The following is a 72,089-nucleotide window of genomic DNA, read 5'->3' on the forward strand; positions in this document are numbered from 1 at the left end:
CAAAACACTGTTAGCAAGTTATATCTGATGTGACAGAATTGGGAGCCATTACAAGTCTGATTTAAAGAGAATAAACTGGCCCAATGATGCCCAGGCAGGAGGACTGCTGCTGCTGTGGTCCCTTAGCTGGAGAAGAGGATGGGTAAGAGCAAGAGTTGATTGCACCTGGCATTTTCCCTGCTACCTCGAGTGGCACTGTCTAGCGCAGTGACACCTCAAAAGGCAGGTAGCATCAAAGAGATGGTCAGACTCGAGACTGACCCCAAATAAAGGAGAGTTTACAACATATTAAAAGGTACAACTTTAGTTCATTAAAAAATTTGACTATAAAGCTCTTCATACCTGATTTTCTTAATGGAGAAATAAGAATTTGAATCTTTTTCAAGTCCATCTGCTTTTTTTTTTTTTGCTCTTTTCATCAAAACTAATTTCTAAAGTAACAAACGATATTAGCAAAGTGCAAATATTTCCAGGAGAAGAGCAGCAGGAGCCATTAGATTTGTATAAAGAAATACAGCTCCCTCTCCATAGACTAATATTTTGGACAGCTACTCAATCAGGGAAGAACTGTCTTGATAGTGTGTTCAGTTTTCTGAGGGGCCTCAGCAGGTTATAAGTTTAGGTCTGCCATGGGCAAACCACTTGGTCCCAACATGAAATATGACAATAAATTGGGCATAAAAGAGGCACATGGAAACATCCAGGAGACTAAGAAATAACTATCAGTGATGGCACTATGAATATGAAAGTCTCATTACACAAACAGGAAGAATCACTAGTATTTTTAGAGGGCATTGGTGAGCAGTCAAAAAGCTTGGCGAATTACCTAGAAGTTTTTAAAGTTTTAAGTGATCAAATATTTGCATCAAATATAATTCCACCTGATAAGGATCTTTTGTTTTTAAACGTTTTTACTAAAAGCACAAAGTGAGCACTGGCTCTCCTGTAGGTACGGCACTTCTTCCCTACAGAAGCAGCAGGAGCCTACCTTATACATGTGCACATACAAACACACATCCACAAACGAGGTAAAAAACGAGTGCTAAGAATCTAAAAGTACTCCAGGCGATCACACTGTCAGAACGTTATTTTTTTCTTCTAACTGGGGTAGGAAATGTGGTTCTGTTTTACTTTTCAATCGCAGGGGAGGGGGAGCAGGAGGCAGGACTACAGGAGGAAGCGGATGAGTGGTTATCATGCAACAGAGACACAACAGGAGGAGCACCCCCCTCGAGGGCTGGCCCACGGCCTGATGGAGACACACAGAAGGTTGCCATGCAGGAGACTCATAGTTCAGATTTCAGTCTTGCTTTTGTCATGCCTCCAATCAGAAAATAAGTGAAGAAACACCGTAGAGTTTTGCCTTCAAACCAGAGGAAGGGAATACATATGTTACAACCATAGCTATTTTTGCCGAAAAGTGTGAACACAGTGCTCTGAAAACAAGTCTGGCTCCTTTCTGCAACTGATGCTACTGCGTCACTGGACTGCGTTCAGAAAAGGTGCTACATCGTGTCCAGCAGAAGCGAGTAACAGGAGGGCAAGGAAGGGTCCCAAGGGTTGTGTGAATTAAAGAAAAACACATCCGTCAATAAAAGCAACCCACATCTGGGAAGTATCTGTCACACTGTAGGCTGAAGGGACACTGTGTGAATGGCAACCCCCAAGAATGAAGACCCCTATATCCAGTGACGTCATAGCACAGGTAAGTGGCATACAAGACGTTCCCAACCAAATTCCTGTCTCTACTTAATAAGTCACTATTCCTGACCCAGAAATGGCAGACACCTTATTCAGCTAACAGCCTAACTGCCATGGATGCTGGGAACCTGAGTTTACTAAGCTTGGATGGAAGCTACTGATTTTCACAGATGTTTCTGGGTGACCATCAGGTTAGTGTTAGGTCATTCTCACCCTGAACCAATTTAAACCCAGAGTCGAGAGGCCTGAGGATATGGAAAGTATCATCCTTGGAAGTTGCTCCCTCTACTTTTGTCCCCAATTAAATAGAAATAACAGAAAATTGGATCTCAACCGGGCACATGACACAGATCATAATTCTTTTATTAACTAAATTACAGTTGTTTTGAATAAAAACTGTGATAATCATTTACGGGTCAATGACTTATTTTCTCTTACAGACGAGTACCAGTTACTTTTCTTTTTTTTTTTTTTTTTCCTTCTTCCCAAGAGTGAATCATCAAGGCCGGGGTCTTTAAATACAAGTGTACTCCTTCAGGTTCCGTGACTCTCCAAACCAGAGTCCTTCACTTCACTTCAGTTACTCTGGAAAATTGAAACACGAACATATCGTCACTGCTCATGTCTATTTCCTGTGCATTAAGAAGTTGATGCATTTTTAAAATTTGGAACTGTCTTAGATACACATTATCTTCAAAATAAAGAAAATATGTCCACAAAGGCCTTAGACAGAAGCCAGGCAAATCACTGACCTTTTCAGTTTTGGTAAGTAAAATGCAGGCAATGCCAAATGAAAATAAAAATCAATAGTCTGATAATCTCCGTTTGTTGGTTGAGTAAAAGAAGCCAAAATATTGATATTTCAAAGAAAAGAATACTAATCCTAGAATAATATTCCATTACATTCACTTTAAATCTACACAATTTGTCTAATGTAAGTGATATAAACATGATAGGTGTAGGTAGGAGGAACACCCTAGGCAGGGACGGGGACCTCTTGCCTGAAGGGTAGATATGCTAGGAGCATCAATCAGGCGGGTGTCAGCAGACAGAACCTGCCAGACAGACATCCAGAAAACAAACCCTGACCAGCTAATATTAACAAAATTAAGCGCATTTCAAAGGCCATCGTAGATTTCATCTGCTATGAACAAACAAAAATTCAAGGCAAAAGTTATATCTTAAGGGAAAGTTCACAAAGAAAGATGCCACTCAAGGATCTTATACTGGTTTTCTGAAAATGAGAAAAGTTTAGTTTCTTCCTACAGAATGACACCACAGTAGGAGAGAACAAAGGAGCTGAGACGCCAGAATTTAAGCGTGAATAAAGATGCCATAATTCCAGATACGGATCTTTTCAAATGTCTTTTAATTTCTTCCTACTAACTATAATTGTTTTAGGAGCTAGGGACTTGCATAACAAAACCTGATTTAAAGGCTGTGGCACAAACCTACAGAAATGGGATCATTCAGTGGCTCCTGGGTGAACAGAAGCCTAAACATTGTTTTAAATTTGGTTCAACAATAACTGGAGTGTTTGAATCTTATGTAAAAGTTTATTGTAACCAGGGGAACAAACCCTCCTGTGTTAAATGCTGTGCTGTTTAGAGGTGAGCAGGCAGGTCATAGGCTTTTGAAACTGTAAAGCAAATCACTGACATAATCAGGGAATGATTGCAAATATCAAAGATGTGAAGACATTTTTGAAAATAAGGAAAAAATATAAACACAGTTACTAAATGCCAGTGAACCCGAAGATTGCAGCATATGCAGGAAAAACCAAAATGAACGCTAGAAGCACTTGATGTTTCAGATTTGGTTATCTTTAAAATTTAACAAATCCAGGTCTTTTAAGTATTCCATGAAGATTAAAGGTTATTAGTCTAGAGTTCCAAAAATAGAAGTGAAAGTGGGAGTGACTAAACATTGTTCTTTGCCTTTCTCTGTAACCCTCTACCAAAAGGTCAGAACCAGCTCCTGCTTGGAAAAATAGAGATATTAAGACCCCATGGTTGAGATGCCACAAAATCACCAACATAAGCATAAAAGAGACTCTGTCAAAAATGATAAAGATTTGTGCCAGATTATGTCTGTGCCTTATAAAAAGCATTTTTAAAGTTAGATACCAGGTGCTGAATCTGAAACATGTCCTACAAAAAGGGGCGATTTCACTTTGCTCTGAGCCATGTGACTGTGGACTCTGATTCTTGAGGCCCTACAACTCTTATGTTTAAGTTTTTTAGTAAAACAGATTTAAGTTTTATCCATCAAGAAAGGTGGACTTTTATGATTTGACAGTGTCCCTTTTATTTAATAAAGCCATATTTTCTTTTTTTTAATTTATTTTTTAATATTTATTTTTTATTTTTTTATTGATTGTTCAAAACATTACAGAGCTCATGATATATCATCTTTCATACATTAGACTCAATTGGGTTTTGAACTCCCATTTTTACCCCAAATACAGATTGCAGAATCACAACTGTTACATACTCACATTATTACATAATGGCATATTAGTGACTGTTGTATTCTGCTACCTTTCCTATCCCCTACTATCCCCCCTCCCCTCCCCTCCCCTCCCCTCCCATCTTCCCTCTCTACCTCCTCTGCTGTTGTTCAATTCTCTCCCCCTTTTCCCCCCTCCCCCTTGCCCCTCACAGCCTCTTATAATTTTGTGTATCATTGAAGGTCTCCTACCATTTCCATATGCTTTCCCTTCTCTCTCCCTTTCTCTCCCCCCATTCGTCTTTATTTACTATTAGTCTTTTCCTCATGTTCTTCCTTCCTGTTCTGTTCTTAGTTGCTCTCTTTATATCAAAGAAGACATTTGGCATTTGTTTTTTAGGGCTTGGCTAGCTTCACTTAGCATAATCTGCTCTAATGCCATCCATTTCCCTGAAAATTCTATGATTTTGTCATTTCTTAGTGCTGCATAATACTCCATTGTGTATAGATGCCACATTTTTTTTATCCATTCATCTATTGAAGGGCATCTAGGTTGGTTCCACAGTCTAGCTATTGTGAATTGTGCTGCTATAATCATTGATGTGGCCGTATCCCTATAGTGCGTTCTTTTAAGGTCCTCAGGGAATAGTCCGAGAAGGGCGATAGCTGGGTCGAATGGTGGATCCATTCCCAGCTTTCCCAGGAATCTCCATACTGCTTTCCAAATTGGCCTCACCATTTTGCAGTCCCACCAGCAGTGTACAAGTGTACCCTTTTCCCCACATCCCCGCCAACACTTATTGTTGTTTGACTTCATAATGGCTGCCAATCTTACTGGAGTGAGATGGTATCTTAGGGTGGTTTTGATTTGCATTTCTCTGATTGCTAGAGATGGTGAGCATTTTTTCATGTACTTGTTGATTGATTGTATGTCCTCCTCTGAGAAGTGTCTGTTCAGGTCCTTGGCCCATTTGTTGATTGGGTTGTTTGTTATCTTATTGTTTAATTTTTTGAGTTCTTTGTACATTCTGGATATTAGGGCTCTATCTGAGGTGTGAGGGGTAAAAATTTGTTCCCATGATGTAGGCTCTCTATTTACCTCTTTTATTGTTTCTCTTGCTGAGAAAAAACTTTTTAGTTTAAGTAAGTCCCATTTGTTTCTTCTTGTTATTAACTCTTGGGCTATGGGCGTCCTATTAAGGAATTTGGAGCCTGACCCCACAATATGTAGATCGTAGCCAACTTTTTCTTCTATCAGACGCAGTGTCTCTGATTTGATATCTAGCTCCCTGATCCATTTGGAGTTAACTTTTGTGGATGGCGAGAGAAAGGGATTCAATTTCATTTTGTTGCATATGGATTTCCAATTTTACCAGCACCATTTGTTGATGAATGAGGGAAAGACAAAAGACCCAGAATAGCAAAAGCAATTCTAAGCAGGAAGAGTGAATCTGGAGGTATAGGGATACCAGAGTTCAAACTGTACTACAAAGCAATAGTAGCAAAAACAGCATGGTACTGGTACCAAAACAGGCAGGTGGACCAATGGTACAGAATAGAGGACACAGAGACTAATCCACAAAGTTACAACTATCTTATATTTGATAAAGGGGCTAAAAACATGACTTTTCAATATCCACATTTCAATCAATCTATAATTACAGGAATACTTTATACTTACCATCATTCATCATTCCTTTTGATTCTTTAAATGCTAAGGGTTAGTAATAAGCCAAAGAGGCAGTTAGTAAGGATCCACAATTAGAAATCATTTCAAAACAAACATGCAGCAACAGCATGCCAGCTATTCTACAATTACACAGCCAAATGAACTTTAAGACTATAATTTTTATTGCAAAGCATTTCTGTGGTTCACACCTAGAGTATCCACTAGGGAAACAGATTCAGTTGGGAATACAGTTTCAGATATACATAGACAGCAAAATGTTCTGGTCTGGTCTCACTACATAGTGATGACCTGCATTTTTCTGAAGTTTACAAATTAGAAATTGGGAATAAGATTCTCCTCTAAGGGGGTGCCATGGCACTTTTCATTTTGGCCCCACATAAAAGGGCAATGGTGCTCTTGCCCAAATACCGCTTGTCTAAGGTAAACCAACTCCCTGGGGGACAAAGCATGATTCTTTTTTTCCCAGAGGTGAGAATATTACAAAAGCAATACTCCTGATTCTTAATGAATAAGCAAAGAAAAAGAGGTCAATGCAAGGGAAAAACCAAACCAAACCAAACCCTAGACCCTTCTCAAGAAATAGATGGGCATTCTAACTTTTTTGAGGGCCATTTCAAATTATGATCTGATAATAGATCAAGAATATACAAGTTTTTAATAACTACATACCATTAAGTGGTTCCTCTACAGCTTTCTGGAAAATATTTAAAATATATTTACATAAAAATATAATTTGTTTCATGTCCTTATATACTAAAACTTATATATTTTAACATTAAACTATACATTAAACAGTGAATCCTTTCATCTAAAACCAAAATAAGGCAGTAAGGGCTGAAGCAAAGCTTGCCAAGTTGAGCTGGTAGTTTGGTAATAATTGTATTATTCTCTTAATATGCTTTTCCTATGCAGAATTTCCTACCACACCCACCTTACTCAGTTCGGAAAATACTAACTTCTCACAAAAATATTGAAGTGCAAGTATGTACACAGCAATAGCAGAACAAATAATACAGTTAAGCAAGAGAAGGGAGCAAATCAGAATCATTTTCAAGTTGGACAAAATGAACTCAGCAATGGGAGAAAGAAAACTGTTAGGATTTAAAGGTACAGCGGTTGGGTTTTTTATTAAGAGGCACTTTAGAAACCGCTGGCTGCTTGTGACTGGGTAGCTATGGCAGTGATCTTTTTAGAATAAATAGCTGAGGTGAAACAAACACACCCTGAGCCAGCCTGCCCCTTTGGCATGCCTGCGGAGGCTCCTCAGACTCAGGAGCACTTCCTGCCACAGACAGGAGACTCTCTCTGGGATTCCAAGTAGATCCATCATCAGTCTTTATAGGAAGCTGAGTATAATATAGTCCTCTCTAGATCTTATTTCCATAAAAGAGCTCTTGGGTCTGTCATTGTGATGAGTCTATATTTATCAAGATAGTTTTCTCCTCATTCATCCCCTCCTGAATTTGTTCCTTTTTTTTTTTTGAATTTTCTCAGAGAGCTTATTAAAATATGCAAAGTACGGTAAAACCTGCAGTACAGTTTTCAGGAAGAAAAATGTTTATAAAATGGTGTGGGGTAGATAGTAACTCAGATTTTTCAGCAATATTTACATTCATTTTATAAATTATGATTTTAATGATGTCAATTTAATATAAATTTCTCTTCCTCATTAAGCCTGAAACTATCGTTTTGTGTATTTACATCAAATGGATCCAATAGGTGAGGTAATATATTGGAATCAGCTTCCTTCTGATGGAAGAGATAATAACCATTATTCCTACTCATAAACTTTCCAATTCTGGATATGAGAAGTCAGTACAATTTTATGAAATAATTTATTCCACCCCATTAATACTTAAATGAGCAAACATAAGTTTTAAAATAGAATTGGACCCATTCACACAAAGGTCATGAAGCGACTTCAACATTTTCTTAATTTGATGTTAGGTGAAACAGAGAGCAAAACAGTTCAATATTCCAATTATCCCTCCTCAGTCTAACCCATCAAGAGATCATTCCCAATTCATTTAATAAACTTTAACTTACCCTAGGAGCTTGTATAGTCCTCTGATTAGAAGCTGATATAAATAAAAAATAAAAATATTAATTTAATCAATGAAACAAATTAAGGCAATGCAATGTTTATTTTTTTAAGATAAAATGTTCAGGGCTAAAACTAGAAGGTGCCAGAGACTCCAATGAAGGAGTTCCAGCTTTGATAGTCTATTAAAAAATACAGAATATTCTTGATTATATGCATTGAGAGAAGAAAATGAAGCGCTGACCCACCTATATCGGATAATAGACACACATGGTTTCTCATTTGTGCACGCCATCTCGCCCCCCAGATCAGCCACTTGCTACATTTTTTGGTGGAAAAATGCTGTCATCCATCATCCCTACCATGGGCTCACCATCTCTTCCTATTCCACCCAGCCAGGACATGTCAGAGTGAGGCAATGACTGGTGTCCCCTCTACTCCACGTTCCTTGGCTCCTTGCTCTCATTCCCCGTAGCCCAATCTTCCCACCTCCTTCAAAACCTTGTCAGCTTTCAAAGCTTCAAATGGCTAATAAAATAAACATTCAGACCCCTCTATGCTTAAAAATTTATGCTAGGCAGCTAGATGCAGCCACACTCAAGCCCTCCCCTATATAACTATATAGCTTTTGAGTTGCCCTTTTCACAGTTTCCTACTGGAGAATTAATAAAGATGAAGGAATACAAGGCAGGAAGAAAAGGACAAAAGGGAAAGGAGGTACTCTAGTTGGATAGGGGAGAGAGAGGACTGCCTTTAAAAACCAAAGAGGATGACCAAGAGCAGCTAAGTCCTTCATACCAAGCACGGTCCCACAGTTTCAAAATGTCAGCCAGCAACATGGCCGGGTCATCCAGGAGAAGTGTTATCCTATTGTATTATATATTCTCTTGCTGTTCTTTCTTTCTTTCTTAATAGAATTTCTCATTTCTCTCTCAGTTTAAGAAATTCTGATTTCTCACAAAAAAATATTAAACATAGAAGTAGCAACAGAATGAATCATACCATTAAACAAGAGATGGGAGCAAAACAGAATCATTTTCAAGCCAGGTGAACTCAACTCAGTAATGGAGAGAAAATGTGTGGGGACTGACAGGACTCCACTGTGACCTGGACTGGCTGACGGCACTGGACTTGCTCATCAGCAGACAGGCAGCCCCAGGACAGCTTTCCTGCTCCATGCTATTTATCTCCTACCACCCCTCAGCCCAAACCTATCAAGCTTCTACAGCTGATGGGAAATGGGGTGGGTTCTGACCCCAGGTCAGCCAATCTGGAGGCTAGCTGACAAGGCTCACTCAAATAGGAAAATGGTACCTGACTGGCCAGGTAAGATTCTCACTCCCCCTGGAATCCAAAGGGAAAAGAGAAGAAAAGACTAGAAAGCTGGTGATGGGAAGGGAAAATGGAAAAGAAACAAAGTAAATGAGAACTCAAAGCTTAGAGTGATAGGTAAGAAAAGCTATCACTGGGAAGACGTGATTAGGATAAAAAAATGGGGACACAATGGAGAGGCTGAGCTACCTGGCTAACAGGTGAAGAGCCAAAGGCAGAGGAACTCAGGAACCATAACTGACAGAAAAGACACCGACTAACTCTTGTTGCTAATGGGGGAGTGATGAACCAGTAAGAGGAAAGGTGCTGGAGCTGTCCAGCTGCCGAACTGCACACTCCCCCACCCTGTGAGGCCTATTATCTGTCTGCACTCTGGACCTCCTCTGCTAGTGCGACATGTGGGTCGACACTGCCCTCCCTCACTGTGGCAACACTTGAGGAGTGCTTTGTTCCTTGTGTCGAATGAAATGGTTTTGATACATTCCATTTAGCAGCTTCCCAAATAAATAAGCAGAATTTCACAATTTTGTTGGGGATATCAGGAGAGTGACATGACTTCAACTAAACCATGCCTTATTTCTAAGGTTTTTGTTTGTTTGTTTGTTTGTTTCTGGTGCTGGGGATTGAATCCAGGGTTTTTTCCCACTGAGACACATCCCCAGTCCTTTTTTTTTTTTTTAAATATATGAAGACAGGGTCTTACTAAGTTGCATAGAGCCTTGCTAAGTTGATGAGGCTGGCCTCAAACTTGCAATCCTCCTGCCTCAGCTTCCTGAGCTGCTGGGATTACAGGCATATACCAATATACCCAGCTTACATCTAAGTTTTATAAAGGACAATAGAACTGAACAGCTATCTAAATTTTTGGTAACAAACACGAGGGGGTGGTCAGAGACAATATTTTAGAGTTCTATTTTTGAGCTCATTAGAATTAGTATTAAGAATAGCTAAGTACTCCTCCCACCATTACATTTAAAGAATAGTCTAAAATTCTAATTCCCATGAGCAAGAAATGTCACATTTGTCTAGACCATTCTGAAAATAAAAATCTATGAATAACAGTGATTCAAAAGGACAGCAATCAGTTGTGATACCTCTAAGAGTATAAAACTAAACAATGCAGGTCTTAACTTCACCTGAGTTAATACTGTCCAATGGGACTACAACACATGAGCCAAGAGAATGACCATGACTAATCTGCATGAGCCCAGGCCAATTTTTTTTTTTTTTAATTAAAAGCCTTAAACATTCTATCTGGGCTGACTTGATTAATTCTTCTGCATTAATTGTTATCTAAAACACCTGATCACTTGACATAAACATACTTCCATGTTTCGAATTTTTCAGAAACACTTTTTATAGTGATACCATAAACAGTTCTCCTCAACAATGGCAAGAAAATACATCTGAATATATAAACAAACACAAATATCTATTGACTGACAGATATTTTGCTTCTGTATCATTCTAAAATATCTGAGATGTGTGGTAAATATGTTTCTGACTTTAATGAGGCTAATTGTTCAAACATATTAAACTAAGTGGCAATGGCTTTAAAAACAAACAAGTGCTTTTACCTTTACACATAATAGACATAAGCATCCATTACACTAACAAGGTCAACTTTAGTGAGTTTAGCTGGTTCCTTTTAATCTTTTCATATTATTGTTCACAGTGTCTTATCTCACTTTATAAAACTAAAATGCCTTCAATAATAAGAAAAAAATGCAATAAAAAAGGACTTAGTGAAAGTCAAAATCCTATTCTTCAAAATAACAAGGCTATAAAATTTACATTTGTGAATAATGAAAAATAAAAAAATTAAAATTCTCACTTTTAACTCACTCTTAGAGAGCTTGTTTTTTTTTTTTTTTAATGATCTGGGGCTTTTATTACATTTAAATCAAGATGCATTCATTTCTAAAACAGTGCATCTGCAATGAGTAAAAATTATTTTTTAAATATTTACAATTTTTACTTCCTGATACCAATTTGCAACATTAATGTTATATATATTCAGATTTAAACAGATTTATATAAGCAAAACACATTAATCTTCCTAGTCTACCACATTATCCAGAAAGCAACTTTCCTGTACCTTTTCTCTTCTTGCCTTTCAACTGACCGAAGGTCTCTCTCTGCACTCTGGCGTCAGACAAGTTGATTTGAAAAGTTAATTTAGGATATTCTCAAAATATCAACAAAATTGAACTAAATTCTTAAAATCAATATAGTATATTTATACAATAAAGTATGATAAAGAAAAGTAACCTGGGGTCCTTCTAGGGACTTTCATTTGAATTTAGAACAGTGACATTTTTAATGATTGTGGTTTCACAGGCTTCTTAGGGATGTAAGCAATGGAAAGGGCGGGAGAGCAAGGCCAAAAGGTGGCAGCTAAGCAGTGTCCACTAAGCTTGAGGCAGCATCTCCAGACCTGATGGCAACTCTGCCGAACACCTGCCAGAGACGGAAGGCAAGGGGAAGCAAGGGAATAAAAGGGGGCAATACAGATAGTGAGGGAAAAGCAAGAACACGGAGCCGAGAGTCAGTCAATGAAACCTGGGAGTACTACAGGTTGCATGCTGCATGAGGCAAGGAAATCAACAGGGCCACTCCTTAAGAATCAGACACATGGTGACTGGAAGACTTAACCAGGGTAGACTAGCATCACCAATAAGACATTCACCATAGCAACCACACAAATGCCAGTCTGCTTTAGGTGTCTTTCTTATTTATTTATTTAGAGGTTGGGGGTCTTTTTAAGTTGCCCAGGCTGGCCTCAAACTTATAATCCTATCTTAGCCTCCTAAATAGCTGGGATTACAGGTGTGCACCACCATACCTGGCCTTTTAAATGTTTCGTGTTTTATAAACTTATGTGGCATGAAATTGGGAAATTTCATTGAGGTACAACTAAGACTCAAGAACAAATAAACTAAAATAGGTAGATTTTGATAATGTATTTTAGTTGTTTATCTAATAAGCATTAATTAAAGGGGTCAGACAATATATAACAGAACCAAATTAATTATAGGTCATCAGAAGCTGAAATTCAGAAAGAAAGGTAAATTTTTTTTTAAAGTATTATACAAGCTATATGGGAAGCTTCTCGACTCTATCAATTCAAGTTCCGTATTAATTTAAAAACAAACAGTAAATTTCACCTATTGAAAAGCAGAAACACTGACTTTTCTACACTATTAATTTGCAACTATTGATTCTTTTGATAGGTGGTGAAGAGTTTGCTTTACTTTATAAATAAAAATCAGATTTTTTAAAAAACTGGAAGCTGCTACAAACCAGCAGCTTGAAGGCAACATCACTAGCTTAGATTAAAAAAATCCTAGTTTTAGACACCATTAAAAGCGAATGAGCACTTCTTTCTCTCTCTCTCTCTCTCTCTCTCTCTCTCTCTCTCTGTGTGTGTGTGTGTGTGTGTGTGTGTGTGTGTGTGTGGTTAAAATAAGAATGTATGCAGAAACCTGTTGTTTGAAAACTGGCAGATTAAATACCAAGGTTAGAAAAAAATTGAAGCTGATTCCATATACATATTATGAATTTATTTTAAGAGTGGTAAAATCCTAAGTTTAAAAACTTACTGCTTTTATCATATTGGTTTTTACCAAAAATATTTTAAATGTGTGCATTGGAGGTCATCACATTATTAAATACAAAAGTAAAAGACTTTGATTTTCAGTTCCTGACACATTAGGGGAATACCTGTGTGCACACAGTGCACAAAAATGGCAAGTGACATACAGGTTTCTGCAAAAGAGCTAAATCACAGGAATAATGAACCATTAAAAACCCTGTCCTATTAATTAAAATGGATCCTTCAGAGATCTCTCCCTTTACTTAGGACACACACACACAAAATCTATACATTCTAATACAGAGAGAAAGCCATTTTCTTTTAAAGTAGTTCACAATCCAAACTTTTCATTAATTCATATGACTTCTACCCTCTTGAATGAGCCTCAGTTTAATTGTATTTTCTCATTTTTGGAGTTATCAATACATTTCTGGAAGAACCAACTAAAAGCATTTTTCAAGGTATATATTTGAAATTATTGACATAAGCTAATAAAAATAGGACTAACTTACCCACAAATTTCATATAAACTAGTCCAAGTAATTCTGCTAGAGCTATGATACCCAAACCTGAAATCAGAAGAGGGCCATGCACTGGTATACACGCTGTAAAAACAAATGAAAATCTCTATTAGAAATGCCTATAAAATAACTGAATTTTAAAAAGAAATCAACAAGAACTAATAATGTCAAATTTTAGGACAGTAATTCTTGTTCTAATAATCAATAAAAATTATCTACATATATACAGAATAAAATTATTTTCATCATTATTAACTCGGTCACTGAAATAACTCCAAATTATAATAAGAGAAGCCCTCTTTTGCACAACACACATCTTATCATATAAAGACTAATGTAAAATAGCATGTAAAGTCTAAGACTTCAGTCAACTAGAGCCTGGTTACTTTAAAAGTTCTTCCATAATTACAGGCATAAAAGTTTGTCTGCTGAAACAATCAGCCCATAAGCCACATATAGCCAACATTCATAGCAATGAAAAGAAAATTTTTTTCCTCCAGTATTTCCTTGGAGGAAAAATAGGAGTTAAAAAAGAAATGTTCACAATACCAAATATTGGCAAATATGTGGAGAAACAGTAAGTCTTTTTCATTGGTTATGAGAGTGTAAAATGGTGAGTTGAGCAGTTTATTAAAAAATTAACCATATCTTAACATATAATCCAGAAATTGCACTCCTTGGTATTTACCCATATGGAGTTGAATTATGCCACACAAAAACATGCATATGGATATTTGTAGTAGCTTTATTCATAGTCCCCCCAAAATGGAATGCAACCCAGATGTTCTTTCACACATAAACAATGGTATATCCACACAACGGACTAGTAGTTAGTGTTAAAAAGAAATAGGCTATCAAGCTATGAAAAGACATGAAGGGAATGTAAATTCATGTTTCTAAGTTAAAGCAGCCCATATGAAAAGGCTATATACTATATGATTCCAACTCTAAGACATTCTAGAAAATGCAAAACTATGGAGATAGTAACAAAGTCAGTGTCACGAGTGATTTGCAGGGAGAGAGAGATGAACAAATGGAGCACAAGGGATTTTTAGAGCACTGAAAATATTCTGTATGACACTAAATTGGGGGATGCATGTCATTACACATTTGTAATAGCCATAGAATGTGCAACACCAAGAGTGATCCGCAATGTAAGCTATGAACTTCGGGTGATAATGATGTGTCAACATTGGTTCATCAGTTGTAACCAACGTGCCACTCTAGTATGGGACGTGGAGGGAAACTGTGACTGTGTGGAGCATGCGAAAGGGGCAGGGAGTACCTAGAAACCCTATGGCACTTTCCACTCAATTTTTCTGTGGATCTAAAAACTGCTCTAAAAAAAGAAAGAAAGAAAGAAAGAAAGAAGAGCTCTGTTCAAGAAAAATTCAAACTGGGAATACAGGAGAATGAGACTCTTACCCATGATACAGAGACATAGTCCAACCACAGCGAGCACATAGCCCAACACCTGAGTGATCAATATGGCAATGGTAAAGGAGGTCATCCCAAAAGCTAGAGGAAGGAAAGGGATAGAGAGAAGTGCGTTGAGGATACCAATGAAGCAATCACTCCTGCCTGCCTCTGCCAACATCCTATGCCCAACGACTGACTGCACTTGTTAGATGGTGGACTCTTTTCCAGAGCCTAACTTCCACACAAGTCAGCTCCAGACCCACATGTTCAGCAGACATTTACTGTCACAGGAGTCTGAGCAGGACTGGTGGTTTTTACCCTAAATCCTAGATCAATCCTGCTTTGACCACACTTGTACGCTTTTATCCATAAATGGCTATCTGGCATGGCTTCTCCACACGCACAGAAATTGCTCTAGTGGAGCGAACCACTATGCAAACATGACTGCAAGCATCGTGACCTCTATCTTGTGCATCTTGACCTGTGGTTTTATAGTGAATGGATACATTTACTATGTACAGTGAGCCAGAGAGAGGCCCTAAGGTCCAGTGTTAAATGTGACTCCTTAATTATAACCAAAATAGGTTAGCAATTTGCTTTTAAAATGCAGAGAGAACAATGCTGATTATAGTTGTGCCATGGTTTGCCTGTAAGTAAAAGGAACATGTTTCTACCATTTGCAATTTATAACTTCATCTTGTAGAATTAGTCTTTTTAACGTATAGGATTAGCAAATAAAGAGTGTGTTGAACACCTACTTATAACTATAAAAATCTGAAATCAGAATATGCAGATAATCATTAAAAACTATGCAGCATAATTTAAATTATAAAAACCGGCATCAAATAATACAAAAATCAGTATTCACAAAATAATTAACTGCCTTAATGATCTAAGATAGTCTTAAATCAATCTGTGCAGGGAAATCACTAAGAATGTAATGGAAGTTCTTTTAATAAACCACTTCAATTGAACTGTTAAAAAATATAAGAAAAATTTCACCAAAAGTACTGTTTTTTAATGAAAAAAGGAGACAAAAATTATACTATAAGAACAAATACCTACCTGTCATAAACACATTGTACTGAAGTAATATTAATACCCCTGTAGAAATTACGATGAAACCAAGTCCTGAAGCATTCTTTACTGAATATTCTCCTGTTAATAAATAAAAAAAAACATTTAAAATATTCTCATATATACTTCCTATTCTTCACAAGTTAAAGTACTTCATTTTATTAAATGTTTTAACCTCAATAATACTCTTACAAACTGAAATGTTTTCCCCAAAATTCATTCAAATGAGTAATTTTTTGAGACAAAGAATATAAATCTCACTCTGGAAAATCCTTGAATTGGCTCTATCTCCTCCTCAGCTATCTAACAGATTTCCAATGAGAAATTCTGTAGTCATCTCTTGTCATTCCCTTCCTTTGCTATTTTCCATCTGTCCCAAAGTCAAATCCACTGCTCTTTCAGGCTGTTTTCTGAACTTATCTTCTTCTCCCCATGCCCTCAGTACCTCTGTAAGTAAATACAGGTGTTGATTTATGTTTTTAAACATCACACCTACACTACCATCTCCTGTAGAAACCACAATAGTGTGCTGAATCCACCACGTGAAGTCCCAGCCTGTCTCTGCTTTTCTTCATGTGCTCCCTGCCCTTCTTTCCCACTCCCCCCCGCCCCCCACCCCACAACTGTCACTTTAGACAGACATGGTTCCCACGTTCTTTCCCACTTCTACATCTTGGTCAATACAAGATGCTGGCCCTGAAGCTATTTCTACTTTCCAATCCCTAGAACCTTTGAATATCCCCTTATATGGCAAAATTAAAAGCCAGTTCCATTATATGGCCAAAGATACAATTAAGTTTAGGATCTTGAAGGAGCTTATCTTGAATTATACCAGTGGGCCCGGATTCCAATGACAAGTGTCCTTGAGGGAGTGAGACAGAGGGCAGTTTGCCACAGACACAGAGCAGAAGACGAAGAGAAAGAGGAACTGCAACCATGAGGGAAGAAACAAGGAATGCCAAGCACTGCCAGCAAATGCAGAAGCTAGAAGAGGCAGGAAATGGACTCTCCCCTAGAGCCTGGGGAGGGAATGCGGCTCCCGTGACACCCTGACTTACAGCCAGACTTACAGCCTCCAGAGTGGTGAGAGAACTTCTACTGTTTGAAGCCACTCTGTTTGCCATAATCTGCTACGACAGCACTAGAAAACCTATACACCCTGACCCCCATGTTCCCCTTATATCGACCCTGCATTTCCTCATAGCAACTGTACATCTTACCTGGGACAAAGAGAATGGCTCCAACAATGACAATTGTAGTGAGCAGTAGTCCAGCAATAAGTAAAAGGATGATTTTCTTATTTGTACAGTTGGATTTATATTTAAGTGCTGAAAAATAAAACAAAACAGAATTTAATCAACAAACTCAATCACATGCGAAGCCATTTCTGTAACCTATAAGGCGCAGATTCAAACTGATAACTCACTGTAACTGAAGAACCTCTGAGCAACAACTCCTTTAAGTCACCTCACATCTTTTCAAAAGCCAATGGATAATTAGGGTAATGGCAGTATATATGTGGATGCTTAATACACAGGTGACACTTTATTCCCTACACTTTAAAAGAATGAAGTTATATACACCAACTTTCTCAACTGAGGCATCATTAACTTTGGGGGCTAGTAAGTTTTTGTGTGGGGGATGCTTTGTGCATTATAGAATGTTATGCAGAATCCCTGAACTCTATATTATGAGATGCTAGTAACAGTCCCCTAATTATGTCAATCAAAATGTGTTTAGACATTGTCAATGTCCCTTGATGAGCAAAATCACCCCAGATGGACAACACAACACTGATACACATATGCTGACGGGACATAAATGGCTAATTAGCAATATTGAGAAAAAGAGAACTAAGTTCCACCTTACATAAAATTAGTAAAACATCTGGAAATATGGACCCATCATTCTGAAAAACAGGATAGAATAAACATTGAACAAATAACACCCTTGCAAAATCCTGATGGAAAAAAAATGTTTAAAATCTTTAATTATTTTAATAAAAATAAACTACAAAGACTCAATGGGATTTATCATATATATTATTGTTTCTAATGCTAGGTTTATTGTCAAGTATCCAGTACCTTCCCTGAAACAACAATGTAATGAATAACTCTAATAGCATTTCCTTTTAATCTCTATTGACCTTTTTATGTATGTGTTAACATTGAAATTAACTTTTCACCAAGCAATTGTTAAAGGTAACCTAAAATCAGACTGAGTAGCAGAGAGCAACAGGATATGTGACTGAAATTTTGCTGTGTGTCATTCACATAGATTGGTGTGTCAATAATCCATGGGTAACTGTTGCAAAGGGGAAAATGGGAAAATACTTTAAATGTTGTATTTTGCATTTAATTTTCCTCCACCAAAATGATGAATAGATGAAACATGGTAAAATTACCAATAATAATAATCATGAAAAAATCTATGTTTAAGGTATACTGCAGGTACCTGAAGAGTTTTTTGAATCTCTACCTACCCACACTTTAGATTAGAACCCCAAGTCTATTCTGTTTAGGGGGAGACAGAGCCTAAGCAGACACCATTCGTCAAGCTGAGTAACAAATCCACATGAATCAGAAAAGAGAAATCACAGTAATATTTAGAAAGCATCATGTGGCAAGTTCCCCAAATCTTTATTTGACCTGTTATTCCCACCCAGCCCTAGAAGGCACGTGACTACTACTCAATCACAACCTTGCCTCCTTATCAAGCTCAGTTCTCACAGCTTCTCTGTCTTCTAGTCTCAAATACCACGTAGAATAAAATTGAGTGCACAGGTCACAAAAGGCACAGACACAGAGAAAGAGATTTTCTCTAGATATGTGTCATGCTTTCCATTTGAATTCCATGCATATTGTTATCTAAACAGAGCTTCAAAGTTCTGCAAAGGGTTACAAAATAGAAGCTGCTTCAAATGTCCTCTGCAATCAAACAGTCATAAGGGGCTCTTGCGGGTTAATTTGTTAAAGAAGCCACTAAGCAACAAGCATTTAAGACTTGACTTTGTAGGATAATTTCATGTCATTCTTAAAATAAGATTTTGAATGTCACATAGAATTCAATACCTTCAGGCTTAGGAGAAAAATAATACCAACAAAACTCAAACCACAAAATACTATTGTTAGTGTTTTATCATAAAATGGCCTTTTCCTTTTGAGCAGAAGTACACTGTACATTGGTGGTAGTTTTAATTCCTGTTGATTGGTTCAATTACTAATCATTTTCAAGACTACCTTAAACTTTTCTCCAATAAAAGCAGCCGTTTCCAAAAAATATATTACTGCAGTCTACTTAAGTAACCACAGGCAATGAAAGAATGTCTCCATATTTCTTCAATGGCCCTTTATAAAGAGTGCCTTCTGGCTCCTTTTCTTTGCTCACAATGACCACATTTTAGCAGGTCCCACGGTAACTGTGCGGAAGATATCTTGCCGTTAGCACAGTGGTCAGTTTCTCAGCTACACTGAGATGCTATAAAACCCAACAATCTTCAGGCCCTCTTATTAGTGATCTTGTCTGGTCCTTTAATAAGTAGATATACCCTTAGTTATAAAATGTATCAAAACATTAGATGTGACAAAGAAAATAAATTCAAGTGATTCCCCAAACACTTAGCATTAAGAGAAAAATAATTTAATGTATTCTTAACAGCAGGCTTTTATCAAACTTTCTGGTATGATTTTCTGGCTGCTTAGCAAGACAATCTATGTCATTTTAAAAATCTGCATGCTTTTAAAGATCCCCCTCAGCTAAAACTACTGAGCTCAATACATAAAATGAAATACATGAGAAATGATAATCCTGTGTACATTTTTAACAAAAACTTACAACCTAGGCTCTGCCTGATTCAGGGTTACCAAATACTAGAGGAAATAATATAATATTTTAACCAACAAATGAGAAATTCTAAAATTTTCCTTTTTCTACTTCAAAATAGATGTTGCTTAATTTCAATATAATTCCAGAGCATATGTGAAATAAAATAGTTAAATCCAGCAGGCTATTTCTCAAAAAAATGTTAGGTTGGTACATTCACTTTTTCTTTTTCTTTTTTTAAAATATTTTTTTAGTTATAGGTGGATGCAATACCTTTATTTTATTTTTTTGTTTTTATGTGGTGCTGGGGATCAAACCCAGTGCCTCACGCATGCTAGGCAAGCGCTCTGCCACTGAACCACAACCCCAGCCCCTCATTCACTTTTTCTACAAATGTTGACTATGTACCTACAATGTACCAGGCCCTTTTATTAGTCCAAATCAGGGAACAAGTGGATTACATTATTAAACAAGAACTTATTGAGCACTACCAACCCATGTGACAATCACTATTCTACTCACTGACAGTGTACATAAAAATGCTGGTGGGACTGCAAATTGGTGAGGCCAATTTGGAAAGCAGTATGGAGATTCCTGGGAAAGCTGGGAATGGATCCGCCATTTGACCCAGATATCGCCCTTCTCGGACTATTCCCTGAGGATCTTAAAAGAGCGTACTATAGGGATACTGCCACATCAATGATCATAGCGGCACAATTCACAATAGCTAGACTGTGGAACCAACCTAGATGCCCTTCAATAGATGAATGGATAAAAAAAAATGTGGCATCTATACACAATGGAGTATTATGCAGCACTAAAAAATGACAAAATCATAGAATTTGCAGGGATATGGATGGCATTAGAACAGATTATGCTTAGTGAAGCTAGCCAATCCTTAAAAAACAAATGCCAAATGTCTTCTCTGATATAAAGAGAGCAACTAAGAACAGAACAAGGAGGAAGAGCATGAGGAAAAGATTAACATTAAACAGAGATGAGTGGGGGGAGAGAAAGGGAGAGCGAAGGGAAAGCACATGGAAATGGTAGGAGACCCTCAATGTTACACAAAATCACATATAAGAGGTTGTGAGGGGAAATGAGGGGTGGGGAAACAAGGGAGAGAATTGAGCAACAGCAGATGAGGATGGGTGGGGAGGGGAGGGGGCATAGCAGGGATTAGGAAAGGTAGCAGAATACAACAAAAATATGGCATTATGTAAAAATGTGAATGTGTAACTGATGTGATTCTGCAATTTGTATTTGGGGTAAAAATGGGAGTTCATAACCCACTTGAATCAAATGTATGAAAGATGATATGTCATGAGCTTTGTAATGTTTTGAACAACCAATAAACAACAACAACAACAACAACAACAACAAAAAACCCACAAGGCAGGCCTGGAGGCCCTCAGATTCTAATGGGTGAGAGTGTGTTTGGGGATGTAAATGACCGGCGCTTTGTTCTCATGTCTTCTTCCCAGTTAAATAAAAGGTGAAGGTCTCCTCTAGTCTAAGGAAGTTCCTTTGGGCATTAAATCCTTCACTTTCACGTGGATGAAGCACGTCCCTCTAGCCATTTAAAGACAGTGCTGATGGAATGAACTGAGGGGATTTTCTGGTCTCTTTGTGAGTGATAGGAGCACATCTAAGATAGAATGCAGAGGCTGGCAAGATCTAGTGTAATCACCAAGTCAACTGGAGATGAAATTAAATCTATCATGTTACGTTTTCAGGATACTCTAAAGACTGAATTGATACACTCATATTGGTCCAGAGAAAGTACAGTCTACCTAACAAGATCTAAAAATCCAAGAAGCCATGCCTGCTCAAAGATGTGACATTTATTCCCCAGCCAAGTGATCGGTGAGTAAGCAGAGACACAAAAGCTTACCAGTGTGATAAAATCCATATTAGATGAAGAATGAATCATAAAGGGAGACAAGTGTTTGACTTAATTATTATACAGTTTCTGGTACTCCAGGAAAGTACCTTAGAATCCTTTCGGTATCTGTTGAGTTATAAACCAATACTGTCTTCAGTGTAGGATAAAGTACATCTAATAACTTTTAAAATCAGATTACAATTTTGATTTTTAAAAATTATTTAAATTTGAATTACTATTTTAAAAATATTTGACACATTCATGTAGAAGGCTTTGTGAAACTGGTACTAGAGAAAAATGAATTGCCATTTATAAATTGGTGACTTGCCAGAAGGCAAACAAAATAATTTTATTATAAACTCCATGTACTGTCCAGCTTGCTCTGGTGAAGCAATTCTGTCAAACTGAATAGTGACTGAACACCACATTCCCCTTCTATGGGACCCAGAGATAAAAGAGCTCAGGCTTTGTGCAGAAAGTACTTTGAGTATAAACGAAGGGGATGTGCTATAGACAAATCTCCTTCTCCTGGGTTTAAATGTGCCCTGGTTTTGTGGAAAGTTTCACAGTTTCAGAGTATATGCAGGAAGCTGGGATGAAATGGTTAGGAAAAGGTCAAGAAAGCTGCAACTATATGTCTAAAACAGTGAAATGTTAAACTATAGTTGTGTTCAGTTGCTCCTACAATAAAATCAGTGCATAAGCAAGACTTAATTACAGAGATGATTGTAATTTGGACAGGACCAAAGAAAAACACTGTGAGTTCAAGATTTTTGAATAGAACTCACATCAAACTTCGTTATTAAGTCCTGTTATTAGAGGACAGCAATCAGGTTACAGAATAATTCTTTATAACCTATTGGAAAATTTTGCCTTCTTGCATAGATACTTTCAGTACACTTCAATACATGTCCTCACCTCCCTAGAATGATCTTTTCTAACCAATGGAGAAATTCCCTGCTCTATTACTTCTCTTAAATGTGCCCTCATGGCCTAAATACTTTCATTAGTAAACTAGTCCTCAAGTCTGGACTTGAAGACTTAGTAGGACCTCTAGGCTGCTGTGTGGGAGTATTTTTTCCTTGAATATCCCTACAATTATTTCCATAGGTACATCTACCTAAATACCTCTGAGCCAGTAGCCAAAATCCTTGTGGAATAATCTTGAGGAAGGGTGAGAAAATTAGAAAAGAAAATGGATGATGTCTAGGAAATAAGATTTGAACTACAGCAGTCCTCACCATGAATGGTTCTGATGTGAATGAATTCCAGTTACCATCATTTAGTTAAAAAACACAAGTCCCCCAAAATATAGTTCTAATTTTAATTACCACAATATGTTAACCAAGTAACTAGATAAAGTACAGACTTCACTGCTATCTCTTCAGTCCACAAGTCCCTCCAGAAATAGCAGATGTCCATTGTGATCAGTCACGTCACTTTTTTTTGAAGACTGGTTGCTGACTGGTCACTGGTCACTGCCCATCTGTTCTTCATTCAGTTCAAGTGTATACTTGTACTATCTTCTGGTCTCCCAGCGATAAACCCACATGCTACTTTATCATGGATTATCAAAAGAGAAAACTGAGCACGAAAGAAGAAAGAGCAAAGAAATGAAAAATCAGGATGCTAGATTTGAATTTCAATTGGGCCATCAGTGGAAAAGTAGAAGAAAACAGTGGATTATGGGAATGGGGACATTCAAGATGTGGCCAGAGCAACTCAGTGAAGGAAAATCACTGGCAAGAATGAGGAAGGTGAGGAGGACAGACAAAAGAGAAAGAAGATGTCCTGGAGGAAGAGACTCTGGCAAAAGCAAAAACAAAAACCATGTCACACTGAAGGGACTGCCAGATATATTTCACGACTTTGAAACTACAAAGAACAAAATTTTGAATCCTGATCCAAATGGGAGGCTGACAATTCACCAAGGCACAGAAAAGATGTGTGTTCTGTATTCAGTTACACAAAAAGAATACAAGAGTTGTTCAAACGGTGCTTAACAAAACATTTCAATCCTCGAAGTTTTTGATATATCATGTGCTAGATATTAATTTGACTTTTGTTCCATTTTCCAATGCAGTTGTTACTGATAATACAAACACTTTTAATGCTTTGAAAAAAGATTTTTAAGGCCATTATACAGTAGTAATTTTCCCATTCTTTATTAAGATTTCTATGCAGAATTTCAGCTTACATGGTTGTGTTTATGGTTTCACAGATCTGTGCAAAGCAAAGACACACTATACATGACAAAAGTTCAAGGAACAGGAAAAAAAAAAAAGCAGACAGGCCTACTTCAAAGACTTTCAAAATGTCAGCCAGTTCTTTGAATACAGGGGCACCTCAATCCTGCAGGAACTAGAGGACTAGGTGGGCAGTCCTAGCAATCATACATCAACCAGCTAAATGATGGAAAGAAGCTGTTCTGAGATCAAAGACTAAGGAAGAAGAACTGCGAAAAGTCAGCCAGGGACTTAATCATCAGCAGAGTAACAAACTGTGAGTTGATATAGTTTTCTGAACAAAAACCAAGCGTCTGAAAGCAATATTATTGGTTAAGGTTCAGTGCTTAATTCTAGGGAATTGAGAATATATGTTAATACAGTGTCAAGAATTATGCAGTGGACCACAGAAACTCCTTATCCTCAAAGTGGCAGCATAACCCACTGTCTTTCCAGGAAGTTCAGCCTCACAAAGGTCTGGGTTTCATCTTGGACCACAAAAGACTCACAGGCAGAGCTGGATAAACCACTTAGAGAAATCTCCTGTAGTCAAGTACAGACCATAAATGGTCATCAGGAAAGTTAAGGAGAACTAAAAATGTAGAAAATAAAAGCCATGGAGCTGAGTGACTGTTAACACCCCAGGGGCTGTGACATCCTGGATTCCAGGAAATGCACAAGCATTCAGGCGATAACACAGGGGCTCCCCTCTTTGGTGGGATGCCCAGGCCATAACCTGGAGGCCTCTTACAATGGGCTCCAAAAGAAAAGTTGGTTCAGATCTAGGGGCAGCACAGGCAGACACACCCACCCCTCTACTGGAATGACTGACATGCAGGTCTACAAGCCAGGGGCGATGTGCGCTCACTTCCACATCTCAGGCATGTAGCCCAGTGCCCAGTGGTCAGCAGGCACCCTGTAACGGGTATTCATAGAACAAACAAAATAGGTCAACAGTCTGCTTATCAATAACAGTTACATCCACTCAGAGTGTGTACCTACATATGGCGTTAGCCTTCACAGAAAGAAAATTCTCAAATTCAAGATGGGGAAGCAGTAGAGAGTAACAGTAAACCAACAGCACGGTTCAAATCCCAGGGCTACCAGGAAACAGCTGGGTGGCTGTGGGCAAACTGCCCAACTGATCAGTGCCTCAGTTTCTCATCTACAAGATGGGAATAACCACAGTACGTACACCCAAAGTCCCTGGAGAAATCAACATGATTTCAGGCGCAGCACACTTGGCACAGTGCCTGCCCTACAGGGCAAGGGATCCACACTTAATCACTATTATGATCAACGCCTCTAAATGGAGGGCAGGCTGGATGAACCCAGTGTGGAAGTGCCTCTTCCACACATGCACAGTCACCACATTTACTTGTTTAAGATGTGCCAAAATAATAAACCTCCACAAATAGTTCTTTAGGCTCATAAACATGTTCCTTAAAATACAGCAGTAGAAAAAATATAAAAATGAACAGTCAACCTCATAAACACAAACATGAAAATGAAAACAAGATGCTTTTTACTTTATAATCCATCAAATTAGCAGAGATTTTACAATTATAATAATGTCAGGACTGTGAGGTGAAAGACAGGTATTCTCAGCTGCAATGGTAGGAACTGATGAGATGGTTCTGGAAAACATTTTGGCAGTGTGAATCAGGAGGCTTAAAATATCTTTGCCATCTCCTGGCTTACATATTGTTAGCAGAGTTATTTTTATAGTATCAAAAAACTTGGAAACATCCCTAATATCCATCAAGATAAGAGTAAGTAAATGATTGTACATCCATAGAAGGGGAGAAGAATTCTAACAAGAGTTATAAAGACACATACTGAACATTAGGGTGTATAAGAACATAAACAGCACAAGTCCTTTTCTGGTTTCTGTTTTTAAAACAATGATAACAAAAATAAATAGACAGGGAAGTAAATAGGCAATTCTCTAGAAAGCACCAATAGCATATTATTAGGTTGTGACACTGCAGATGACTTTTATTTTTCCCTAAAAATTCCTATATTGTACAAAGTGTTCTAAAGTAATGTAGCAGCCAGCCTTCCATAGCTGTGAGTTCCACATTCACACACTCAGTCCACTGTGAACCAAAAATATTGATAATAAAATATCTGCACTGATTTTGTATAGACTTTTTCCTTGTCATCATTCTCTTAAAAAACTATACAACAACTATTTACATAGCAACTACTTTTCATGTGGTACTATAAATAATCTAGTGATCTAGGGATGATTGAAAGTATACAGGAGCATGTGTGGAGGTTAAATGCAAATGCTTGGCCATTTAATAAGACAGGCCGGTGTCAGTGCATCAGTGGATTTGGGTATATAGGGTTCCCAGAACCAGTCCCCCATGGATACTAAGACAACTGTATTACTTTTTAAAGTCAGAACAACAACAACAAAGTTTATTTTGTAAAAATTTGGCTGACAGTGAACAGATTTACCTTGGCATAATTCCACTAAATGTAATTTCACTAAGGATAATGCCATGATCAGCGAATTTCTAACAATCCAAACTCAACAAATCCCACTAATGTGAAATAATTTTATAATCATAAAAATAGTTTGTTCCCAGCCCAAATTATATGACTTGGCCCTTAAAGCTACGTCTGCCAATATGGTGGAATGCTTTCCCTAACATCACTGATGACACAATAGGCCTGATGCTGTATCAATTATTTTCCTGAGATAAAAGATTTATTGAAATTTTATGATAATTTCCAAAAGAGGTCTAGACACCTCTTGAAGGTAAGAGTTGTGAGATGTTTTGACAGTTGCCACTGTCAGTCCTTTGTTCCCCTCTTTTTTTTCTTTTAGACAAAAAGTTGAGAACATCTCTGAAATCATTAGCATTTCCAGAGGGTTATACATTGGGAAAAGCTCTTAAAATATATCATCAGTCCCCTCTCTTACATTTTTACATATCACTGAAGATACACACAGCTTAAACTTCTGAGGAAAAATAAAATCCATAACAGACATAGAGGCCAATCTACTGCAACATTTACCACATTTTATTTTTCTAAAGATTGCAGAATAAATTACATCAGCATTGTTTACTCCTTCTGTATAGATGCTTATTGGTCTTCAGTGACTATTTGGGTGCTACAGGGAGAGTAGGAATCTTATGTCTTCAAAGTTTAAAGTAAGTTTAGAATGTCACCTCAGAAATTCACTAATTTAGTAAATTTCCTTTACCAAACTGGTACGGCCATATGGTTGACTGTGAACATTAACCATAATGTATTTAATCTATTTACCTTGTAGTGAAAGTTCTAGACTGTTGATGCTGAATCTGACACAGCATTAAGATTTGCCCTGAGGTTTGGTTACATGACTATCACAGTGAAGTGAGATCAAAGAACACAGCTTTCCCGTGGCTGCTTCCTTAAGGGCTATGAGGCTGCACATTGAAGGTGACAAAACATGGTTCAGTGGGACTTCTCCATGAGTAAACGTGTCTACAGAGAAGTTCAAATGGGGAAAATGAAGAGAGGGGAATCCTAAGGCTCCAGAGGATCACTCATGCTGTCTCAACATTAATGAGGCCTGTGACCATCTGTTTATCAAATAAAATGTATGTAAATGTTCTGTAAATATAAAAATGCTACATGAGTGTAAAGTGCTGCTATTACTAGTAATTCCTCTATTCATTCTTTAAAGATTTAGAAAACAACAATAAATACATAAAAAAAGAGACACCTTCTTAGGAATTAAAGGTGAACTGTAGCACAGTATGGGGGACAATACGTACTTCAAGGAGTCTGTGAGTATTGAAACTGCATTACTTCTTTACTCAAATAACACTCTTCCTAATACAACTTAAACAAAATATTTTACCAGTGTAACCTCCTAGAAATAACAATTTCATCACTAAACCATAAAAGAAAAGTAGAAATAAATACTTACTTAAAATGCCAAATTGTCCCCAGAAGAGAAGTATAGCCAAAATTGGGAAAATAACAACGAGAATATTTTCATTTGGAGAAAACCATGACACTGAGAAGAAAGAAAACAAAAAAACCGATAAATCTTTCTTATAATTACTTTAAATCCCACTAGTAATCTCAAATATATCTTATGTAGGGGGACCACAAAAATAATCAACTATGGCCTTAATCCATACACACATAAGAGACAAATTTGTAAAACAGATTTTGTTTAGGAAACAAAAGCCACAGCAGTTTGAGGGTCTCTGGCCACACTTTGCCCAGCCCGAGCTCTATGGAAGGAGTCAGCCCAGCTCAGCAGCTGAGCACAGAGCTCTGGGCCACATTGCTGGGGTTTGAAACCCAAACGGACAATCTGTAACCTTAGACAACGTCTCAACCAATGCCTCTGTTCAGCATCCTTAACTGTTACACAAGTATGACAGGATCTACCCCTTGAAGGACTGCTGTGACTATTAACAAAGCTAATATAGATGAAGGAATTAAAGCAGTGGTTGGCACTTACCAAGTACTCAGCAAACATTAACTACCACTCTCATGTGTTGGATCCCTGTATGCATAAAGAGCCTAGAATTTACCTTCAAGCAACAGTGAAGTGCTCCTGTACAGACAGGCTCAGGGGACCCAGGTGAGGGAGCTGGCTCTACCACTATGTCCTTCCTCCCCTTAGTGTGACTAAGACAAGACAGATAAGCCCTGCCTTTCCTCATTTTGACTGTGGAATAGAAGCCTTATTCATGAATAATTAGATTTCAAAAGGATCATTTACACATAAACACAAGAAGCTTTGGGCTATTAAGGAAGCTGTTATTAAGTGGGTCACATGTTACTTATATGGTGAAAATGTATCCACACGTCCTATATAAAGGGAATTGAGATATTAAGACTTCAAATAAGATTTGTTGAGAACTTTTTAAAAATTAAGTTTAATTGCATCTCATTAGCCATTAAGACTATAATTTAGCTATGAGATTTCTTCTGTAACAATAAAGCCAAGTAAATGCACTGAAAGTATTTCAAAGTTTACCAGTACAGAGGGGACATGCTGTCTGAAGGACTCATTTCAATACAGTCCCCAGCAAGTGCTGGCATTCCCGTGAAATCAACACTATGCATTCAAATCCTCCCCTGCTCTGCCCTCAGTATCAGCATGTGAGGAACTTCATGGGCTTTCACTCCACAATGACAGCCATGTACTTCTATCAAGCTTATAATGTTAAACCTTGATAAAATGCTTACATTAATCCCCAGAATATAACAACATTATAAATTCTATCTTGGCCCTATTACCTTTTCAATATCTAGCATATTTTCCTGTCCATATTAGAGACTCAATACATGTGCTGTTGAAGGTTACAAGGCAGTTTGGTGAATGAATGGAATATAATTTTTTGATGCTCCTTGGTTGCAGTATACTACGAGGAGAGATGTTTTTAGATACTGAATCAATACCTTGATTTTCAACTGTATAACTGAACATCGTCCTACACCAAAGAAAAACACTTCAATATAGCATAAAATCCTACCGGGAAAAAAATTTTTGTGCAGTATATTTAGGTTTTCCTATCTCATGCCCAAAGGATTTTATAAAAGCTCCATGACCTAATAACTATGCTTAAACAATTTTACTTTTCTTAATGCACTTTCTCTATTATTTTCCCTTGAGCTATGTACATTAACTATTTAAATACTCACAACTATTATGAGAAATTATTAACTCTCACTTAAACTTGAGGAGACTAACACACAGCGAAATTAAGGATTATAAGCATTTTTACCTTTCCATGTCTCAAGTTCATTCCTGATGGGCCCCTTGCGCACCCAATTTTCTCTCTCAGTTTTCCTCATTTCAATAGCGATGACTCCATTTATTCAGATCCACAGGGTGAAAAGGAGTCAGTTCTACCTGACTCCTTGGTTTCTCACATGTGGGTACATCTAGTTGGACAGCAAATCCTGCTGGCTCTACCTTCAAATAGTCAGTATCTGTGTAGGATGTGTTGATAATGAAATGTTCATTTTCCTGATGTCCCCTGTCCCCACCCACAATCTTAGGATATATTAACAGATATCTATGACTAAAAATAAGAGGTGCATTCAGCCCTGCTCAACTACTCCTTATTCACTTATTCCACAGCAGCATTTATTGGAAGCCCACCACAGCACTCCTTCCTCTAGGCTCTTGAAGGTCCAACAGTAAAAGATGCAGGGGTTCTGAGCATGAGGAGGGGGACTAGGGAAGGTAGACTCTTGGGGGCAGTAAGAAAAGGTCTCTTTGGAGAAGAACTGGAAGTGAGCCTTGGGTGGGCAGAAGCCTGACATATGAGGACAGGGAAGAGGAGATGCCAAAGGAACTGCAAGTTCAAGGAGCCAAATATGGAATTTAGTGATAGAAGATCAGATTCAAAGGGTTTGTGGGGCAAGAACATGCTGGGTCTTATCGGCTTGTTGAAGGAGGTTGTATGCTATTCTGAGAGCAAAGACAAGTGGCTGGAAGGTACAAATACAGAAGAAAAAGGATCTCATTTAAAATCTCCTTTGTCAGTCATGTGCAGAATGTATCCCAGAGAAGCTGGACCTGTCTGAAAGCTATGGCAGCAGTCATTCTTAGAAGATAGGAGACATGACCAACAAACCCTGTCCTGAGTTCAGTCTTACTCATCACATTTAAAGATGTAACAGAACTGCTCCAAAGGAAGGTGACTAGAATGGAGATCCTGAAACCATCAGTAATGCCTCAAAGAATCAGGGATCTTAACCTCAGGCAAGAACAAACTTGGGAGAAATGCCACAGCCTTCCCAGTGAGTGAGAACTTACAAGAGACCAAGTTCTCACCTGACTTAAGGAAGAACAGGAACTGCCTGATAATAGCCCAAGATCTCTGGAAAACAACAGTGCCTCCTGATACCACAGCTCTAGGTAACAAGTCAGAATGGCCGACTGCCTGCATGGAACAGAAGTAACTTACGAATTAGATGCTGAGACAGACCAGCCGATTCTTTGATGACACAAAGATTGTATGCAGAAATAATAAGAAAAATAAAAGGACATTTCAATGATAGAGATAATAGAACAAAAGCTACTACTATCTAAGTGACTCAACTGGAGCTCTTCAGAATCACCTAGGAGGTTACTCCAGCCTCATATACTCTCCCCTCTCACTGCTACCCCAAGATTTTCAATGTTCCCGGATAGTAAGTATGAGAGGTCTGGGGGATGCTCATGATTCTCAGCTTAAAGTCACTTCTGCAGATTTCTGCTGGAGTTTAGCTTCAGTCACTGACATAAATGTGCTCCCTTTCTCTCTAATTCGTTATGGTGGGGAAAAAATTGAGAATCACTGAATTGGATGTTTAAGAAGCAATTAAGAAACTGGTGGGAAAAAAAAAACCAATGTTTTTTATAAAACTATTTATATGTCCATTAAGTTATTGATTTGTTATGGTACTACTGTCAGATGATCTTTTTCCCCAAAGGGAGAATGAGAAAAGATACTTCTCTAAGATCCCTTACAGCTCTGAATTTCTATGGCACTAAGAAAATAAATTAAGCATAAAATGAACTAAGAACAGTATCAGATATCTTTCCATCTCGTGACTGCAAAAGATACTCCAAGGGCATTCGTACGTTATTCTGCCCAAACTCTGGCTGACATCTCTGTCCATTACCCTCCCCCAAGCTCCCATTCCTGCTCAGGAAAAGTGGCTCTCAGGAAAAAGAACTTTCTACCAGTGGAAAGGCAAAGAAATGATATTAAGAGGGTGTGGTCTGGGATGAGAATTTAACTTTTGCTTCTCTGCCTAGTGTTATTAAAACCCAGGGCCTCACTTTTCTTATCTCTATGTATAAAAGTGGGATAACTTGAAAAGGTAAAGGGACCACACTCTGATCAACTAAGTGTGTGTCTCCTTCAAATACAGACATGCAAACCTCCACAAACAGAGAACACCAGTTCTACAAAATAAGATCATAATAAAATTTACAACTCAAAATTCAAACCAAATTTTTACTTGATATTTCAGAACTATATCGCTTTTTTTGGTGTGTCAACTTGGCTGAGCTATAGTTCTCGGTTATTTGATCCAACCCAGAATTCTAAAGTGGCCTCCCAAATCTCTGCCCCTAACACCCACACCTGTTTACTTCCTTCCTCTTGTGCATAAGACTGTAAATATGTTCATTTCCATGAGTATGTTGTGTCACCTGGAAGAGGGAGTTTGCTGATGTAATTAAGGTCTCTAATCAGTTGACATTAAAAAAGGGAGATTATCATTGAGGAACTGAAGAATGGCTTAATCAAGTGATTCCTCAAAGATTCTCAGCTTTTCTTGGAACAATAATTCACATCTGAGAGGGATTTGACAAGAGAAGAGTCTCTTTCCCTGACTTTAACTATGCAAGAACATATGTGGCAGACAATGGGACCAACCTCCAGGAGCTGGGAGAAGTCCCTGGTGGATATCCAGCAAAGAAGCAGGGACCTCAGCCCTGCAATGACGAGAAACTGAATTCTGCCAGTTAAGTGAGTTTGGAACAGGCCTCAAACTCCAGATAAAAATACAACTTGAATCAAAAGACATTATTCACAGAACTATAAAAAAACTGTCTAAAATTCATTTGGAAGAATAAAAGACCCAGAATAGCCAAAGTAATTTTAAACCAAAGGAAGAATATTGAATGCACTAGAACATGTGCTTTCTAATTACACTACAGAGCTATGGTAACAAAAACTGCATGGTACTTGCATAAAAACAGACAGACCAATGGCAGAGAATAGAAGACACAAAGACAAGCTCACACAGACATAGTCATCTGACCCTTGACAACGGTGCCAAAAACACATATTGGAGAAAGATTGCTTTTTAAACAAATTGTGTTGGGAAAACTGGTTATCCATATGTAAAAGGATGAAACTAGACCCTAATCCTTCACCCTGCATAAGAATCAACTCAAAATAGATCAAAGACCTAGGAATTAGGCCAGAAACCATGCAACTCCTACAAGAAAATGTAGGGTTAGTATTCCAGCTTCTAGGCACAGGCAATGACTTTCTCAATAGCATTCCTAAAGCTCAGGAAATAATGCCAAGGATTAATAAATGAGATAGTATCAAATTAAAAAGCTTCTGCACAACAAAGGAAACAATAAGGAATGTGAAGAGAACCTGCTGAATGGAGGAAAATCTTTGCTAGCTACTCTTCTGACATGGGATTCATATCTTGAATATCTAAAGAGCTCAAGAAAACCTCACACCAAAAAAATCAAATAATTCAATTAATAAATGGGCAAAACAGACACTTCTCAAAAGAAGAAATACAAATGGCCAACAAATACATGAAAAAATGTTCAACATCATTAGCAATTAGGGAAATGCAAATCAAGACCACACTGAGAATTCATCTCATCCCAGTCAGAATGGCAACCATCAAGAACACATACAATAAATGCTGTACAGGACGTGGAGAAAAAGGACTCTTTTACACTGTTGGTGAGACTGTAAATTAGTACACCACTATGGACATCAGCATGGAGGTTCCTCAAAAGACTAGGCATGGAACCATCATATGACCCAGCTGTACCATTCTTCAGTATTTATCCTGAAGAATTAAAGTTATCTTAGTACAGTGTTACATGCATACCCATGTTTATAACAGCACCGTTCACAATAGTCAAACTAGGTGTTCATCAACAGATGAACGGATAAAGAAAACATAGTATATTTACACAATGGAATTTTATTCAACCATAAATAAAAGTGAAATTATGTATTTGCAGTAAAACGGATGGAATTAGAGACTATATTAAGCAAGACAGGTCAAACTCAGAAAGTCAAAGATAATATGTTTTCTCTCATATGGAGAAGATAGAGAGGGAAAAGGAAGAGAAAAGTGGGGGTGGTTCTCATGAAAATCAAAGGGAGATCAGTAGAGGAAGGGGACCAGAGGTTGAGAGGCAGGGAGGGAAGGGGGAAGTGCTGGGGAGTGACGTTGGCCAAATTATATTGTTAAATTGTGCTCACATATGAATAGGTAACAAATCCCATCAAAATGTACAACTATAAAAAAATGTGCACTAATAAAAAAAAGTGGAAAAAAATACAACTTGGCCAACATCTGAATTTTAGCTTTGTAGGACTTTGAGCAGATGACCCAGTCACACCATGAATGGAGCTGAGTTAAAAAACTGAATGAATAAATGCATATTGTTTTAAGCTGCTATGTCTGCGGTTATTTATTGCACAGCACTAGAAAACTAATATGAGGACCTTATAGTGTCTTCATCATTATGAATAAAGTGTATATCATATTCATAATGATGGAATTGGAGACTCTGTTGAATTTGAATGACCTTAATAGCTTACAGAGAGTAAAATAAAATTTAGGCTCTCAATGTTTGTTGTCTTATTAATCAAAATAGAAATATTATTAGCAATTTTTTTTGGGGGGGGCGGTTCTGGGATAGAACCCTGGGACACTCAACTACTGAGCCATATCCCCAACCCTTTTTTGTATTTTATTTAGAGACAGGGTCTTTCAGTTGCTTAGGGCCTTGCTAAGTTGCTGAGGCTGGCTTTGAACTTGTGATCCTCCTGCCTCAGCCTCCCCAGCTGTTGAGATTACAGGTTTAGTTTCAATCTGTCTGGCTTATTATTAATAATTAATCATATAAGTACTAATATTTACAGTTAGTATTTGGTTATTTACAAGGTATTTTCACACAGGAAACACACAATATGGTGATTTAGAAGTCAAAAAGATCCAGGCTACAATTCTGGCAGTGACTCTGGCCTTGAATAAGTATCTTAAGTCTCTTTTACCCCTGATGTATTAAATGGTGAGACCTGCATCCATGTCCTAGAGTTCTTGAGAAGCTCAGAAGACATGACATACATAAAGTATCTAGGATGTGACCAAATAAGTAAATAAATGTCAGATCATTTTGTGCTTTTTCCATGATCTTAGTGGTAACATCTTAGTCATCACTAAATCAACAGTGTCTAGCACAGTGCCTGTAACATAGTAGGCACTCAAGTCTTTATTAAGCAAGAGAGATATTATCTTATTTTTTACAGGCATTCCTGTAATTGAGATAGTATCCTCACTGTACTAATAGAAAACTGAGGGACAGATAGGTTGAACTTCTTCTCTTGAGTTCTGTAAGCTAGAAAAATTGACTATAGAAAAGAGCTTTCTAAATTCAAGAACTGTGCTCCTTCCATAGTGTTGTACTGTCCACTGGCACCAGAGGTCTACAAAATCATGTCTTATAGACCATGTTTGCACATATTCTATCCTCATGATCCAGAAAAGGGAACACTGAACAGTCTCCATAACCTGCATTCTTTAAGTGGAATTCAATTCTCATTGAATGATTTCTATTCCTCATTTATACCTATTTTTTTTTTTGCACATACAAAAACACATTATAGTAAAAATAGTTTCTAATGCCTAAGTTCCTGAAGTCTACATGATGGGTATCATTATTACAACAAATGTATATTCCCAAGTAAGAGTACTGCCCTACTTAACCTTTTGGTGCAGAGGAATATTTTACTTTTTCCAAAGAAAAACTGTTACAAAATAGTGGCACCAAATCATGGCTAAGATGTGGAGAAACAAGGTCACTCACATTGCTGATAATGTAAAATGAATGTAAAATGGAACAGCCATTCTGGGAAACTATGCATACACTTACCATATGACCCAGTAATCATACTTCTACGAATGGATCAGCAAAACCAAATGTATATCTAAACAAGAACCTGTACACAATTGTTCATAGCAGCTTCATTTGTAATAACTCATACCTAGAAATAACCAAATGTCCTGAAATAGGTGAATGGCTAGACAAGCTCTGATAAATCCATACCACTGAATACTACTCAGTTAAAAAAAAAAGGTGGGGGGTGGGGAGCAAACAAAAAATAAAACAAAGCAACAAAGGAACCCAAGTAATGATGTATGTAGCAATGTGGATGGATTTCAAGGGCACTGTGCTCCATGATAAAAGCCAAAATATTGGAAAGTCATCTATCAAATGATTGCATTTATATATCACTGACCAATTAGTGCTTGTCAGATTAGGGGTAATGGAAGTAGGGGTGTGACCATAAAAGGTTCCATGAGAGAGATGCCTGTTCATGAAATAGCTCTCTCCATTCCAACGACTGTGATAGTTACACAAGAACAATGTGTAGAAATGACAGAGAAACACTCAAACACACTGAACTTCCTGCTTTTGATATTATGCCATAGTTACACAAGATATAACCATTAGGGAAGACTGGAAGAGGGGGACACAGCACCTCTCTCTGACTCTTTCTGTGAATCAATAATTATTTTAAAAAATAAAATGGGTGTCAAATGTTTCAGTCCTTTGGTAAATTGTTCTATATTCTCTATAATAAAATAATACTTTCTCATCTACATATAAATAAGTTTTTTACATGGTATTTTAAAAACAAAGAAAAACAAAACAATGACATGCAAAATGTAACCTTGTCTTCATCTCAGATACTGGTATTCCCTTACCATTCATTTTCATTCTATCTTCTGACCTTTTAGGTCTTGGTTCTTACCAGTTTTCAGTTTTCCTCTCAGTGAACTACCTTGCCTCCAAAGTTACTGTCCCTCAGAATTTGTTCTTTCACTCCCATGAAACGCTTCATTACTCCAGACAAATTTCAATCAGGTATTAGATCATCTCCCTCCAGGCACTCACAATGTATGTGACTGACTGACTAGCTCCCTTCTAAAATGTCTACATTTTAAAAAAAATCTCCTTTGTCCATATTAATATCAGTAGTAAAAATTACAAGGTAGGCAAGATTTCTGAGCAGGAAAGCCTTCCAAAATCTTGTCTACTCTGAGCCATTCCCTGACTGTTTCTCCTGCGCAAAATCCCTCTCACAATACTCTGTGCTGGCTTCAGCAACCTGATACCTTTATAATATGAACATCCCAGGAAAACAAGTAACACTTGTAATACACATTAGTTTTCAGAGAACTTCTAACACGTAGGCTTCAATAGATCCTGGAGAGCACATAAAAGTTAAGTATCTACGTATTTTCATTCCCATTTTAGAGATGAAGCAACTTGGACTCAATGAAGCAACTTCTCAAGATCATGTAGTAAATAGTAAGATGCTGATTCCCAGTCCTGAGCGATGTCAAAATACTTCATCAAGCTAAACACCCCATTCCCAGTGGGGTAAAGAGAATAGAAAGAAACTAGTTGATCCAATGAACTGTTCTGATCCCATCCCAAAGTATGGTCAACCCCAAGATCAGCAATATGTTGGGTGATGCAAAATAAAGCTTTAAAAATGTAAAGCCAAAAAAAAAAAAAAACCTTCTCTTGTGGATGAAGAAATAAGCTAGCATAGCAAGTAATAGCAAAAACACTGTATACTCCAGCTAACTTCATGGCCTCACACAACCCAGTTTGGCAAAGAGGGCAGAATCGTGCTATGAACAAAACACAAATTCAATTAAGTTAGATCCCTGTTCCCCCACATCTTGGCCAAATATTATTCTAAGTAAGGCTCAGCACTGAGAACCTTAAGGAAAGGAATCACCCATGATAACCTCACTTTTAATATCTAGATTCTCATCCTCTGTAGAGGAAGCACAGCTTCCTGTGTTGTTTTTGTCAACCCCTGGTCAAAGTGAAAAGTTACAAAACAAAATTAATAACTGAAACTAATAATTGTAAAGAAACTAAAAAACTAATCAAATGAAACAAAGTACTTCTGATGACAGTAAACAGAAATGCAGAGTAGATGTCTCAGGACTGATCAACCAAATACAACAGTCCCCAGACCAAAAATTTGAGAGCCACACAATAAATGAATGATCAGTTGATGAGTTTTAAAACTGTGGAAAATTTTAAAGCAGAGCAAATAAGATAGAAACTATGGTCTTAAGCTGGTAAACATTATACTAACATTCATTATTAATGGCTTGCTTTCTGGTTCAAAGGAGTTCCTAATCCCACGGTGCTAATAGGATCACAGTTGTAGCAGGACAAAGAGGAAGCTATTATAGAGGTCTTACTGTCTTAGTCTGTTTACGGTTGCTATAAGAGAGTGCCTGAGACTGGGTGATTTATAAGGAACAGAGCTTTATTTTGGTTCATACTTCTGAGACTGAGAAGTCCAAGAGCATGGTATAGGCATCTACTCTGCTTTTGGTATTGCACTATGACATGGAAGAAGGGTGGAATGTGTGTTAGAGAGCAAAAGAAAAAGGGAGGGACTTCTTTTGTCATATCTCATTTTCTCAAGAAAGGCCTTAATCCCTCTCAATGACCTAATCAATCATGTCTTAGAGGCCCTACCACCCCAACAGTCACAATGGCAATCTAGTTTTGGCATGAGTTTCAAAGGGGACAAACCATATTCAAACTATATTACTTACCAACACGATATTTGAGTTCTATAACTGTTTCACCTTCTCTAGTTAATTCTGTTACTTCACATGTGTAGTTTCCTACTTTTGCATCACGCTTATCCATCTTCAAAGAAGCATCTCCTTTAAGTAATTCTGAGACTGCGATTTTTGCACTTGAAAAGTTACTGTCCATAGTAGCGTTGTCTTGGCCTCCATCATAGATGAAAATGTATTTTCCTTTAAATTTCCACTTCACATACATTTCGTTAGTGTTTTGTGCCCCCACATTAATAACAAAACATGGGATGACAACAGTTTCATTGCAAAAGGTGAATTCTACTGATTTGGTTTTATTAAATAGTAGCTGGGCTGAACCTGGAAAAGAAAAAGAAAAAGATTTCATTAATTATACAATTCTATACTATAAATCTTAGGTATGTTACAAATCCTTAAAATAAGCGCAAAGCTTCCAGGGTTCATTTAAGCAAGTAGTGCAGCAATAGGGAAGAACAGTAAAGTGAAAAACAGATTATTTTGGTATTAACTTGCACAGCTGGTAGATGACACTGTAACTTTTTCTTTATCCAGACTCAATAATACAAAGTATACATTACCATGCATCTTGGGAATAAATTCAGCAACTGTGTTGGAACATGCAGGTATAGTCATCTAGCTTTAAAAGCTTTGAAGTAATCATTTCTGCCTATTGATATATGTAGAAAAGTATTGTCCTTACCATGGGAAAATTTTGAAGAGAAAAATCAACCCGAATACTATATTCTCTCAACTGCTATACACTTCTTCTACATATAGCTTGCTAAACTGATATAAAATTTATCTCTACCTTTATGCTACATTCCTAAAAGAAAAAGGAGAGGGGCAGTTCTACTGTACTTTAATATACAAAGTAAATTGGATACATCAAATCACATCTTTCCACAAAGATGGAAAGTCTTAGAATACTAACGAGAACAAAATTCTCTGTGGCAATTTTCCCATTGCAAATCTAGACAGCAACAGACATTTTGTATGCAAGCCTTACAAAGGATTAGATACAATTGAATGGCATTTCCCCACTTCTATATTTCACTGAATCTACAGAACAACAATTTCCAAATGTATATTATAGGTATTTCTTCCTTTTAGAAACCATAAACCACTCTAAAAGCCAAGAAACAAGTTGAAACCAAGAGCGAATATTGTTAATGATCAGGGTGTATTCCATCAACTCTTCCTAATGGCACAAATTGCCAGTAGCTACAGTATACAACTAAAATGAATAACAATGTGGAGAAACTAGTTATCTTCCATGTTCTTCAGCCTCTTATCAACTCTTTTATCTAAGTGGTACTTTTTTTTTCCTCAGCAAAACACTAACAAATATAAATGAAGTGTAAATAGTTTGTCCTTAAGATGTCTTTCATCTCTATAAATTAGAATCAAAATTCATGGGCTTAGGTTGTTAGTATTCTAAGAACATAGTTATTATCCAATGAAAAAAATTGAACACAAGGATGCAGAATTGAATATGACCTGGATGGTGTTCATAAACTGAGCACAAACCCTATGTCTGTCATTTTTTTTTTTTTTGGCATGTAATCTTAAGTAACTCATTTTTCTATGCCTTGGTTCACTCTATACGTAAGAGGATAAAAAGATCTGGCATGGTGGTAGATGCCTATAATCCCAGAGACTGGGGAGGCTGAGGCAGAAGGACTGCAAGGTGGAGGTCAACCTCAGCAACTTAGTGAATCCCTAAGCAACTTAGCAAGACCCTGTCTCAAAAAAGGGCTGGGGATGTAGTTCAGTGTTAAAGTACCCCTAGGTTCAATCCTAATCACAGAAAAAAAAAAGATTAAAAAAAAAAAGAACATTGGGGACTGGGGATGTAGAGGATGTGACTCAGTGACAGAGCACTGTGAACCATGCTATAGGCCCTGGGTTCAGTCTCTAGCACTGTAAAACAAAACAAAAACTTCACAGCAACTTCATAAAACTGTGGTGAACATCAAAGGAAAAAATATATATGCTAATGCTCTCTAAACAATTCTGTGCTGTAAAAATAAAGGGCAACACTATAAAAACTGGACAGTGCGGCATTTTAATGTAATGATCTGGACCCTCTCTGACTGGTCCAAACTGTTGTACTTTGGGGAACTTGCTCTCTGAAGCAGACCTGTGGGTGTCCACAGCTCACTTCTTTCTAGTTCTGTTTCTAGCCACCCAGATATTAGGAAGCTCCAGGCAAAATCTGGACTTCAAATTGCATTCTTCAAAAACCTCAGAGTTGTGAATTATTTCCCCTGAGAGAGAAGGAAGGAGGGGAAGAATCCACAGTGTATAAAGGGGTGATGATGTTGGAATTACAAAAGATGGCAAGTGTCAAAAAATATGTGAAAGAATCTGAAATGGACAGAAAGATTACTGGGTGTCCTTTCAGTGGAGTGCTGAGCACTGTCTATCAGACCCTTTGGAATTGTCTGAGTCTATAAGGACCAGTGTCTTTCACTGACTTTGGGCTCTTTTACAATTCCAGAAGTTGTTGAAAATGGATTGTAATGCACATTACTGGTATCCTAAGAGATACAAATAAATTTTGTTTTGCAACTGATTTCCACCTGGTGGAAAAGAACATTCCAAAAATTATGTTTTACTGATAAGGATACTGATGAAGTTTGCATCTATTAGCAACTTTATTTCAGCATTCCTTCCTGCTTATAAATCTTTTCACTCTTCCAACTCTCTTTCAAATGTGTTTTGCATTCTTACTAGTTTGCTTTTTAATTAATGAGTGAAATAAAAAAAATTTGACATGTCCACTGTACACTTTTGAATCACTTAAAAGATTTAAAAGTAATATTTTAAATAATTTTAAAATATTAAAATTTAATAATTTAAAAAATCATTCTTTAGTAGAAGAAATGAAAGTGAAAAGTTCTGTTATCCTATCAAACTGCTTGAGAAAACTCTAGGTGAGAAGTGGTTGTTAAACACAACATAATTGCACAACTATGTTTAGAAAATAACTTTGGTAAAGAACACAGAAAGCACTGATTGCACTGCATTACATCTTTCACAGCTAAAGTAACTTAAGTAGAAAAAATGCTGTCAGTAAAATTTAAAATAAAATTGACCAGAATAAACCAAACCATGTTTTGAGTTACATTTGAGTTACATTAATAAGTAATAAATGAGAGTAGTGTAAAAATGTTACTCCAGACCTTAATTATAACTTCATCCTTTAGAAACACATATCAAGAACTACTAAGTAGGAAAAATGATCTAATCTGGGGTTTTTCTCCTTTGCTTGTTGCCTTCTGATGAAACAGCAAAGTGAAGAAAAGATAGAAAATACAGGGGGCAAATAAAGGAAAATAATTATCATGAGTAAGGAAATTCTGAATAAACAAGATGTGCTTACAGAAATCTGAAAGCAGACAAATTGCACCAAAAGTGATGCAGAGTACAAGAAAATTAGCAAATCAAGAGGAAAAATTGCTTTATATCAAATGCCAAAAGCACTGGACCTTACGACTTCTACCAACACACTCCACCAACACAAACCATCTCAGATCACAGTCCTGAAAGCAGGTTAAAAGCTGCAAAGCAGTGAAGCTCTAATCCATGGTAGTCAGAGCAGAGTTCAGCTCAAAAATTTTTAAAATGCAAGAAGCTTCTATTGAGAATTACCTGATATGATCACTGTGACAGGAGAGGGGATGATACAGTGATGACAATAATATAGGAATTATATAAGTTAGGAGCTTACAGTTCTCATATGGGGCATGGTAAGTATTTCTTACCATGAAAGGTCATACTGTTGTCCTTTCTGCATGGATAGAGTGCTGTGGATGGACAGAGGGGACTCTGTATCACAGACTTTTCAGAAAATTTGTGTTGCAAAAATATTTTTAAAAAGAAAAGGAAGAAAGGGAGGGAGGGAAGAAAAGGGAAAGGAAATTAGTGTTGCCATTAGGGAATAGCAAAAGATTATTTTAGTCCCCACCTGTCTAGGCCCTTAATCTTTTACCTATTCTTGTGTTCCATGTCCATTTTTTCTCCTTCTTAACAACTTTTAAACCCTTTTCCTTTTCTCTCTCATCCCACACACTCTAAAGGAACCTTCTTTCTCTGCTTAATTCAAATTAAATCCTTCAGAGAAGCCAGAATCTACCATCAGTACCCCTCTATAAACTTACCTGCAATCCCCAAATCCATGCCTCTTCTTCAACTTCCTACTTTTCAGACAATATGAATTAATTTCATGTGAGAGCTGGCTTCCACTTCTGCCTCCAACCCATCTATCTCAAGGACTTTCACAAAGTAATTATCAGCCTCCCTATCCCCCTCCTCCATTTACAAGATGTACATGTTTTTAAAAATGCTTGAATAACCACCAATTTTTAAAAATCCCACATGCTTGTCTTTCCTAGTATCCTAAAATTATAATCTGTGCACATTTCTTCACTTCTAGCAATGCCTTAAGCCTGTCACCTGCCTCCACACCTACTACACCCTACTGCTTCACTACGCAAGCTCTTGCCCAAATCACTAAGGATCCCAGGTAAAAGTCAAATGTGCACAGTTCCCTTTCTGTCTTGACTTCATGGTTCTTGAGCCAGAGGGCAGCTCCTTGTCTTGTCCTCTATGGTATCTCTTCATTGGGCCTTTTCCTCCTGCTTGTCTACCCCATCCTACCTTTCTCTCTAGTAATCTATTCCTTGGCTCCCACAAATGTCAGTGTTCCCAAGGGACAGTGTCCCCTCACCAAGTATTACCCCTCACTCTCAGGCTTTATCTACCTGAACACTTTTACTTCTGAGTAAAGTCCCGCCTTTCATCTAAACTGCAGACCTTGGACAATCAACTGTCCGTTGTGCATTTCCACTTGGATATACTACAGTAACTTCAAAGTCAACAAGTCCACTAACCTACTGAGCTCCTCTCTCCTCTCCTCTCAAATCCTCACCTCTCTAAAGTATTTTCTTCCAGTCAACCAGACTTGGACTTAGGAATCATGCTAGATTCCTCCCTTTCCTTAGTCATAGAGAATTCTAGATAGGTTCAACCTATTTAATAGTTCCTAAATCCAATGTCTGTTGAATGAATGAATTAGACACTTGTCTCTTCTTCCTTGAAATGATGCCATACCCTCCTAACTACTTCCTAACTCCATCTTCAAACATTTCTCTATCCGAGTCCCAATGTGTTTCCCACAGCTCCCAAAATAACTCTTCTAAAGGCAAATGCACACTCCTGTGCCTAATATACTTTAACAACACCCTCCCCCCTCTCAGGATAAGTCCTAACTGCAATATCATGGAATACAGACAAGATCCTTTCCAGCCTAACCTGTATTCCTTCAATTCCCAAATATGCTCTATTGTCAGGATCTTCTTGCAAACCCATGAATATGCAGATGCACTCTCATCTCCAGGCCTGAGTATGAGCTGCTTTCCAGACTACAGAGGTGCATGTCCTCCCCTGGGTGCAGAGTATGTAGTAGAGACCACATACTTGGGAGCAGGAGCCTGGTTCAAGATGCAGCTCAAGTATTTTATGACTGTAGAATCTTAGGCAAATTTCTTAACCTGTGTACCTCTATGTCCTCATCTGTAAAATGTGAATAGTGACGCCATCTACTTAAATCAGAGAGATTTTTCAGATTTAATGAGACAATGAACATGAAGTTCTCACTATAGTGCCTTTCACATACACAGCAAATGCTCAAGAGTGGCAGCTGTAGTTTGCTTTTGTCCTTCCTGCCAAAGCACCATTGAGATGTTCACTCCTGTCCCCTTTCCCTACCACTACTCAACTGTTTTTGTCCCCTTCTGACTGCTCCCACTGTCCCTGTTCAAGTGCTTCACTGTACTTACCATCAAATATTACTGCTGTGCTACTTAACTAATTTCTTCACTAGTCTCAGAAGGTAGGACAATGTCTTCATGTGGCATCCTAAGAATCTTACCCAGGATACAGACAGTAGGATTCAATGCATTCTTTATGAATGCACAAAGTATGCTATTTTTCCTAAAAAAAAATACAAGAATGTGCCTAAGAATGATCTTAGAGGGTGATGTTAAAATTGCGTCTTGAAGGATGAGTAGGAACGTGGGAAAGAAAGGGCTTTCTTGAGAGCAGAAATTACATGTACTCAGAGGAATGAAGATCTCACCATTCAGGTAAGATCTTGGAAAGTCAGTCAACAAAATTTGTAAAGGCATCCTTGAATCTTATGCTGAGAAGTTTGGACTTGATAATATTAGCAATAGGGAACCACACAGATTTATTTTCATTAAAACAACAACAACAACAGTGCTGCCAGCAGTATGAAAGATGTGTAAGGGCAGGAAGGGAGAGGAAAGAGGAAGATCCATTAGGAGCCTTCTGCAACAGTCCAGGTAAGTGAAACTGGAGAGAAGGCTTAAAATGACAAGAAAAATCAAAAAGCAAACAGAAGTCAGTTGTGGGAGGTAAAGAAGATGAAAAGGGAAAAATTAAAAATGGTTAACTAAAACAGTATGTGAAACTAACTATTCGTTTATGGATTAGCTATAAAGAAAAAAAGTTTGAAAATCCGGGAGAATATTCTTTTAATATTTGAAAGTCTGGGCATTAAAATGCCTGTGGTAGAATGAAGTAGAGATGCCTGGTATTTCCTCAGGCATATGAATTTGAATTTAAGAAGAAAGGTCAGAGCCATAAAGACTTGGGAATAACCAAGGACAGAGCAGGTAATTGAAGTCATCAGCATAAAGAAGACTGACCAGAGAGTCCTTCTGATGCAAAAGAGAAGGTGACAGAGAATAAAATCTTGGGTCACACCAATATTTATGTAACAAATTGTGAAAGGGAAACAAAACAAGGAAGTGAGAAAAATGAGAGAAAATAGAAGTAAAAAGAATAACTTTGCAAATACCAAAGAAGAGTCTCTATTAGCTCCTTGACTGACATCAATGTCAATGGACTGGTGGATTCAGATGCAGATTGATTTGGGAAGAGAATGTGAGCAGAAAAAGCGACAGTGATTCTCTTTCAATAATTTGGTACAATGATAAGGCACAGAGAATAAGGCAACAACTGACAATTTGGAAAGAGGGCAAGAATTTTTTTTGTGTCTTCTTGGATTTTCTGTTTTCTTTTTTTTATTATTATTTTTTATTGTTGGTTGTTCAAAACATTACATAGTTCTTAATATACCATATTTCACAGTTTGATTCAAGTGGGTTATGAACTCCCATTTTTACCCCGTATACAGATTGCTGTATCACATCAGTTACATTTCCATTGATTTACATATTGCCTTTCTAGTGACTGATGTATTCTGCTGTCTATCCCATTCTCCACTGTTTTCTTTTTTAAATATGGGATAAAACTTGATCATGGTTGCAAGCTCAGGGTAAGCTGTCACTGGAGAGGACAAGATCTGGGATACAAGACCGAAGAATTAAGCTCATTGAGCAGGTTTCCAACATGGTGGAAATCAAAGAGTGGTAGACAGGCTGTCCTTCTCTTGGAAAGGTGAATAGGTATTCTTCTGAAACTAGGTAAAGGAGAATGAGATGAAGGTTGTCTAAGATATTATGGATCAGTTTAGTAAATGGTGGGTGGGTAGATGCGGGAGTCCCAACCACTCACCACTATTTTCTGCAGTTGAGTAGGAAGTTAATTATCTGCTGGGAATGAATGTTCAGGAATGGGGTGAGAAGTCCCAGCTGCTGCTAAGTTAAATGAAGCAAAGCCCTTGAGTAAAGATATCTGCCATAAATGAATCCTATAAATTTTGCCCTCAGAACTAGTCCCTGGCATGAAGAACTGGAATCTCAGACTGAATCAGGATAAGTACAGGAGGGATCTAGTCAGATCTCTCCTCAGTGGAAATTTAAAATAAGTCTGGGGTATAGTGAGGTGTCCACAGTTTTTTAGTTCTGACTCAAAGCAATCCCCCTCCCCCACACTGAATTTAAAAGTGTCCTTTAAAGAGTAGAGTGGTCAACCCAGAAATACAGGAACCAGAGCAATTTATAGTCAGTAGCATCCAGAATTATGTCCTTATGAAGAACTTCAAGTACATTAAGTTACCAATGAGGGTTTAAAATATATCTATCTATCTATCTATCTATCTATCTATCTATATATATATATATATATATATATCTGCTCTCTAAATTACATTGTAAGTTATTAAGAAGAGTACAGTCTGAAATTCATGCATATGCCCAAGAGGGCCTTGCAAAGTGCTTAGAGTATAATGTGTGTTTATACTTGCTTAAAATGAAGCAGTTTTGCCAGACCATGCACTTGCCAAACTCCTTGCTTTGCCTTTTAACCTGTGTGACATGTATTTTAAAATGCATATTAATTATCCTGTTCTGCATCTGAAACCTTGGGTTGACCAGATTCTGAATCTTATCAACAGTTCCATGGATTAGAGTAAACTATTCAGAGGAGGGAGAAGCTTCTAATTCCTGTTTGGACTCCACATAATCACAAAGAAGGAAAATCCAGGTTCTATAGTCTTAGTCTAGGATATTAGAATCAGATTTCCTGGGTGCTCTGTATTTTTTTCTCTCATACTACCATGAGTTTAGCAAAACTGAACCTATGCTATTCTTTTTCTTTTACCATAGAATAAACATCTATGCTAGTATATAAAGCGAAAGTAATTTTATGATAACCCAACTGTGCATTATATTAGGCTAAAACATAAAATATATAGAAATTTTTATCACGTATAAAAAGCTATAACAGCCAAAACCTAAAAGAAAAAGACAGATAAAATGGTTGCCTGAAAATTATGTCACAAAAAGACTATTACTATATTAAAAACAATATCTGTACTAGCTATAGCTGAATGCACATTAAGGTATCCAAACTTAGTTTTGATAAAATAAGGCATTATTTTGGATTTAGAATAGTTATCAGTGGGGGAGCAGGTAGGACACCTACTTTTCATCTTTCAAACCTGGCCTTTCAAATCTCCATTAACACCTCAGTGGCAAGGACGAGACATCTGCCAAAACACATGTGACAGCATGAGCAAGTGTTCTAACGTTAGGCATCTAGTGAAATGCTTTAACACACTGCCTCTAGACTGCTGGGATGGCCCCATAAATAAGGATGTTTGCTTCCTTAAAACAGCAACCATGTTTAAAAATCATATGTTCTTCAGGAAAAAAAAGAAAGTATTTTAACTTAAACAAGCCAAATGACTACTAAACTTGGACAAAAAAAAATGGATTTAAAAAATGTAATCATGTGTACCCTTTATGTATTTTATATATATATATATATATATATATATATATATATATATATATGCTTTGAACAAAAAAAATCATTCAGCCAATAAAAAGACAGTTCATATACATCACTGCCATTATTTAGTTAAGGTTGTATTCACTAGTAAGTGAATATCACTGAAGCTGTTGATGCACTTTTAAACAAAGTATAATTGGACATATGGGGAAAACATACCAATTCATTCTCTATCTTGTAAACCATTACAGTGAGTTGCATTCTGCCTTTAATTGGCTGAAATAGGTATCTGAGAAAATTTCCTTTACCACAAAGGTCACTGAAACGGTAGAGGTTACCAAGAAGTAGCCTCTGATTACAAGTGCTTTATAAATGAAACTGAAAGCAAAAATCAAGCTTCAGTACAAATGAATGTATAAAGCTATGTTTTTTCTTTACTCTAGATTCTAAATTCAGTCTTCCAAATCCCTTGAATTATAACTACTTGTGTTTTGAGAGTGTTAACACAATACACATTCTCTTGAAGCTACTTAAGAAACACACAAAAATCCATTCTATCTTATGACAAATACTATCACTTCCTGATTTATATTCAGCACTTAAATTCAAATGCATAATGCCTGTACTTGTTTTTCTTTTCCAGGTTAATATTAACAAGTACAATAAAATACTACAAATTCTGAATTCTTCAGGGATTTGATTGCGTTAAAATTGTATGAAAACGAATGTTAATTAAATGGGATCTTAACTATAACTAAGGAAGGCCTATTCCCCAAAGTACAATTGCAACAGTCCTTTTTCATTTACTTGAAAATAGGACCCCTGCTTTAAAAATAATACATGGTTTACCCTTTTTACTCTTAAATAAGCTTTGATAACAATGGTATGAATTAGTGATATTTTATTATGAATTTATATCTGGTTCAATATGAAGGATCCCTGATTACACAACAGGTATTTGAAAGCAGCATCATTTTAACTCTAATGATAGTAATGACAACAAGCATACTAAAGATGATGACAGGAAACACCTAACACCAACCGTTTAGATAACAGAAGATCTTGATTATTAATACCTGCAATATCCAGGATGCTTGAGAGGGAATTAAAGGCATCTTTCAAATAACTACAAGACGCAAGCCTTTTTGAATGACACACTGAGACTAATAAACAGTTTTAAATCGAACTAATTTAACATTTTAGGATAAATGTAACAATTGCTGTTCGTCCTACTCAAACTCAATTCTGAATCTTACAAAAGTTCACAAAGGGTACAAATATGAAGTATGACAGGCATTGTAGATCATCGAAATTCCTATTCCTTCCTCGGTTTTCACAGAGGAAGCACACATTTCTAAAAAGAGAATTAAGTGCAAAAACTGTGTGTGTGTGTGTGTGTGTGTGTGTGTGTGCGCGCGCGGGGGGGGGGCACTCCTTTGACGTCAAAAGACACCAAATCCCACTCTGCTGCACATGTGTTTTGACTCGAGGTTACTGTATTCATATTTCAGACGAAATCTGGTTAACTTTTTAAACGGTTCCCCCAGTAAAGTGGGAAAACTTCAACCCACAATTCGGAATGTATTAAAGTGTGGGGGTTACGAGAACAGAGTTTCAAGGAAGCTTTTTTTTTTTTTTTTTTTGGATTAAAAACAACAACAAAAAATCGGTCACAAGATTCTTCTGATAAATGCGGGGTCGGGAATAAAACTTAACTGCGTCCTTTTCATCTCCATTCGCTCCGATGCTCATGCAGTAGGGCAAAACCCCTTCTGGTCGACTTCACCAAAATGCGCACTTCCATCACAAGAGGCCTGGGCCCTCCCACTCTCCCTCTTTAAACCCCAAACGTAAGTAGGAAGGGAGAGGGTGCGAATGAAGAGGGTCCTTGGCAGCTGCCACCCCTCGCCTCTGATCGCGCCCTTTCTTTATAGTTCGCGATTTTACGAGTTGTGCGTTTTCCAGTCTTCCTCGGTATGTGTATTTGGAGGTGCAAACGGGGTGAAGGAGATGAGCCCGCTGTCACCCGGGGGAAGAGAAAGAAAGGAGGAAAGGAAGGGGGCGCCCGATTACCCGCAGGGCCCTCCCACGTCCGCACTCCGGGCGCACAGGGCCGGAGCATCCCGCGCCCAGGCCACCCTCTCCCCGAAGCCTCCTGCGCTGCGGGGGCGCAGCCCACACGCCTGCGGGGGACGCGGTAGGGGCGCAGAGACAAGCTCAGGGCTGAGAGCCAGGAACCACTTACCGCTGCAAAACGAACCCAGCAACAGCGCTGCCACCAAGGGCCACATCTCCGCGCCGCCGGGGGGTCGCCGCCGCCGCAGGTGTCTGGAACAGCCGCCGCCTCCGCGGCCGTTTCAGGCAGGACCAGCAGCCTCCACAGCAGTCACAGGCAGGACCCGCCGCCCCAGCTTCCTGGCCGCGCGCACGCTCGCTCCCGCCGCCCCACGCCCGCTCCCCGCCCGCACGAGCCGCGCACGCGCACTCGACCCCACCCCGCCACCGCGGCTGTAAACGCGGCGCCCTCCCTACTCTCTGGCTCCTGTCGGGTTCCAGCGCGCTCTGCTGAGGGCCCGCGCTCGTTCCCGGGTGGTGACGCGCGCCTCGCTTCCCAGTCACGTCTCGCCGCCCGCGTTCTTTCCCGGGTCCGTGTCCTGGTCCGCCACAGAAGGTTGTGCGTTTGTTTCTAGGCTCACCGGGGACTTCACAGCACCTTCCGTCTCCGCTGCTCTCTTCCCGCCTCTAGCACAGTCCAGGGCCCCACTGTCACCACTGTCAGTTTTTGCTCCACGTTTCCTTGCCTGGCTTTCACTCCAACCCGCGCGCTTCAGGGGCCTCGTCAGGCACTGCTCATCCTGACCTGGAGCCCATCCCTGCACCGGCCCCTGGCTCTTTCCTCCCGGGCTCTGGACCTGGACATTTCCTGTCTCTCACCTGCGCCGCTTTCTTTGCCACTCAACGCCACCACTGCGACCCAGGGCGCACCTAGCATAGGGGGTCTCCACATTTCCCGCGCGGTTTCTGAGCCCGAGGACGCCACGCCGAGGCCAGGGCGGTGGCCCGATCCGCGCAGGATGGGAGCTTCAACTCATAGGGTCCTCCTGGGCCCTACTCCCTTCACTTTGTTGGTTTCAGATGTGGCTCTCATCCCTCTTTCTGACTTTGTCTTTAGTGTTTTCATTCTCTGGACAGGGTTAGTCGAACAAGTTCCATTTATGATAGTGAACATTTTAAAATGTGAACACGGAGACCACAGGGACCATCAGGGCATAGTCCGAAACAAGCTTCAATAGTGAGTAGACAGATAGTAGACAGTCCTACCAGAGGTATTATGGAGACTGATTTGTGACCTCTCCACGTGCAGTACTCTGAGCTGTGTTTGAGTTTAACATGCTTGAAAAATGGGTTCAAAATGTGGCTCTAAGCCACAGTATGGACAAGGCCTTAGAAAGTGTCGCTGACTCACCCAGGCCACATCATTCTTCCTGAAGCAAAAGCCCTTTTAAAGCTACCTCTAACATTTATCCTGAATGATGAACTCTCTTGTCAAAGAGTCAGGCACTGGTGGCTGCTCTAATGGGTGCATGTCCTGTCCACTCCCTGGGTTGTTTTTCTCTTACCTGCTGGAAAAGAAAACAATTTTCCACCACAACATCCCATTTCTCCAACTCTACTCTGGGTGTATCCTCCCAAACACCCCATTGTCACTGTAATAAAATTCAGGAAACAAAATTGCCACTGTCCCTGACTCTATAGCAATGTGTAGTATACTATATAACTTTGTGTGTGTGTGTGTGTGTGTGAACCTCTTCCCCACAGCACTATTAATTCTTTAACACCAGAGACAGCATTTTAAGAATTCCCTCTTCCAAGGCTTTACAGTGAACTGGGCAAACAGAAGGGTGTTAATAAATGTGCTATGTGACTCGAGGCAAGCATTTCTCTAGTGAAATTTGATTGTTTTTTTTAATGATTGAAAAAGAAAGAAAAACAATTGTCTCACAGACATCTCACTAAAACAATGGTTAATAATTATGTTGGTAATGATTTGAATGGCAGCGTTGACACCCTGAGGCTATCAAAGGAACTGATCGATTCTCCTCCAACTGCTGCTTATATGGATACAAAAGAATCAACCACCAGACTTTGAGTATTAGGGACATTGTGTATCACAGAGCAGCTGGTTGGCTAAATAAGGCTGTCAGCTGTCCCTGGAACCGAACAACCCCCCTAAAGCTGAAGAGTGACTGGAAAAGACTGTCCCCAACCTTCAGAGGTAGCGATTCAGTGATGCTCTATTTTATACTGGAAGCTATTAAGGCTATGTGTCTAAAGTCTTTTTTGTGCAGAAAATGGAATAGGCTTAAATCAGGTGAATGAGAGGCCATCTGGGTGATTGCCTCTGCTCTTGGGACATATTGGTGGTGGGGGGACAAAGGCGGCCTATTCCAGGAGTGACATTTCACAGGAACCTGCCTAGGTTTGATTTCTTCTCTGATATAACGTTAAGCTCATTTCTTCAGTACCTAACCTCTTTTGAAGTTTCCCTTTTAATTTTTCCAGGCATTTGTATTTGAACTTTGAGCTTAACTTACATAATGTAAGGGGTTTATTGGGTAGAAGGAGAGGGGATAATGCATATTAGGACATTTTGAACATAGGTAGTACACATTAATTGGATTACCTAAATTAATCTCCATAATATTCTTATTATGAACTAGAATAGTATTATGATCACCAAGTTAGAGATGAAGAAACAAAGGGAGAGAGCCATCATGTTCTCTTTGCCCAGGGTTATATGTAATACTGCTCTTGCACATGTGCACTCTCTTTCTTGCTGCCATCAAAGTTGTTATAGCTTTCCCTTTAAGGTTGAAAAGATGTACAGCTCCTACACAATCACTATTAACAACTTATAGATGTCAAAAGTGAGGCTTGGTCACAAGCTAAAGGAGGGGGCTATAGTTGTATTGAATCTACCTGACTCCAGGGTTACTGAAACAACCACAATCTCCTTTGTCAGTTTATGACCAATTCTCCTCCCCCCACATTCTGTCTCAATCATATATCTACCTTTATCTACCCTCTAAAAGTACATCTACTCCTGCAACACAGTAGGTATTGGCATGATATTGTCTAAACATTTATGGACATGATTGTATCCTTTTTGTGCATTTTCATTCAACAATACTTCTCACCCCATGTTGGAGAGCTGTCCAGTGGCTTGTGCTTTGTGCGGGGCCTGATGAATCTTTCTGCGTAAGTGGACCTGCATCAAAAGATCATGCAGTAGACCAAAGCTCAAGATAATGCCAGTGTAAGTTAGGTGCCCCTTCTCTGTGTTTTAGTCTTGTTTGGCCCATATCAGTTACCATGTTAAAGTGATTGGTTTCTGTGGCTGTTTCCCTTTTTAATCCTTCCTGAATAAAAGGAGAGAGCCCATGAGTCTTTTTCACTGCTTGCCCTATTACCTGGCATATAGGTGCTCCAAAACAAAACAAAACAAAACAACAACAACAACAACAACAAAAATCAGTCATTAAAATGATGAACGAGTGAGTAAATAAACCTCTCAAAGCTAGGCACAGTATTTCCCATAAGTTTTTGGCAAAGTACCCTTCTGACCATTGTGATTCAAGCTGACTTCTTTCTGTGGTCAGGTGCTGCACTAGCAAAGTGGATTATTCTGCACCTGGTCTACTCCACTTTCAGGCCTTGAGCTGCAGTCATGCTGTTTCCTTGATTTCAAATGTTCTTTTCTCCTCAACCCAAAGAATTCAAACACCTCTTTCTCCTAAAAGCCTTTTTGAATCCTGCTTTGGGGGTCTAATTACCTGTGCATGACACTTTGTTCAGGCTGCTAATAAAAGATGTCAATAGATATTTGTTTCTACATATCTGCCTCTTATATCACATTAGCTAAGAAAAAATGAAATTTGTCCTGGATGTATTTGTATTTCTGTATTGGTTAGAATACTCTACAGAGACAGAACTGATAGAGTATATCTATAGATTTATATAGATATTGGTAAATATCTGTAGATAAATTTGTACAAGGTTGGTTCCAGGATTCCTGTGGATACCAAAATCTGTGAATGCTCAAGTTCCTTATGCAAAATAGTGTAGTGTTTGCCTGTAACTTATATACATCTTCACATGTACTTTGGATCATCTTTAGATTGATTATAATGCCTAATACAATGTAAATAGCAAGGTAAAAAGTTGTTATACTTTTTTGTTTAGTGACAGGAAATAAGTCTGTACATGTTCAGTATAGACACAATTTCTTCTGAATATTTTCCATCCAAGGTTAGTTGAATCTGGGAATATGAAACCCTTGGATATATAAGGCCAATGATAGATGGATAGATAGGGAAAAAAAGAATGGTATAAATAGATGAGATGGGATTTATTAGGGGAATTGATCCAAGTGATCATGGAGGCTGAGAAATATCATTGTAAGCCATATGCCAGCAGGAGGAACTGGCAAGCTGTTAGCATGGCTGTCTGAAGGTCTGAGAAGCCAGTCATGTAACTCTCAGTTGGAGACCAAAGACCTGAGAACCTAGGGGGCCCCATGAGCCAAAGGCCAAACAATTTGGAGTTCTGATGTCTGGATGCAGGATAAGTATGTCCCAGCTCCCAAGAGAGGGGAGGAGGAGGAGAGAGATTGATTGATTTTAGCTTTCTTCTACATTTTCCTGTATCTGGGCTCCCAGATGGTAGGATGATTCCCACTTAGTCCCTGGACTCACATGTCAAACTCCTCTGGAAGCATCCTCACAGACACACCCAGAAATAATAACCAGCTTTCTAGGCATCCTTTAATCCAATCACATCAACAGCTAAAATTAACCTTCAGAACTTCCAAGGAGTAACCCAGTGCTGATGTAGAACTAAGTGTCTAAACAATCAAGAGAAATCACAGCCTGGGTTGTAGTGCAGAGTCACTCCAGCCTCAGTTTGAATTACAGCTCAAGTCACTTTACTACCTGTTAATTTTGGACAAGTTGTTGAATGTTCTGAGTTCTCAATTCCTCTTTTGTAAAGCAGATATGATAATCATAGTAGAAATTAACCCTTCACATTGCCTTAAAACTTTGAGTTCACACATTTATAGGTTAGAGCAGTACCTGATATCCAATAAACACACAATAAATCTTAGCCCTTAATATTATAATCTTCTTAGAAGAGTTTTTTTGAATGGCAGTGAAAATTGTGACCAAAAGAATGCCCAGTTGCTGGTCAGTAGCATTGAAGGTGTACATCAAGTTGGGAAGTATGAATGATTCTGGTTCAAGTAGGCACACATATATCTGTGCCTGGAAGTCGGGGAGCCCTTTACTCAATTGCTTTTCTGCGTATTTTATGGGTGAGTGAACACTAAGGAACCCCGTCTGTGACATCTGGCTCAGAGCCCGGTGTTCTGGGGTTATTTCAAGTTGACCCAATTGTAGAAGGATAGGAGCCCCAGTCACCAAATAAAGTGGTGGAGCAATGAGGGCCTGTGCTTGGGGCAGGAACTGGGTTTGGATGGTCAGGCAGCAGGAAGATTCTGAAGTGGGGTTGCAGGGTTGGATTTGGCCTAGGGAAATGAAAGGGAGGCTCCCAGCTGTGGGAAATGATCTTCCCAGCCTGTGCTTCAATTAGGGGCAAATATTAGAAGCAGAAACTGGCTCTGGGTAAGGAGGGTGATAAGACTGAGGACCTAGGTAAGGGACATCCTGCTATGAAGGTGGCAAGCTGATCTGCCATGAATTTCTCTCCATGTGTCTGATGAGTAACAGGATGCTTTTGCCTTGGCCTGGGAGATGAATGTGTTTCCTGCTCTCCCCCCTGCTGATACTGCTGGGGCTGCTCATGTAGGGAGCCCATATTCAGGGCAGCTTGAAAGCACTGGAGAAAGCTAGCCTAGAATCTAGTTGTAAAATCACAGTGGGCACATTTCTTTGAGAGCACGTAATATTTGGGATCCTGGGAAGGCCCCTGTGTATCTTGCGTAACTCTCCTCTTTAAGGGTAAATACCATACATGTGGTGGGTATACGCTGTGCACCAGAACCTCACTGTGCATCTTGGTTTATCTTCCAAGATGTACATTGATGCTGTACATATTACTACAAATGCAAAGGCTTAAAACAATATACACTTATTATCTCACAGTTCCATAGGTCAGAATCCAGTGGGCTCAGCTGGTTTCTCTGTTGTCTCAGAGGCTGAAGTCAAGGTGTTAGCTGGGCTTCTCTCCCTTCTGGAGACCCCAAGGGAGACTCCATTTCCAGTTCATCCAGGTGGTTGGCAGAACTCAGTGTGTCGGGGGCCGAGATCTCCGTTTCCTTGCTGGCTACTGTCTTGGGATGGGGGTGGAGGTTTCTCCCTTAGCATCTAGAGGCCTTTTGGTCATTGTGTGTAGTCTCAGAACATCTCAAACTGGCAGTGGCACGATAAATCTTGAGGATGTCAGGTCTTCTCTGCCTCCCCTCTTCTGCCATATCTCTAACCTCTAGGACCAACTCCTCTGCCTTCTTCTCCTCTTAAGTGCTCAAGAGATTGGATGGGGCCCACTTGGTCATCCAGGATCATGTCCCTCTTGTAAGGTCTGTGATCATAATTACATACACACAGTCTCTTTTGCCATGTACAAACATCCTCTCATGTTCCTGGGGATTAGGTCTTGGAAATCTTCGGGGGACATTATTGTGCCTACCACATATTTATCATATTTATCCCCTGTAATCCTCACAACAGCCTGATGAGGAAAGCACTTTTATATCCATATTATATGAGAACAAACTGAGATTCAGGGAGGTTTATATCACAGGAAAAAAAAAATGGTGGAGCTGGGGTTTGAACTTTGCTCCAGAGTACATGCTTCTCTTCTTCAAGAGACAAGGAAGAGGGGAAGCAAGCAATCCTGTGATCTGCTACTCTGGCTGCATTCCCACTGTTGTGCTATGCTGCTTCTCAGTTGAGACAGGACACCACTGTCCCCCACAGATCTGATCTTTTCCTACGTGCATGATTTGTGTGTTGGCTGGGTCCAGCAGACATCAGATTGCATGCTTCAGTGAAGTTACTGAGGAGAGATTGAAAAAGGGACTGCTGACAGAGTTGTGGGTGGGGTCATGGGAAACCAACAAGGAATAACAAAGCACCTTAGCTGCAACAGCTGTTGCACATTCCATGTGGAGTGGCACAGGAAAGACATTTGCCAAAAGCCTGAGGAACAGAAGAAACTGCAGGAGGAGCTGCCTAGCAGGAGCCACGGCCTCCAGAGCAGGATACAGTCACTACTGGCCTGTCAGAAGGAAGGTGGCCAGGTAGGAATATGGACTTCACTCTCTACCCCTCCCTCAACTCCTATCACTGGCTAATGTCAACCAGAAGCCACAGGGAAAAGGGATATGTTTATGCAGTTCTTGAAGATTAACTTTGTAGGTCCAGAGCAGAGATGGGAGGATGGAGAGCAGATCTGAAGGAGACCATCCAGCCCTGCAGGACTGTCCCTACACCATTAGAGACTGCATGTGACAATGTGTCTTGCTTTGATCCATGTGTAAAGCTGCCTAAACAAATTACCATAAGTGAGAAACCAAGAGAAGATTATTCTCTCACAGTTGCAGAGGCTGGAGGTGTCAACAGGGCCATGTTTCCTCTGAGGATTTGGAAAGAATCCTCCCTGCCTTCTGTCTCACCTCTGCTGGATGCTGGCAAGCTTGGTGCTCCCAACTTGGTATGCCTCACTCCATCCAGTCTTCCTCTGTCTGCACAGGGTCAGCCTGTCTGTCTCTATGTACTCTCCTCTTCATAAAGGCACACTAGTCGCTGAATTTACATTTGATATCATCTTGAGATCAGTAACTCTCTGTTAAGACCCTTATTTCCCAGTAAAATCACATTGTGATGTTCTGGGTGGACAGGAATTCAGCTCATGATAGCCAGTGACAAGATACTTCTAGGCAAAAGCTCTAGGTCTTTCCATGCAGTTTGTCACTCTTCTTTTCCGTCTGCCACCACAGGGAGCAAAGCCCAGACAGTAGCTGTTCCCTCAGTCTGAGTCCTGGAGTGAGGGTGAAGAGAGCCCCAGATGACCTGCAGAGGAAATGTATCAAGAAAAGAAATGAACATGTCCTCTCTCCTGACGATACCAGGCACAGTATGTAACCATAGTCCAGCTCTTCAGAGACTTTCCCAGCAGCCATGGCGGCAGCTCCCCTCGAGTTGACCAAAACCACTCCTCAGTCTCTGGTATTCTCAGTCCCAACATTTTACTGGACTATTGCTCCTCTTTGGGCCTAGGTGTCAAAAGAAATAGAACTTTAAAGTCTGCTTTTTGTGTCCTTAGAGGGGCAAGTTTTCTACAGTAAAGAGGCGTGGGTGTTCTTTGAAGTTAGCTGCAGCACAACTGTCTGCATTTGGGACTGGCAGCCTCACCTCCCGTTTCAGATGAGGCCCTACCAGCAGCAGCCAAGAACGTGCGCTGAGAAGACTTTGTTCTCTGTCTCCACCAAGGCTCTCTAGTGTCCCCTTCCCTGGCCTCCTATGGTCACTTGTGCAAAGTCACTGGAGAGACTGTGCCTTGTGAAGCTCACTCATTGATGTTCTGCAGGTTCTCTGTGTACATCTACAGTTGACTTTACCTCTTGTCTGATGGCTGTGTTGTGGGCTATGCAGGCAAACTCTCAGCAACTGGACTTTGAAAGTGAAGTGGACAAGCTGGCATCACACTGCCACATGAGACTGAACTACATATTTGGAATTGGGAGAAAGGTTGCCTGGTTCCTCATCCCTTTAACCTCACTTACTTGTCTTGAATGGCAGCTGGGTCTTGGTGCCACAGAAGATGACTATTGCTGCAGAAGCTGCCACTCCCACCTTCCTTCCTCTCCCACAGTTCCCTGAAACAGAAGGGTAGGAGGGAAGAAAGCAGTTTGACACACCCTGAGCCCAGAGGGTGGTTTTCAAGGACTGGTACCTGGCTCCACAGCAACCAATCTGGGAACTTATTAGAAATGTGCATTCATGGACCCTGACACCAATTCCTAAACAGACTCTTGGGTTTTGGTCTGGAAGTCTCTGTGTTGATGAGTCATCTAGGTGATTCTTATACTGAAGTGTGAGAGCTGCTGGCTTGTGGTCTGACCTCAGGAGGTAGGTAGCCTGCCTTCAAGGGCATCCATCCTGGTAAAATATCATTAGCTCCCCTATCTTCTTTGCTTTAGCAAGAGATATCCACTTGTAGTAAGGTGCAGAATATCTTGAAATCCCAGTTATCCCCTGGCCTACTGGGTGCTTTGTATTAGTTGAAAGTCACAAGTGCCAGTTGGGTGGTGGCAGCACCCAGGAGACACAGGCATGACAGCTATTAGTGAAGTCCTTTGTGTGGACAGCAGCATCTCCAGCATCTCATGATAAAAGACCACATATTGCACCTCTTTCTGACAGAGCCAACATGCACTTCCTCATGGCCTTGAACTCTTTGGCTCTACATGAGTTTAGAAACAGTTTGAGCAGTGGTTTCACTGTAGTTTATGAATTTTTTTTTTTTTTTTTGTATGTCCATCAAGATACTTAGTATCTGGGTAAAACCCTTAGCACCACAAGAAAGTAACAACAACAACAACAAAGACCCTTAATATCTGAAAGGTGAGCTCATCTCTTGCAAGTTTCAATTTATTAGATGTCATTTTGATAAAATGTGGAAAGTTTCCACATGGTTACACAATAGTGTCTCTGTCCAGAGAATGAAGTAAACAAAACCAGGGATCCCCTAGAGGAATGGTGGATCAATACCTGTTCCACCAGGTGGCAAATTCAGAGGGGCCATGTGTAGACTAGGGGAGAGAGAAGTCGTACGCTATCATAATTCAAAAGAAATTTTGTTCAGTTTTGACAGCCACAGGGGCTAGACCTCCTGCAGTGGGTTTTGATAAACTAGGGAAAGTGCTCAGCCTAACCTGTTCTGTCCTGAAAAGGTCAGCAACATTCGGTACACAGGCATGCATGAGTACAGCTGCCTCCTCTGGAGATGGAACAGGGGTGCTGTTGACAAATCCGTCAGACTTGCTAATGGCTAAATTCCTGTTTTTCACTTGTTTGGGTGATTCTCTTAATTTTGTCTGAGGGCACTGGATTGCTTGATGAAGTCCTCTAGTTTCCTTTCACAGCACAGCCTGTGACTCAGGAATTATTATTATTGTTTTGTCCTCTTTTTAGTGAAAAAGTTGCACTTCTCAATATTTTCCTCCTCGCCACTTTCAGAACGCTCATGGTATTCTGAACTGTGTTATGGTCCCAGAAAGGAGTACACTTACGATGGGTACTCCAATCATCTGCTCCCCCACCCAACCAGTCTTTCCTCTTTGAGGGTTGAGACCTATGCCTGTTTGGCTTCCTTTTTCTTCCCCAAGAAGTGCTTTGAGCCAGCGGGACTGTAAGCTAGATGAAAAGCTATCAAAGCACTAAGGGAAGGAATCGATAGTAATATATGTAAGTGCATACATATATCACAAACGACAGGCTTATTTCTATGCAAGTTAAGATGTTCTCAGTGCCTCTAATTGGCATCCTGCCTCGCTGTGTGCATGCATGCTCTGAGGGGATATACATGGCTGGACTCACCCCATAAAGGCAGAATGGACAGCTACCCATGGGCTGTGATTTGATTTTCCTTCAGGGACCTCTCCATGGCTACTCCAGCTGCCCAGAGTCTGCTGGGGATTCCCACATCACTTACTTCTTTGCATTCAGGCACTAAAAGTTGTTTAAATGCAAATTATTTTCCAGGAGGTAGAGACATTATTATTCATTAATATCTGGGCTTTAATGAGTTTATCAGCTTAGAAGAGAATGTGCCAGGGTCTTTGGGTAATAGAAACCAGGGAGATATGTTTTAATAATGACAGGTGGAAGAGGGAAGGATAAGTTTTGAAATACTATAGAAACTATAGCTACAGACTCAAGGCGTGGTGTGAGCCACTGGTTACAAGGTAAGAAGTAAGATGATAAAAGGGAAGAGGAGAGATGGAAAATAAAATACCTTCACAAGTCCGCAGGTAGTGAGTTCCTTTTGACTCTCTGAGAGACCTGTTTGCAGGAACTGCTGTAAGACCTGGATGTGTTCCACCTGTGCTGTGGCACCACTGCTTCCTGAAACTTGTTCATTTAGGAAACATCTAGGAAATGCCCAGGCACTGCAAGTGTATCAGGAAAATAAACCTGGCAAAAACCTCTGCTTTTGTGGAGCTTGTATTTTAGTGGTGAGATGGAAAGATGCAAAAGACACAAAAAGATGGGAATGTGGTATGTTCAATGGTGATAGGTGCTATGGAGAAAAATAAAGCAACCAGAGGCTGCCATTTGAAATAAAGTGATCAGAATCTGGGTACAGTGGTGCAGGCCTATAACCCTAGCAACTTGGGAGGCAGAGGCAGAGGCAGGAGGCTCACAAATTGAGGCCAGCTGAGGTGATTTAGGGAGACTTTGTCTCAAAAAGTAAAAAAAGGGGCCGGGGATGTAGCTTAGTGGTAAAACATCCCTGGGTTCAATACCTAGTGCCAAATGAATAAATAAGTAAATCATGGTCAGCAAAGGCTCCCTAGAAGGTGGCAGTAATCAGTGAGTGAAGAGTGAGCAAGGCAGACAGATGTCAATGCAGAGGTCCTTTCAGGCACAGAGAACAGGAAACAAGCAAGGGCCTGCGTCAGGGGCAGGCCTGGTTTACTTGAGAAGATCAGGGGTTGGGGTGTGGTCCATGTGACAGGATCAGAGTGAACAAGGGAGAGAAGAGCAGATGGTGAGATCAGAGCATCCATGGGGACTTTAGTTCATACAGGGACCTTGAAGACTTTAACTTTCACCCTGAGGGAGAGGGTTTTGAGCAGGGTGATGATGTCATCCAGCTTACAATAGGCTCTTTTACAGGTTGACAAATTGTTTTTTTTCTGTAAAGAGCTGGAGTTGGTAAATGTTTTGTTCAGGCTCAGTCTGCTCTGCTGCAACATCCTGACTATTCTCCTATAGTACCAAAGCAGCCACAGGCAAGGTTAACCCATGAGCATGGCTGTGTTCCAATAAAATTTCATTTACCCAAACAGGTGGCCGGTCAGGCTTGGCCCACATTGGCTCTCAAACCACTGCAATGATCCAGAGGAGAGACAAAGTTGGCTTGGATGAGATTTAACAATGAAGGTGACAAGAATGAAGGTGACTGGCTGTGTTTTGAAGGAAGTGTGGGTAAGATTTACTGTCAGACCAAATGTGGGGTATGAGAAACCACAGAGTCAAGTATAACTCCACTTTGACCCTGAGTTACTAGAGAAATGCACTAACTGCTATGAAATGAGGACAAGCAAGAAGGAAGATGGGCAAGGGGAAGGGGATCAGGCTGGAATGGGAGAACTTAAGATGCCTTTAGGATAAAGAAAATTGGATTAGATGTCCCCTAACTTCCCTACCAGCTCTAATAATCTATGATCCCACAACTGAGAGCCAATAACATCTACCCCAGCAGCTTCTGCTGTGACCACATTCTTTAGGGAGACCTTCCACACCACATTACTCCATCTTTCCCAATGCATTTGGTGACTCTGCTGGCTAGAGATCAGTTGCTAGAAGGAAGAAACACTGTGAGGGAAGAAGCAACTGCCAGCTGAAAGCAGCAGGGGCACTTGGAAGAGTGGCGTAAATGGTATATGTGCCCGAGGAGGCTTCGAGGGCTAGAGGCAAATTCCTGCGTATCTTAGTTTCCTGGAGGTTATTCTTAATGGAGGGTTGTCAGTCGACCAGGCTAAGAATGTTCAACTCGTTTTTCAAAGAAAAGCGAAGCTACTTAAGCTTTACTTCTGCTCCTTGCTTCAGACATGTCACCCTCTTCAGAGATTCCTTGAGCCTGTGTGCATCCAGAGAGCTTCCATATACCTGCAGGAAACAGCCAGGGTCTTTGCCTACAGTCTCTTCTCCAGGCAATTTCCTCCCTCTTCTCTCTCATCTGTCCTCACTGGGAACTAAGTCTTCTCTCTGCCCAAACTCTTTCCATCCAAGCAGTGGCTCTGTGCCAGGGGGGTTGTTTGTTGGATAGGGCTGGCAAGTCACATTGGGAGTGTGCTTATCGTAATATATTTAAAATATGAGCATTTATCAGAAGCAGCAGATGGAGGCAGCAGAGTGGAGCTCCCAGAACTGAGGGCAGGGAGTGTTTCATTCAAGTGCAAAGCGTGCACCATCTATACTCAGCTGGCACTAGCTCATAAAACCAGTGAAGAGAAGGAAAAAAGAGAAATAGAAGAAAAGGCCACCTTTGTGCTAGGTTTGGGAGGTCACAGTGTTCCCTGACCTTGAGTCCTCGGTGTCTCAAAGACAGCATTCACTCTAGGATGGGAAGAGCAAACCTCTCTTTAATATTTTCTGCTTTCTTAACGCTTACTCGCTTTAATAAAAATCTGAAGCTCAAAACAAATGGAAACAGATCATTTCACTTATGTATATGTGCATGAATTCCTTCAACAAATGTTCATGACATAACTCAGTCATGCCAGAAGCCATGGAATACTCTGGGACAGAGAAGGGAGAGACAGATATATTGTCATTATTTTTTTAAAAATATTTTTTAGATATTGATGGACCTTTATTTTATTTATTTATTTATTTATTTATTTATTTATTTATTGTGCTGAAAATTGAACCCAGGGCCTCACATATTCTAGGCAAGTGCTCAACTACTGAGCCACAACTCCAGCCCATGTTGTCATTCTTAAGTATTGGACATGTCAAACGTATTTAGGTTCTGAGATTTTTACCACCATCTTCACAGCCCACCCTTAAAGAACAGATATATTTAAAATCTAGTTTATGTACTATTTGAATTAAGGTTTTACTGGTAAATTTTCTCAGGGCACAAGTGCCAAACAATGATATTAATTTCAAATCACCTATTTGAGAAGAGAACTAAGATAGTGCTATCTCATTTGCAAGGTCAATTTTAGCAGTTGATCTCAGGTCTGCAGGAAATGTTCTGAGTCACTCCACTGTCAACAGAAATTACACCTGTAATGGTAAACATTTGAGGAAATGCTTGCCTTCGGTTATTTTGAAAGGCTTATCACATATTTCTTTATTATTGCCTTTTTATGACAGCCTGAAAACAGGAACCTCTGCATCATAATATGTGGAAGGTATGGATCCCATCTTCTGAAAATACCTTAGTCAGAATTAATTGCTCCTTCCCTTGGTACCACCAGGGAGGCATAATGTCACATTTAAATACACCAAGTTTTGTACTTTGCTGTTTCTCATGATACATTGTGAATTTGTCAAAGGAAAGTATAGCTTAGAGCCTGGCACACAATTGGTATTGAACAATTGAATAAAAGACTAGAGTCTGTGCAGAAACACATGAAGTTATAAAGAGGAAAAAGGAGATTACCCAAAGTCCATTTTCTCATATTATCTTCAGGGTGAAGTAGATATTTCAGAAAAGATCCCATTTTTATGGATGAAAATATCTTCAATCTACATGCTCTCAGAGTTGTTCTTTTTATTTTATTTTATGTTTTAAAGTCATGGATTTCACAGCCTTGGTGAACATTTACTCAGTTTCCAATTGTATGATTCCTGAGGGGTACTGAGGTGATCAAGAGACATTTCTGCTCTGTAAACAGGCTCTGCTTTCCAAGGGCCTGGGCTGAACAAAGTTCAGGTCCCTACTGGAGCACCAGGAGGGAAAGAGCCTGGGAAGCACCTGTGGAGGGAAAGGGGACTGTACAAATGGAGACGGGAAGGTAGGAGCAGAGTGGGTCAGGCAGACCAGTGGTTCTCAGCAGGAAAGGTATTGCCCCCCCTGGGGAAGTTTGGAAATGCTGGGGGGGGGCATTATGCTTGGTCACTGTTGGGAGGACAGCTCTGACATGGGGTGGATGAGACCAAAGATGCTAGATGTCCTGCTATGCCTGGTTGAACCCACTAACAAAGAATGATTCTGCCTCCAGCATGAGGTTTGAATGCACCGCCAGACTTTCATGTAGGTGCTAACCTGGTTATAACTGTCTGAGCCCAACACCTAACTCATGTCACATAGGAACACAAAGCATGCATTGCACAGTTTTAATAAAAACTGCATTCTCCCAGAACATAAGTCCCTGGTGAATCAAAGGAGCACTGTGCTGTGCTCTTTTTGGAACTTTGCCAAGTGTCATTCACCATGTTGAAAAGTCACATCACATGCTTTCTCATTGCTCATGGTACTTTTTTTTTCCCCCTAACATAATACATCTGAATCAGTCTTAATTTGTACCCATCAATCCCCAATGATTCTGGACAAACAATTTATTATGTTGTTATGTTTTTGAGTACAGTGAGATTTGAACTCAAGGTGCTTGTCCTATCAAAAACCAGGAAGATATTCAACTGGACTAGCATAAGGACTTTTATTAAGAGCATTTGTATTTCACTACAGCAGAAACCACTCATATAGGAAGGTTCATTTGCCAAACTACAGTGGATTTCCAAGGAGTGGAGGAAAAACACAAGCAGTCACAAATCTAGGTTTAGGTCTCTTTCTCTCTCCTACTCACTCACATAATGCACAACCCCTCTCAGACTTCTCTTTGCTGTGCTCCTGGTTTATAGACATTTCTATGGTAGTGGGTTTGAGGAGTCCTGTAAGATCACAGGCCTGGGATCCCCCTTCCTTACTTAACCCAGCCAAGCTCCACAAACACCTGGTCTATATTGAGTGCTGGGGGCCAGGTCCTTGCCCATAATCTTCAACTATTTTATCTCATTCCATTTTTATAATAACTTTAGAAAGAAACTTCATAGATGAGGAGACTCAAGACTTCTTGAGGTCAGATCATTCAGCTAAGGTCATATGGAGAGAAGAGAAGATGAATTTAATCCTGATCCCATTTCTTTTCTTGCTCTACAATTCACTTCCCGCCGCCTCTCCCAGTCATCCTGAAGTGATAGGCCTACCTCCAACATACCATGCTGCTTTTCTCCTCTGCACACACTGAGTGCTTCTGCCTGGAGTCCTCCTGGGTCACTGTGTCTGTGAGAATCTTCCAAGCCTCCTGACTCATGCCTTGTACACATTTCCCCCTTGGTGTATGGTGCTGCCTTCAGACGGGTGTTTCCAGTCCCTGACTCTCTCCCCACTGTGGAATCCTGAAGGGCAGGGTGTGTCTTGGTCTTCTTTCATCATTGTGCCTGGGGCAGATGACTGGCCAGTAAAGGCTTTTGAATAAACTGATGTGCATAGTGATTAATGGTCCTCTATAACTTTCACTTGTTGTAATGGCTTCCGGGAAGCACAAACCAGTTTCTAAGAAAGTAGATGTTAGCCGTGGTCTAAAACGGAGACCTGGAAAATCATAGTCTTTTAAAATATTTATTATACATATGTACAGATTTTTATAAGAAGTAGGTTTCACAGTGGACTTCTGCCTCTCCTGAAATTCCTAACCATTAATATTAGACTTAATTATTTAAATTTAATTTATTGGATGTCGATACTTAATTTAACATCAAATTCCTATTAGGGTTTTAATAAATAATTGCATTTAATAACCAGCAATGATACTTCAGTATATAAAAACACTTAATTCTTGACATAATTAATTTTTAAATAAAACCGAATGGAAACAATTCCTCCACACAGAACTCTTGACCAAGTTTCAGTTCAATCCTCATCCTTGATTCTCTTTGTATTGCCCTTGTTCTCTGCTTTCTGTCTCTCTTTTTTTCCCTATTGTTTCTTTAGTGAGGTTTATGTGAAAGAAGTTCCTTCAGGCTTACAATAAACTATGAGGGGCATTTGGTACTAATGTAAGAAAATAAAAGTATAATTACTTTTAATATGCAGGAAGATAGGAAATGTATGTATGTATGTATGTATATATATATATAAAACATATTTGGGTTTGAACATTAAATTCAATTGTTCTATAGCAAGTATTTAATTTTATCATGAACTAACAAATACTTGACATATCTAGAATGATGTCTTCTGACTTTTAATTCAGATGATATATTGGAACCTGATATATTCTCTCTCTCTCCTGTAAAACCATTGCCATTGTTTAAATCTTCAGGGAACAGTCACTCAGATACATCCGATGAATACAAGCATATTGTAAGACTATGTCTCACAAACTATGGAGCCATATCTCAAGGCATTACCTGGCAGTTGGCCAAAAGTTATGAAAAGCAACTGAAACAAACGATGTCATTTATCCCCTTAAATTGTTCATTTAAATCAATGGATTAAGCATTATTTTTGCATAAAAACTAGTACAGATCTTTTAAGGAGGAGAATACAAATTTCTCACGAAATTTAAGGATCAAAACTACGTGAGATTGCAAAGAAATATTGAGCTTATAATAAGCTGCCTGGGCTATGTCCCAGACTGCTGATAGTAAACATTCTTTTTGCTTCCTCAACTAAGTGGAAAAGTAGGATGAATATTGTATAGGATCCACATAGAAATAAGGACAATCTCAAGATCTGCACAGCAGGTAATGTGAGAGACTAAAATACTGTTCAAAGAACAGAGTTAGCTTAAACATCCAAGGTGGCTCTAGCAAGGAGTTATTTTGACATCCCCCTAGCAGCAGAGAACTTTATCTCTGCCCTCAGGCAACTCTGACAAGGGTCTGTACATCTGCTCCCACAGTTTTTATGCCCACCAGCCAAGTATCTTTTCCACCCTCTAAATTTCCTTTGGTTTTGCTTTCTTATAGCTTTTGCCCACTAATTTCAGTATATCTAATGCCCTCTCATAACTTCTATGGCCAACTGAGTATCTTTTGCTTCTAATCCAGCTTCTAAATGCCCAAACCAATTTGTGAATTAAATGTAAACCGCCCCAATAGAGGGGAACTGATTACTATAGTTAATCACTGTTATCCTTACTTCGATAAAGACTTTTTGCCAAGCTGTTCCAGAGAGCGTCCGCCAGCCTACATGCTGCTTATGCTTCAGTCCACTGTCCATTTCTGGTAAGGTAGGCTGTCCTGTAGATGGAGTAGCAGACTTCAAAGATTAAGGCCATGTCAGCTAGTGGATTCACTGTGGCCAGGTTTCCCCTGAACATTGGAAGTAGGCCTTGGGAATTCTGATTCTTGTCTTCTTTAAAACACACTGGGGTCTGATTCTTCCAGAAGGATGAATAACTGATAAAACCAGATGAAGATCTGAAGGCTTTGCATTGAAATCAAAATTCTAAATAATGTTTTATAGAATTTTAAATGGTGGAATCTCTATTTGAGGGCATATCCTACGTAATGCAGGTGTCCTTTCATTTGTTTTTCCCCCCTTTAAAAAATGTTTTGTATTTCAGATACAAATGATTGAATTAAACAGACTCATTCCTAGCCTACCATCCCTATTGGCTCATAGAAAACCTCTCATCTTAGTCCTCTCATCTTAGTGTTACTATAATAAAATACCTGAGACTAGGTTACTTATAAAGAACAGAAATTTATTTCTCACAGTTCTGGAGGCTGGAAGTTCAAGATAAAGGCACTGGTAGGTTTGGAATCTGCTAAGGATCTAATCTTTGCTTTTGAGATGGTACCTTGTTTCTGCATCCTCTCAAGTGAAGCAAGGCTCTGCCCTCAACAGACCTTGCCGTGCTTCCTTTCCCAGTGTATTAGTAATCATGCCTATTGAATGAAGTTGCCTTGAAACCCCTAAAATACAGGGTTTGGAGAACTTATTGTTGGCTGAACATGTGGAGGTTGCTGGAGTGTGCTGCATGTGGAGAGGACATGGAAACCCAGCGTTATCTGCACATCTTTATCTGTTTCCTTGTAATATCCCTTATAATAAACCTGTGAAGGTAAGACAGTGCTTCCCTGGGTTCTTTGGGCCCCCACAAGCAAATTAAACCTGAAGAGGGAGGGGTGGGCGACCTGAGTTTTAGCCACTTGGTCAGAAGCGCAGATAAAACAATCAAGGGCTTATGACTGGCATCCAAAACGAGGGGATGGTGTTGGGGATTTAGCCCCCAATCTGTGAGATATGATGCTATTTCCAAGTAGATAATGACAGAATTAAATTGGATTAGAGGATGACCTGCTGGTGTCCACTGCTGCAGAACTGACTGCTTGCTTGCTGCTAGAGAGAAACTCCTACACCTTTTGAGGTCATAGAAATCCTCTGTGCTGATTGTGAAGTGAGAGTAGAGGGGAAAACAGTCCAGTGTTTTTCTTCACATACAGCCATTAAGTTTCAATGTGAATTTTGGAAGGGATGAAAACATTCCAACCATAACATTTCTCTTGATTGGCTGATGAATTGATTGATTGGAATCCTCTCTGCAATTTCTCTAACCTACTTCTGGAACTCAGGGAAACAGTGTACTTCTACAGAGAGCTCTCCAATTTTTAGATAATTATTTCTTACATTAAACCCAAAATAGTGTTCCTATAGCTGCTCCAATGTTCTCAGGTATTTCCTGTGGGGCCATATAGAAAAAAAAAGTCAATTTCTTTCCTAATACAATAACCATAAAGCAGTTATCATTACTCATGAGTCTTCACTTTGCTAGGAAAGACAGTCTATTCCTCATTAGGTGGCTATAAGATACTACACTACCTAGTCACTTTTTTTTTCTAAGACACATTCTAGTTTGACAATGTCTTTAAAGAATAAATTATGTTTGTCATCTCTTTGTCATTATAACAAAATACTTGGGGTAATTAATTTGTAAAAATAAGAGGTTCATTTTGCCGCATGGTTTTGAATTTTCTGGTCCAAGACTATTGTCATTGATTTGGGTCTTTGGCAAGGGTGGCAAATCACGGCAAGAGTGTATAGTGGAACAGAACTCTCACCTCATGAGCCAGGAAGTAAAAAGAGAAAGGCAGAAACTGGATTCCCACAATCCCCTTTGAGGTTATACCTCCAATGACCTAGTGATATTCCACTAGGCCCCACCTCCCATTTCCCAGTAGCTCTACCCTGGAGACCAAGCCATGACCACAGGGACCTGGGGAAACATTCAACATCCACATCAGAGAATAGGTGTTTAAATATTTAAAAATAGAAGTGCTTTGCCAATGCAGAAAGTGGCAGGTACAACCTTGCCCCCCTTCCCTAATTTCAATTTCTATTAATGCATCCTTAAATTTGAATATTTTTTAAAATAATATCCCATTTTTTACTCTCATTGAACTTTAAATCTTTTTCAAGTGAACTGCTGTCAATCTAGGACTTTATTACCTTGTATTTAAGTAGTTGATTCTTTGAACTTAGATGCAAAATTTAACATTTAACCTTATTAAGTTGTATATTGTTAATTTCATTCCATCATTCTCCTTTCCAAGGTCTTTTAATTCAAGTTTGATTCTTTAATATGGCTTATCAGTTTTATCACCAACTTTCCTTCATTTATAAGTTTGATAGGCCAAGTTTACATTGGAATTTCCCTAATTCATGATTAAGATGTTTATAACTTTAGGAGAAGAGAGAATTACAGACATCTTAAAACTTGAGTGTGCCAAAGAATTACCTAGAACATTTGTTCAGATCCCAAGTCCCATTTCCTGAAATTTTGATTCAGTAAGTTTGGAATGTGATTCCAGAAATGTGCATTTTTAACAAGTACCATATGTGATTCTGCAGCTTTTGGTCCTAGGCCACACTTTAGAAATGTCTTTATAAATTTTCTATAGATCTAAGTTGACATTACTGTTTTCCTTAATTTTAATGGGATTTTGTAGTTTCCTAGCACAGTGCTAGATGTAGGATTGATACTCACTGAATGGATGAATGAACAAAGGAACAAAAGAAGGAGTAGAGCAGAAGAGGTTCTCAGTTAATAACAGCTATATTTTTTCATTCTAATCATAAAGCCAATAGAATCATATTTTCCAAACACTGTGTAATTAGATTGCATTATGTCTTTGATGTTCCCAACTAGGGGGAATAAAGAGGTGTGTTTTGCATGACCTATTCTTAATGAACATATGTTGTCTCTTGGTGATCATTGCTTTTCTGTCCAAGGGCTCACAGTCATATTTTTAATTCTCTGTCTAGAATTCATTGGAAATGAATAATATATCAAACCCCAGAGATCTCCCTCTGCTACTTTCTGCTTTACTTTTAAGAAATTGGAGCTCAGGTTTAGTGCTTGACTTATGGGCTCCCCTTCAGGTCCTGTTGGTTGTCTCTATGTCTTAATATGTTTGCAGATACATAAGAATCAAAGACCTGGACACTTCACAGGGAACCATTTCTTACTTTCCCCTAAATCTATATTTTGAAAACTTTCGAAACTCACAGAACAATTCAAAAAGTAATACAATAGTCTTGACCTAGATCAACAACTAATTGTTAGTGTTTTGCCATATTGGCTAGATTTACTTTTCTTCCTGAACCGGAGGGTTTCCAGGTTTCTTTAGTCTCCTTTCCTCTACAACAATATCTTTACCCTGTTTTTTTGCCTTCCTGGATGGGCACTTGAAATCTGAGTATCCTTATTTTTGTTTGTTTATTCTTTTTCAGTTTTGGTTTTGGAAGCACATAAAGCTTAATCAAATAATAAAATTGAAGGGGATTAAACAAAAAAAAAAGCAAACTTTCACATTTGTTCCTAAATAGGAATGGGAGTGGCACACATGGTGTTCACCACCAATATCCAGGAAACCAGAGAAGGCTTGTCGTGAGTAAAGAAGAAAGGAAGAGAAGCCTGAGAGGAAAATTCTACACCACTGAGAAGTCTAAGGAAGGTTCAGCAAGGCCATCAGGATTTCTCCAGACAAAATCTGCTATCAGATCAGTCCCCCATCTCCCGAGAAAGGGTGTGTCTGTGTATCTGTTTCAGCTCTGCTGTGGACTGGGAGAAGTCTGTGGGAAGAGTAGCCTGGGCACAAATGCAAAGTTGGCTTTTAGATCCCAATCCTGGGTCTGCAGGAAGAGAACTCGTAGTGATTCTCATGGCTGCCTCACTGCAGGGTCCCTCTGAATTCTCCAGGTGACCCTCTTACACATTATTGCAGGAGTATGGAGGCCCACCTCTTGCCCTAATTCCGGACATTTTGGAGCATCCCAAATGAGGCTTTGTCAAGACTTGACCACAGCTCAGCCTCTTATTCTGCTCAGTTCTGCTTCCCTCTCTTCACTGCTCGTGTGACTGAACAAAACTGATCAAACTCTTATGCACCCACTTACAAGTGCTGCTCCCAGCTCTCACTACCTCCTAAGAGATGGAATCCTCACAAGGCTATGAGGTAGGTGCTATCACAACCCCATTCTATCCATGAGGAAACAGAGGCACAGAGAGTGGCTCAGTGACTGTCCCAAGGTACTCAAACATCTGGGAAGTGAAAAATGCTTGCCTCCGAGGTAGGCATTCTGACTCCCTGACACCCCCTCATCTGCCACTTACTGAGTTTCTCTGTGACACAGAGATTCCTGTTATCATACCCAGTATCGTAGTCCTAACATAATTTCAGATTGCTTTCCTAAACAAAGATGTAGAGGAACTTCCTCGAGATTTAGCATTGGAGAGGATTTGTCCTTATTGTGTAAGGAAGGTATTGTAGGTAAAGGCAGTTCTCACCTGAATCTTTATTCTTTCCTATGGCTTTAGCCCTAACCTACCCAGTTTTTCTCCAGGAACATAATACACCTGCCACCCCCAGTCTGCAAAAGGAAAGAATATATGTAGCACAAAGGACAAAATGAGAGATAAATAAGCTCCTCTTC

The 72,089-nt window shown here is 39.2% G+C and overlaps 1 protein-coding gene across 5 annotated transcripts; it reads right to left on the bottom strand.

Moving 5' to 3' along the window:
- Positions 1-2,047: 2,047 nt before the first annotated feature.
- On the bottom strand, positions 2,048-49,843 carry CD47 (CD47 molecule). 5 transcript variants are annotated; one of them, XR_014023005.1, is made up of 11 exons: positions 49,627-49,842; positions 38,148-38,495; positions 27,688-27,777; positions 17,045-17,152; positions 15,813-15,905; positions 14,754-14,846; positions 13,320-13,412; positions 11,311-11,357; positions 7,886-7,917; positions 6,509-6,533; positions 2,048-2,286 (listed from the first exon to the last, which is right to left on the bottom strand). XR_014023005.1 is itself a non-coding variant. In XM_081301731.1 (11 exons), exons 1-11 carry the CDS (start codon positions 49,670-49,672, stop codon positions 2,282-2,284), a joined length of 966 nt encoding a protein of 321 aa, XP_081157857.1. In that variant the 5' UTR covers positions 49,673-49,843; the 3' UTR covers positions 2,048-2,281. The 5 variants fall into 5 exon arrangements, 3 of the variants coding, with proteins under 3 accessions (XP_081157857.1, XP_081157858.1, XP_081157859.1); XM_081301731.1 differs by lacking the exon at positions 11,311-11,357 and adding an exon at positions 5,831-5,863 and having other exon boundaries at positions 49,627-49,843; XR_014023004.1 differs by lacking the exon at positions 6,509-6,533.
- Between the last annotated feature and the right edge of the window lie 22,246 nt (positions 49,844-72,089).

This window comes from Spermophilus citellus (genome assembly GCF_964194105.1).
Source record: "Spermophilus citellus genome assembly, chromosome: 7".
In the NCBI taxonomy this organism is placed as follows: Eukaryota; Metazoa; Chordata; class Mammalia; order Rodentia; family Sciuridae; genus Spermophilus; species Spermophilus citellus.

Bases quoted from the DNA above. Each gene is read 5' to 3' on its own strand.
- CD47 (XM_081301731.1), bottom strand. From the start codon at position 49,672: ATGTGGCCCTTGGTGGCAGCGCTGTTGCTGGGTTCGTTTTGCAGCG. The intron at 15,906-17,044 runs GTAAGATGTACA...ATTTATTAACAG, and splicing joins AGCCATTCTCTTTGTCCCAG to GAGAATATTCAGTAAAGAAT. The intron at 13,413-14,753 runs GTAAGAGTCTCA...TTGTTTTTACAG, and splicing joins ACTATGTCTCTGTATCATGG to CGTGTATACCAGTGCATGGC.